Source organism: Helianthus annuus, chromosome 1, assembly GCF_002127325.2.
Source record: "Helianthus annuus cultivar XRQ/B chromosome 1, HanXRQr2.0-SUNRISE, whole genome shotgun sequence".
In the NCBI taxonomy this organism is placed as follows: Eukaryota; Viridiplantae; Streptophyta; class Magnoliopsida; order Asterales; family Asteraceae; genus Helianthus; species Helianthus annuus.
In genome coordinates, this window is record NC_035433.2 from 124,898,501 (window position 1) to 124,970,589 (window position 72,089).

General features: G+C 38.9%; 2 protein-coding genes and 1 long non-coding RNA gene across 21 annotated transcripts; 1 reads left to right on the plus strand and 2 right to left on the minus strand.

Moving 5' to 3' along the window:
• Positions 1-1,588: 1,588 nt before the first annotated feature.
• Positions 1,589-31,690, minus strand: LOC110930850 (calphotin-like). Its single transcript, XM_035989053.1, has 3 exons — positions 30,584-31,690; positions 4,482-5,302; positions 1,589-1,676 (listed from the first exon to the last, which is right to left on the minus strand). The coding sequence occupies exons 1-3, from the start codon at positions 31,688-31,690 to the stop codon at positions 1,589-1,591; spliced, it is 2,016 nt and encodes a 671-aa protein (XP_035844946.1).
• Positions 31,691-34,805: 3,115 nt separating this feature from the next.
• On the plus strand, positions 34,806-41,364 carry LOC110876813. Of its 19 annotated transcripts, XR_004860490.1 has the most exons (17): positions 34,808-34,978; positions 35,054-35,124; positions 35,701-35,777; positions 35,873-36,149; positions 36,275-36,364; positions 36,477-36,543; positions 36,658-36,834; positions 37,522-37,746; positions 37,956-38,181; positions 38,344-38,385; positions 38,534-39,037; positions 39,138-39,253; positions 39,601-39,721; positions 39,914-40,143; positions 40,660-40,692; positions 40,894-41,011; positions 41,126-41,364. It is a non-coding gene; the product is annotated as an uncharacterized LOC110876813 (long non-coding RNA). The 19 variants fall into 19 exon arrangements; XR_004860489.1 differs by having other exon boundaries at positions 34,806-34,978; positions 35,873-36,364; positions 36,477-36,549; XR_004860468.1 differs by having other exon boundaries at positions 34,807-34,978; positions 35,873-36,364; positions 36,477-36,549; positions 39,601-39,833.
• Positions 41,365-44,873: 3,509 nt separating this feature from the next.
• Positions 44,874-45,278, minus strand: LOC110930857. The gene has a single exon (XM_022174247.1). The coding sequence runs from the start codon at positions 45,276-45,278 to the stop codon at positions 44,874-44,876; it is 405 nt and encodes a 134-aa protein (XP_022029939.1).
• Between the last annotated feature and the right edge of the window lie 26,811 nt (positions 45,279-72,089).

The following is a 72,089-nucleotide window of genomic DNA, read 5'->3' on the forward strand; positions in this document are numbered from 1 at the left end:
GATAGAGATACTAGGTATACGTCACATTTTTGGAAGAGTTTCCAACAATCATTGGGCACTCGTTTGAATTTTAGTACGGCCTATCATCCTCAGACCGATGGTCAGAGTGAGCGTACTATCCAAACTTTGGAAGACATGCTGCATGCATGTGCGATCGACTTGGGTGGTAGCTGGGATAAGAACCTACCACTGATCGAACTCTCCTACAACAATAGCTACCATTCCAGCATAAAAGCTGCGCCTTTTGAGGCCTTATACGGTAGAAAGTGTAGATCGCCCATCTGTTGCGCAGAAGTTGGAGATGTCCAACTATCAGGACCAGAAATCGTTTTTGAGACGACGGACAAGATCGTTCAGATTCGCGATCGTTTGAAAGCTGCCAGGGATAGGCAGAAGAGTTATGCGGATCCTAAGCGCAAAGATTTTCACTTCGATGTAGGTGATAAGGTGTTGCTTAAAGTATCGCCCTGGAAGGGGGTGATGCGATTTGGTAAGAAAGGCAAGCTAAGCCCGAGATACATAGGACCTTTCGAGTTTGTCGAACGTGTCGGGTCAGTTGCTTATAAGTTAAACTTGCCTGAAGAACTTAGCGCTATACATAATGTGTTCCACATCTGTAATCTGAAGAAGTGTTTCGCTGACGAATCACTGGTTATACCGCATACAGATATACACATAGATGAAAGTTTGAAGTTCGTAGAAAAACCATTGTCGATTGAGGATCGACAGGTTAAGAAGCTCCGAAGAAAGTACATACCTATTGTAAAGGTCAAGTGGGATGCCCGTAGAGGTCCCGAATATACGTGGGAAGTGGAATCCACGATGAAGGAAAAATATCCTCATTTGTTTCAGTAAATCTCGAGGTCGAGATTTCTTTTAAGGGGGTGAGGATGTAACACCTCGAAAATTTTCGTCCAATAATGTATTGACACGTGTCATAGGCTTTGCATATGCGAAAACATACTTTAGAGGGACTAAAGTTGACAAACAGTGAAAACTATGGAACGTAAGGGTCCAAAGTGTCAACAATGGATAAATAGACTCTATAATAACCCTACATAATGTTTATAACCCTAAACGGATGGATCATGGATCATATGAAGCGGAAAATGCACGAAAGTGAGGAATTACAAACTATAGGGACTAAAAGTGTCAACATGTTGAATTTATACCTCTGAGTGATCTTTTGGCAGCCCCGAAGCTTTGTAATGCTAGAATATACTCACTAGAATATGTGGTAAAAATTTCATGAAGTTTCGCTATCGTATGAGAAAGTTATGGCCAAAACCGTACTTGAGGGGTTAAAAGCGTCAACGTCGAATTTCATGACTTTTCGGGTGAGCGCAAAGTTAACCAAGGACTTTACCATGTTGGTAAATGTCCCAAGGTTCCTAAAAACCAAGTTTGGGGGTTTACGAGTCAAGATAATCGGCAAAACCTCGCGTGCGAAGAACAGGGGCCAAATCTGCCAATTAATAAAAGATTGCTTATGCTGAACAGGTCCTTGCGGACCGTATACAGGGACCTTACGGTCCGTATACCATGCCCAGTAACAGAAATTCGCGAATCAGTAGTATTTGGGTCCGAATTATGAGTGTTTTACAGCTATTTCCACCTCCCAATTGCACCAATCAACCCTCATGCATGTATGGACACCTGTAGACTTCTTACAACTCCTGAAACAACATAAATCAGATCAAAGCATCATAATTTGGGGGCACTTGTGTTTGTAACAAGAACACTAGCAACTTGCAAGAATTCACAAGGCATCTCCAGGGACTTTCTGATCGACAAGGCAGCATCATAGTGATTCCTAAGCTTCATTAGGACTCTTGTAAGCATCCATAACTTCCTCTATTCGTTCTAGCATAGATTTTTAGCCAAAAGTCAATCCGTCATAGTTATAGTTTGACTTTTCGATTAAACGAATTTGGCTCTGTCATTTCTCAAATTGAAACCACTTATAAGTTGGTATTTATGTGGGAAACAAACCCTCAAAAGGGTATTCTCTGATTCCCACTCTAAGCATGCTATTTGTCGAGTCAAAGTTGTTCTTAAAAAGTCAACAGGAAGTGTTTTTGCGAAATATAGCGTAAATGGTAATGTAGATGACATGCAATCAGTTTGATCATCAAGAATAACTTTATAAGGAATATAAGAATGTGTTTTATCATAATCAACTCGACAATCTTTAGTATAAACTCGGATCGGAACCGAAAGTCTTATAAAACGACTTTTTCGTTGACTCTCGATTCGGATCCGTGCATGCATGTTTGAGATCTGTATTAGAGTTTATTTTTGACCATTTTTATTTAAGTTTAACTCTCTAGAATTTTACAACTTGAGTCTATGCTTAACCGATTCATATGCATGTTTCCGACTTATGCTTAAAGTTGACTATTTTGCCCTTTTTGATATAAAACGTGATTTTTGGAAAAGTGAAAGAATAGAAATCTTTATTTCTGATTTATAAACTTGCACCGAAAATTTGAGATCAGTTGGAGGTCCAGATTTTGAGTTATGGCCGATATCGTAAAACTATAGCTTTATGTTAAATAAACGGCGCATTTAGCGTATAACCTATTTAAGGCCACTTTTTGATATAAAACTTTTTACCCACTGATGTTATATAATATTTTGGGATTTTTGAAGATTTTTATTTAATTTTTGGCTGATCGTATCATAGATTCGGTTAATGCCGGTTTTGACCGTTTAAGCCATAAAATGAGTTTTATAAATCCTTTTGACCTCACACCTTTTTCTACTGATTTTATTTGTTAAATAAAGTATTTTGAGCATTCTGGAAATATAAAAATCTCAGCTTTCTTTTAAAAACCCGGAAACGGCTCTAAATCGTCGTTCTAAGCGTTTTTAACGTATGGTATGCGTTATACCCGTGTTAAACATATAAGGATTATACCTACTGATGTATTTAGCATATTTTCATATAATAACAGTAAGTATAAGATTTTGAACCCAGATTTCCAGTTTTGACATTTTTAGCCCTTGTGAAATTACCAAAATACCCCTACGGTGCATAGTTTGATTTTAAATGATAAGTTTTGTATATGGGTCATACCCTACTGTTATAATATGTCAAATTAAGTATATTTACTGTATAAATCAGACCTGTAACTCAGATTTCCAATTTGACTCTTTTATAATCTTTTAAATGACCAAAATGCCCTTATAAGGCATAAATTGAGTTTAAATTCATTCGGGGTATAATAGAACATAACTTGCTGATATTATAACATATTTAAAGCATATTATCTCAGGGAACTTGCATATGACTCTTTTGGCTACCCGTAACGCTCTTTTAGCGCTCGGTTCGGTTTATGTAACTAGTTTGCATAAATTGACCGAAACGGGTCAAACGTTGTCATTTTTGTCTCAAATTCCAGAATGTATTTAGTATACCCATATTATACAAGTATTCAAACTTGTCGGGTCTAAATCACATTCTATCCGGTCTTCGCTTAATCGTGCGCTTGAACCGTATCGTCCTTAAAACTAACCGGTCAAGCTTAGGCTTAAATAAAAGACCCGTTAGGAATCTAATAGGTTATTATAAACCTTTGTTCCAGAATAGGAGGCCCAGTAAAAGCTACCCTCACTTGCCAATTGTGATTCATACTTACTCAGGTAAATACTTTTAACTTATTTTCCCTATACGGGCTTGGGTTACGGTATATAGAATACCGCTTGATCGAGCGTACAAAACCTTGCACCCTTGGGTGTTCAATTGAATAATTTTGATCGGCTCGTTTAAACAGTCTTGTTTTACTTTAAGCCTTTGGGGGGTTAATGACCATGTCCCGGATATCCTTGGCATTATCTTACGAGATGGCCACGACCAGAGCACGGGGTGTAGGCGTACACCCGTCGTGTATAACTCTTTAATGTGGTGTGTCTATTAATCTTTAACCCGGACAAGATCCCGGGCTACTGAATGCACGAGTAACATGTAATTCGTTCACAAGATTATATTGCATAATTAGCCCAAGTTATAAAAATATTTTTATGCCATGTGCATTTAAATCAATTTTCAATCATTTTCAAAACGAGTCAGTTAATTGTATTTACCAGTGTAAACTGACGTATTTTCCCAAAAGGTTAAGTGCAGGTACTACACGTACTAGGCTGGCTGTTTCCTAGAGCGTCCACAATAGTCTCGCAAGCTCGGACGACAATAAAACTGTTGAACAATTATCTTATTTTATTTGATCCGCCTGTGGATCCGTTTTAACTACTCGTGATATTTAATATTACATTTTATTTAAAGTTGAAATGAATCTATTTCTGCTTCCGCTGTGCATTATTATATTGTGTTGTTTGTCTATGATGATGCTAACTACGTCACCATACCCTCCACCGGGCTCACCGGTGACACGTGGAAATTGGGGGTGTGACAGTGGAAAAATGGAACATCAATAGGTGCGGAAACAGGTGCTACAGGAGGAGTGACTGGTAGCACGAACGGGGCATAGTCATCATCATCGATCCACCCATTGTGGGTGTCGGCGTATCGAGGGTCGACATGCGTGGCAAATAGTGCATGGTCGACGACAGGTGGTGCAAGAACGGGTGCATCAGCAATAGGAACATCCACCACTGGTGGTGCAACAATGGGAATATCAACAATGGGAGGTGCAAGGGCTGGTGCATCCACAAGAACAGGGTCGTGCACCGGTACAGGATCAGGAGCAATAACAGGCTTTGGTGCCACGACAGGCTCAGGGTCGACAAAGTCCATATCAAGGTCGGCAGGTATATCAAGAAAATGATCAATAGGAGCCACTGGTGCCTCCAAGGGCTGGTCAACAGGAATAAACTCAATCTCATGATCGAGATCAAAATCAGGAGGAAAAACTGGATCAAACTCGTCCTCGAACTCATGATCAAACTCAAACTCGTGAGGTGCACCAGGTGCAACTGACATCGCTATGTCTAAGTCAGCGCCAGGAGAGTAGTGCTGCACGCACCGGTTGTGTAAGGAAGCGGATGCCACAGACTCAGACGAGTCTGGACCAGGTGAATCAGAAGGAGCCTCCTCCACATGAGCCTGAGCAATAGTAATGACGACATCATCAGCAATCGGGGCCCCACCCTCATGGTCGTCCTCAGGGGGACCCTCAACGAAAAGATCGATGTCGTCATCAGACACAACATCGAGTGGCAAATCCTCTACGGGAAATGCGGCAAGTGGAGCAGGAGCGGGGATCTCAGCAAGAGGTAGATCCCCAGCTAGAATGCCATCAGCGGGCTGAACCTCATCCCCGAAGTCGGGCAGAGCGAAAGGCTGAAAATCATCATCATCCGTGCTCGTGGTATCCTACGTGTAAACCTCTCCCTCGGATGGTATCCTACGTCTCTAAGACCAACTCCCGGGTCTCTAAGACCAAACCTCCCAGTCTCTAAGACTAAATTCTCCCCAATCTCTAAGATTGAACCCCTCAGTCTCTAAGACTGAACCTCCCTCAGTCTCTAAGACTGAAATACAAATTTTGGAAATGTGTATTTGTGCCCTTTTGTTTGTAGATATGTTTGTACCCTGGATCTGGACGTTTCGTGTATGCAATTGTAAAAATGTTTTCGTGAGAGCCCTAGTGATCATAGTCTAGACTCGAGAAGGAATCCTAGTTCGCTATGATCGAGGCTATGATACCAAGCTGTCACACCCTGGCTTTTGCGGAAGCGTGGATTATTTTGGTGTGACTTCTTAATATCATAGCAATAATCATAACAATGCTATATGATAAAACACAAGATGTTCATCCATTCATTAAGTTTAAAAATATCACAACATCATTGTTTGAAAATGTCGACACATAAAGTAAGTTACAACCATGACATGATTAACAGGGTTCACAAAGACTCATCAAAAGTAAGTAAATAAAAACCTAAGTTTAGAACTGTGTATCCCGTTCAGGAAAGGGATCCACCTCCTAAACTCAACCACTCGGATGACATCGTTATTCACTACGCAACCTTGACACAACGCATACTCCGCCAGATCTACTAATTTCCTGAAATACATGTAGTTTGAAAAATCAACAAAAGTTGAGCGAGTTCATGTGTAAGTGAGTATGTATAAACCTTTAAAATGTATGTATGTATAAAAATCCCTGGTATGTAGCAATTAAGGAAAAATTGATCACCAATGGGTTGCAAAGCCAAAGGTATGTGTGAAATTGGTGCAGGAACACTCAAACCTAACAAATTTGTCTCCGGTATGAAGACATAGTCACCACTATGGGCCGCCCCTGCCTCACGGGTGTGGGCTCGCTACACCCAAATAGATCTATCGCTCATGTCCCTTGGTCCTACAATGAGGATTAATGGCCTTAAATGTCATGCCTACCACTCACATGATCGCGTAAAAAAACCCTCCTTAAGCTAACCATACCATGTAAATAAATGTCTGTAATAATTGTAACATGTGTTTCACCCCCGAAGTATAAAACTGAAAACAGTTAAGATAAAAGGGGGACATGAACTCACAGTACTGCGTCCTCTGAATCGTATCGTCGACCCAAACTTTGTCTGCTACGCGACGACCTACACGTACTAATGTCTATCAGACGAACGGGCTGTGCCTTGGCTTAGGATTTAATGTTTTTGAGTTGTGACTCTTAAGTTTCCGAACATTATTCCAAGTTATAATTATTAGTTAAAATAATTATCTTACTTTAAATTATATTTTATTATGGAATAATCGTTAAATAATATTTCGTATTTATACTTCGCAAGTATTTTAACTTCGTATTTCCTTCCCAAGGATGGGGGTATTTATACATGTATTATTGTGGTTCCGAAAAATATATTTTAAGTCCCACTTAGAAAAATATATTTAACTTATTTGTCCAAAATATATGTATTTTTCCCAAAAATAATATATTTTACTCCATTAATTTTCAGAATAATATCTTACCAAAGATCGGAAATCCAATGCTCACGAAAGAGGATTACGATCAAATTGATGCTGAAGAAATGGAATTGATGGATATAAAATGGTGTATGGCGAGTGTGATGAGACGCGCTGAAAAGTTCAAATAAATTACTGGCCGTGATGATTTTCAGGATGCAAACGTTTCAACTTTAGGTTTTGATAGATCTAAAGTTACATGTTTTCATTGCAGGGAGAAGGGGCATTTCAAGAGAGAATGCAAAAACCGTGAAGCTACCGGTGCCCCGAATCCTTTCGGAAACAATGATTATCACAAGAAGGCCATTTATCATCAAATCACTCAACCAGCACAGCAGCATCAGGCACAAACGGCTCATGGGAGAGATGTGGCTGATAAAAGAGCATGTGTTGTTAGTCAAGGAAAATATGATAATTTTACCTGGGAAAAGTATCTTCCAAAAGATAGCAAAGTGTGTCTAGCTGAACAAGATGATGAAAAAATGGCTGAAGGTTTTACCTGGGATGATTTTTGTCCAGATCAAAATCTTATGGCCAAAGAGATGTCTAAAAACACTTCTCATGCTTTCTTTGCTAATGCGTATGATTTGAAATGCGCAGAAAGATGCAGAAAAGTCATGGAAGCTGCTGAAGAAAGACGAAGAAAGATCATAGAGGAGGCTGAAGAGGAAGAGAGATTGAAGGAAGAAGCAAAAGCTGAGAAATTGAGAAGAGCTCATTTTCTAAATTCAAGCAGGACAGTGAAAGAAGTTCTTGAATTTGAGATTAAAGTGGATGCTGAACCGGTCATGGTCCAAGAAAAGTGCATGAACTGTGATTCGCTGATTAAGCAGAACAATGAGCTGTTGCACAATATTCACAAGTTGAAAGAATCGCATGATACTATGAACAGAGAAATCAACAAATATACAGATTCTGATGGTGAACAAGCTGAAGCTATGAATACTTTGAAGATAGCTTATCTGAGACAGCTTGATACGGCGAACTATAACATATAGAAATGTGCAGATCTCGAGCTTGAGTTAGCAACACAAAATATAGAAACTGAGAAAGTTAAGAAATTATTAGACAGTTACTCATGTTCTACTTTTGTTGTTGACAGGATTTATCCAGTGGTGAAAGATTTGAAGACATTTGAAGAAGTGAAGATATTTGAAGAAGAAAAATCCGTGACAAAAGATGAAGAAAAATTGAAGACTTCTGGTAAGAAATCGAGTGTATCCTACAATAGATGTCCGCCCCCGGTCGAAAATGGATATTCACCTCGAAATCCAAATTCAGAAAGAGTCAATCAAGCAATCAATTTGAAATGGGAGTCTGGGTCGTCGGATAACTTACCAGAAAGTATTGATGTCACATATACGTCATCAGACACTGATCATGAGTCAAAGTTGATAAAAAGTATGGTCGATCAGGTGTTAGACACAGATGACAATGAGGAATCAAAACCGAAGTCAAAACCCGAGTCAAAGTCTGGGTCCAGTGCGTCAAAGCAAACAGTCAAAAAGGACAAACGGGTTTATGATAAAGAGTTTTTACTTTCGAAATCTAATTTGAATGATGAATCAGTCAAAGTGGCATATACTTTGAAAGGTTCTGACAAATTATATTCAGATGAAAGTTTTCCAATAAGAAGTGTCAGATTTGAAATGATTCACAAGGTTTTCAAAATCACAGAAATTAATCTTTCTGAAATAAAAGATTTCAATCTTAATGGAAAACCTAAACAATACACTTCAAGAGATCAACAGAGAATTAACAAGAAAATGGGTTACAATTGTGGTTATAGTTTCCAAAAGAAAACAAACCATGATCGTAATTTTAAAAAGAAAGGTCTTGGCTTTAATCCACAGAAAAACTATAAAAATGAAAAAGTTTATAAACCAAAAACAATGTTTGTTGCAGGAAAAACAACAGAAGCTGACAAAGAGAAATCATTCAGAAATCAGACAAATCAAGAATTCCTTGCTAAGAAGCAAGAGGGTATGAAGAAGAAAGAAGACCCGAAGAAGGTTGAAAAGAGATCTTGTTTTCAGTGTAAAGCTGTGGGTCATGTTGCGAAAGATTGTCCAAAGACATTTCAACCAAAACAAGAAGTCTCAAGAAAAATGAAAGAAAAAGTTGTTGAGAAGACTGAACTGTCAACTCGGAAGTTTACAGGCTTTGAGAATTCAACTTATGAAAAAGGAGAATGTTCAAAGAGTGCTTCCAAAAGAATAGACAATGCTACAAATCAGAAATGGGTTGTAAAAGGTTCAGGTAACAAGTCTGGTGATGAATCTGATTCCATAAAATCAGAGGAGCCACGTGTTGAGAAAAAGATTGAAAAGAAAGTTTCAAAAGTGGACGATGTGAATTTTCCGCCACTAAGTGCTAAAAATTACAAATCTAAAATTGGAAAAGTTGAAATTTCAAATCAGTTTTATTCGGACAAGAAGAAAATTGATGTTGAAAAAACTTTCAATGGAAATGTAAAACGCATCTTTGGAAAAATGGTCAGTGGTAAGGCCCAAAGCATTCAGGATTTTTATGCTTCCAAAGGATAGGTTTACAGGTCAGTTGAAAGAAACAATGAAAACGATGAGGTTACACCCAAGGAAGGTCAGGCTTGGGTGGATATATTTTTTCAAGAATGAAAACCTGACTTGCCGGAGATCCCAAGATGGTATTGCGGATCATGAATCGGCATATTTCTAAATCTGTTTGTGAAGTTGCAGGACTTGCCGGAACTCCCAGGTTTGTAAGCGAGGAGTAGGAATCGGCACCTTGAGAATTCAACCAAAAGGTGGTAATTGGTTGAAAAACAGGTTTGAAGAGCTTGAATTGCTAAACTTACAAGTGATTGTATGTTTTGTGATTATTATAATTGGGTCAGAATGAGAACCAGTTGATCTTACAAGTGGTTAAACCAAGGTCATTAAATTGAACTTGAGTTAACTATCATTTATGAAATTGGTAAACAATGTGATGATTTTGCCCCATTTTTACAAAAGATAAAAGCAATCAAACTTATTTTCCGGAAAAACCATTCTGATTAAAACAAACTTGAGTGTTTTGAAATCATTATGGGAAAATAGTTTGTTGTGAGGGGGAGTTCTGATTGTTTAAGCCAAACGGATGGAGAATTGAAGTGTTTTGATATCGGTTGTCATGTTCTGTACAGTTTGTTTTCAATTTTCTTTAGATGTATTTGAATTTTAGGGGGAGTAAGAATTTTTAGAAAATCCAAAAACATCAGAAAATTTGAAAAAGACAAAAACATGATAAAATTGAAAAATGAGTTTTGTTGCGTAAAAGAGAAAATGATAGTACGTCAGTGAACTATCACATCACGCTAAAGAATTGTAAAGTCAAAATGTGATAAACAATCTTACTGCGGATGTGTCAGTAGATTTTCGCACATTTAGTAAATTGAAACGAGATATAAACCTAAATTTAACTTGCTTGATTCGTGGGTAACTATTCTTGGATATATGGGTAACCCCCGAAATCTTGTTTGAAAGGTCCCGTATTCTGAGATACCAGGTCTTTATGCTTAGTGATATCTGGGGTATTATTCCGGGACTTCTGCTGTATGGAAATACTGACCTAGTCCCCGAATAATACTTTCTGCAAAAAGCTTTGAAATATAAGCACCGCCCTCAGCAAACTGATTAAACAATAAAATTGGTAATCTTTGCTGTTGTAACAAAAGATCCTCTAAAGGGGACCCACCAAAAGTCGAAGCCATCATCTCTTTGCTTATACGGAAGTATCGACCTAAGCTCTCACGGCCCTCGCACATTACCCCTTTACAGATATCATCTGTGGTATACTCACCTGTAAGACTGAATATTTGGGATCTGGATACGGGAGTATATTCAAGTGGAGTGATACACAATTAAGTTTAAGTCTCTAAAACATTAATATCGTATCTCGAATCGATTGAAATTTGTGTTGAAAATTTAAGTGGACAAACATACTGACAATCTAGGTAAATTGTTTAGAACTTATCATGTAATCAAGCTTAACGGTGTTTGTGATATGCTTCAAAACTGATATGATCCTCTTGCACAAACTCACAAAAATATTGTCTGTAAATATTTCATTTCTGCATTTACTTTTATTAAAAAATCCAAAAAGATTTTTAGTGTGTTTTAGCATAACTTTTTGAAAAATCAAAAATATTTTCGACAACTGGTGTTGAGATGCTGATTTTCGAAATTCAAAGTGCTAAACTTGAAGAACTGGTTTGGGGGAGTGTTTGTGTATAGTTGGTAAAGTTGTTTTGATAAGAACCAGTAATTATTTCTTGAATGCAAAATCATTACTGTATTGGTTCAACATAGTTTCTAATTTGTTGAGAGGTTTTAATCTTTGTAGAAACTTATGGATGGGTAGAGATTGTGCAGGTATTAAAGGGCCAGGTTACGATCTTGAACCTGACAGGAGCCTGATTACGATCTCAGAAACAGTGAAAGATTGAATTCCAGACTACGATCCCAGCTGTGTGAGAGGGGGAGTCTGAAGACACCGTGTTAACATTCAAGAGAGAAGAGTTTGTTGATAATGGAGATAGAGAACGAAGATTCTTGGAATGACAGATATTTCAGAGGCAGATTGTCGACTGATGAAGATTATAGATAGACATGTGCAAATTCAGACTAGAATGATCTATGAAGACAATTATGAAGACTCCGTCAACATCCGAAGGGGAGTCTGTTGGTGCACCTACGTCTGCTGACTACGTCTTCCATCAAGTCTTGAAGTTTGATCAGATTAAAAATGACATGAAATCCTAGAATTAGTGATTTGTATAGGATCGCTTATAGATACAAGTTCTAGGACCGCTTTTATGTCAAGATTAGTCAGGATCGCTCATGTGTACTAGTTTAGGATCGCTTATATGGCACTATGTGGACCGCCTTTATGTACATGCCATATAAGCGACCCAGATACTCTATATATAGGTTGGTAGAGCGATCCAAAACATATAGTTGATGGTGTATTGTTCCGGTACTCTGCCGAAGTGCTGTCTGATCGTGTAATCTTTCAAGATATCAATACAACAACAATATTAAAGTGAATACAGCTTCAATTGCACCGAATTATTAGTTTCCGCCTCTTAATTCGGATACGAACTTCTCTGAACGACTCAAACAGGTCGACAAACGATTCTACAAGTGGTATCAGAGCTCAGGAGGAGGAGTTCTTGCCATTTTAGCTGCTATTCTTCTGATTTTCCACACTTTCTTCACTTTTTCAAAATTTTTTCACGGTAAAACAAGCTCAAAATCACACAGTGCACTCGGAATCATGAATTAACAAATCCTTGAAGTTTTCAGATCTAAAATCGAAGTAGAAACCAAGATTTTAGGTGATTTGTTCATTCAGGATCGCTCAAAAGGTGACATCAGCTTCTGGACCGCTCCAAATTACGTGCCAGGACCGCTCCAAGGAACAGTTTTCAGTTGGATCGCTCGAAAATTTAATCTTGGATCGCTCATTTGACAAAACTTTGGATCGCTCTTAGTGTAATTTGTTTGAACCGCTCGAACGAACATGTTTTGAACCGCTCATTTGTCAGTTTTTGTGGTTCGCTCATCTGATCAAGAGTTTGGATCGCTTATTTGTTCGGCCCGCTCGAAAGGATTGTGAATTGGACCGCTTATTTGGACATTTAGTTATTTCATTGGACCGTTGTTGTGAACTGATTGATAAAATTTGAAAATTATTGAAAATTTTTGAACAATTTGAAAGATGGATACTGATTTTTATAATGCCTTTGCTACCCCGGCCTCGATTACTCAAAGTGCTTTGATAGAAAATGAAACCAGAACGTCTCAGAAACCACCGAAAGTCATGGATATTGATGATTACAATGTGTGGTCGGAACGATTCGGAAATTGGGTTGAAGCTTATCATCTTGATGCGTGGGAACACACCGAGGAACGATATGTTAAACCCACAAAGGACAATGTTGTGAATGGTACTCCGCTAACACTTAGAGAGATGAGTACTGCAGATAAAAAGAAATATCGAGATGAGAAATTGATGGTGAGTTTGCTTCAGCAAGCTATAAAGGAAGATATCTTGATACTGCTTCAACATGACGGAACTGCATATTCTATTTGGACAGAGTTGGAAGCAAAGTTTACGGGAAGTGATGATATGTTAAAGAACAAAATGTCTCTCATGAAGAAAGAATTCGATTTGTTTTGTGGTTTAAAATCTGAAAACACCAAGCAGATTATTGATAGATATTGTAACTTGGTGAGAAATATGACAAAGTTAGGCATTAAGAAAGATACTGATGAGTTAATTGAAAAACTTGCAGATGCGCTTCCACACGAAACATGGGGAACATTTCTGATGATGCTAAGATCTAACAAAAAAGATTACAGAGCTATGACTTTGGGAGATTTTATCAAGCATTTGGAAGCTCAAGAGATGGAGCAGAGAAAGATCGCTAGGATGAAGAACTACGATGGAGAGCAGGATATCAGTCTGTACTACAAGCATGGTGCTACTGATTCAACAAAGTTTTCTCCTAAGATCGAAACTGCTTACAGTGTTAAAGATTCTACTGCTGAGAAGACGACATCTCAAGGATCAAGCAACAGCACAAGATTTTCATCTTTCGATCCTAACATCTCTGTAACAAAGAATGGTAGAAAACTTCAGTGTAACATTGTGTTAAGTCTTGAGAATGATCAAGATTACACTGAAGATATTGCAAAAAATCAAATGTCTTTGTTAGGGATGATTTTAGAGTCTTATAGTTGTTTTGTTGCAGGAAAGATCGGAAATCCAATGCTCACGAAAGAGGATTACGATCAAATTGATGCTGAAGAAATGGAATTGATGGATATAAAATGGTGTATGGCGAGTGTGATGAGACGCGCTGAAAAGTTCAAACAAATTACTGGCCGTGATGATTTTCGTGATGCAAACGTTTCAACTTTAGGTTTTGATAAATCTAAAGTTACATGTTTTCGTTGCATGGAGAAGGGGCATTTCAAGAGAGAATGCAAAAACCGTGAAGCTACCGGTGCCCCGAATCCTTTCGGAAACAATGATTATCACAAGAAGGCCATTTATCATCAAATCACTCAACCAGCACAGCAGCATCAGGCACAAACGGCTCATGGGAGAGATGTGGCTGATAAAAGAGCATGTGTTGTTAGTCAGGGAAAATATGATAATTTTACCTGGGAAAAAGTATCTTCCAAAAGATAGCAAAGTGTGTCTAGCTGAACAAGATGATGAAAAAATGGCTGAAGGTTTTACCTGGGATGATTTTTGTCCAGATCAAAATCTTATGGCCAAAGAGATGTCTAAAAACACTTCTCATGCTTTCTTTGCTAATGCGTATGATTTGAAATGCGCAGAAAGATGCAGAAAAGTCATGGAAGCTGCTGAAGAAAGACGAAGAAAGATCATAGAGGAGGCTGAAGAGGAAGAGAGATTGAAGGAAGAAGCAAACGCTGAGAAATTGAGAAGAGCTCATTTTCTAAATTCAAGCAGGACAGTGAAAGAAGTTCCTGAATTTGAGATTAAAGTGGATGCTGAACCGGTCATGGTCCAAGAAAAGTGCATGAACTGTGATTCGCTGATTAAGCAGAACAATGAGCTGTTGCACAATATTCACAAGTTGAAAGAATCGTATGATACTATGAACAGAGAAATCAACAAATATACAGATTCTGATGGTGAACAAGCTGAAGCTATGAATACTTTGAAGATAGCTTATCTGAGACAGCTTGATACGGCAAACTATAACATAAAGAAATGTGCAGATCTCGAGCTTGAGTTAGCAACACAAAAGATAGAAACTGAGAAAGTTAAGAAATTATTAGACAGTTACTCATGTTCTACTTTTGTTGTTGACAGGATTTATCCAGTGGTGAAAGATTTGAAGACATTTGAAGAAGTGAAGATATTTGAAGAAGAAAAATCCGTGACAAAAGATGAAGAAAAATTGAAGACTTCTGGTAAGAAATCGAGTGTATCCTACAATAGATGTCCGCCCCCGGTCGAAAATGGATATTCACCTCGAAATCCAAATTCAGAAAGAGTCAATCAAGCAATCAATTTGAAATGGGAGTCTGGGTCGTCGGATAACTTACCAGAAAGTATTGATGTCACATATACGTCATCAGACACTGATCATGAGTCAAAGTTGATAAAAAGTATGGTCGATCAGGTGTTAGACACAGATGACAATGAGGAATCAAAACCGAAGTCAAAACCCGAGTCAAAGTCTGGGTCCAGTGCGTCAAAGCAAACAGTCAAAAAGGACAAACGGGTTTATGATAAAGAGTTTTTACTTTCGAAATCTAATTTGAATGATGAATCAGTCAAAGTGGCATATACTTTGAAAGGTTCTGACAAATTATATTCAGATGAAAGTTTTCCAATAAGAAGTGTCAGATTTGAAATGATTCACAAGGTTTTCAAAATCACAGAAATTAATCTTTCTGAAATAAAAGATTTCAATCTTAATGGAAAACCTAAACAATACACTTCAAGAGATCAACAGAGAATTAACAAGAAAATGGGTTACAATTGTGGTTATAGTTTCCAAAAGAAAACAAACCATGATCGTAATTTTAAAAAGAAAGGTCTTGGTTTTAATCCACAGAAAAACTATAAAAATGAAAAAGTTTATAAACCAAAAAAAATGTTTGTTGCAGGAAAAACAACAGAAGCTGACAAAGAGAAATCATTCAGAAATCAGACAAATCAAGAATTCCTTGCTAAGAAGCAAGAGGGTATGAAGAAGAAAGAAGACCCGAAGAAGGTTGAAAAGAGATCTTGTTTTCAGTGTAAAGCTGTGGGTCATGTTGCGAAAGATTGTCCAAAGACATTTCAACCAAAACAAGAAGTCTCAAGAAAAATGAAAGAAAAAGTTGTTGAGAAGACTGAACTGTCAACTCAGAAGTTTACAGGCTTTGAGAATTCAACTTATGAAAAAGGAGAATGTTCAAAGAGTGCTTCCAAAAGAATAGACAATGCTACAAATCAGAAATGGGTTGTAAAAGGTTCAGGTAACAAGTCTGGTGATGAATCTGATTCCATAAAATCAGAGGAGCCACGTGTTGAGAAAAAGATTGAAAAGAAAGTTTCAAAAGTGGACGATGTGAATTTTCCGTCACTAAGTGCTAAAAATTACAAATCTAAAATTGGAAAAGTTGAAATTTCAAATCAGTTTTATTCGGACAAGAAGAAAATTGATGTTGAAAAAACTTTCAATGGAAATGTAAAACGCATCTTTGGAAAAATGGTCAGTGGTAAGGCCCAAAGCATTCAGGATTTTTATGCTTCCAAAGGATAGGTTTACAGGTCAGTTGAAAGAAACAATGAAAACGATGAGGTTACACCCAAGGAAGGTCAGGCTTGGGTGGATATATTTTTTCAAGAATGAAAACCTGACTTGCCGGAGATCCCAAGATGGTATTGCGGATCATGAATCGGCATATTTCTAAATCTGTTTGTGAAGTTGCAGGACTTGCCGGAACTCCCAGGTTTGTAAGCGAGGAGTAGGAATCGGCACCTTGAGAATTCAACCAAAAGGTGGTAATTGGTTGAAAAATAGGTTTGAAGAGCTTGAATTGCTAAACTTACAAGTGATTGTATGTTTTGTGATTATTATAATTGGGTCGGAATGAGAACCAGTTGATCTTACAAGTGGTTAAACCAAGGTCATTAAATTGAACTTGAGTTAACTATCATTTATGAAATTGGTAAACAATGTGATGATTTTGCCCCATTTTTACAAAAGATAAAAGCAATCAAACTTATTTTCCGGAAAAACCATTCTGATTAAAACAAACTTGAGTGTTTTGAAATCATTATGGGAAAATAGTTTGTTGTGAGGGGGAGTTCTGATTGTTTAAGCCAAACGGATGGAGAATTGAAGTGTTTTGATATCGGTTGTCATGTTCTGTACAGTTTGTTTTCAATTTTCTTTAGATGTATTTGAATTTTAGGGGGAGTAAGAATTTTTAGAAAATCCAAAAACATCAGAAAATTTGAAAAAGACAAAAACATGATAAAATTGAAAAATGAGTTTTGTTGCGTAAAAGAGAAAATGATAGTACGTCAGTGAACTATCACAGCACGCTAAAGAATTGTAAAGTCAAAATGTGATAAACAATCTTACTGCGGATGTGTCAGTAGATTTTCGCACATTTAGTAAATTGAAACGAGATATAAACCTAAATTTAACTTGCTTGATTCATGGGTAACTATTCTTGGATATATGGGTAACCCCCGAAATCTTGTTTGAAAGGTCCCGTATTCTGAGATACTAGGTCTTTATGCTCAGTGATATCTGGGGTATTATTCCGGGACTTCTGCTGTATGGAAATACTGACCTAGTCCCCGAATAATACTTTCTGCAAAAAGCTTTGAAATATAAGCACCGCCCTCAGCAAACTGATTAAACAATAAAATTGGTAATCTTTGCTGTTGTAACAAAAGATCCTCTAAAGGGGACCCACCAAAAGTCGAAGCCGTCATCTCTCTGCGTATACGGAAGTATCGACCTGAGCTCTCACGGCCCTCGCACATTACCCCTTTACAGATATCATTTGTGGTATACTCACCTGTAAGACTGAATATTTGGGATCTGGATACGGGAGTATATTCAAGTGGAGTGATACACAATTAAGTTTAAGTCTCTAAAACATTAATATCGTATCTCGAATCGACTGAAATTTGTGTTGAAAATTTAAGTGGACAAACATACTGACAATCTAGGTAAATTGTTTAGAACTTATCATGTAATCAAGCTTAACAGTGTTTGTGATATGCTTCAAAACTGATATGATCCTCTTGCACAAACTCACAAAAATATTGTCTGTAAATATTTCATTTCTGCATTTACTTTTATTAAAAAATCCAAAAAGATTTTTAGTGTGTTTTAGCATAACTTTTTGAAAAATCAAAAATATTTTCGACAACTGGTGTTGAGATGCTGATTTTCGAAATTCAAAGTGCTAAACTTGAAGAACTGGTTTGGGGGAGTGTTTGTGTATAGTTGGTAAAGTTGTTTTGATAAGAACCAGTAATTATTTCTTGAATGCAAAATCATTACTGTATTGGTTCAACATAGTTTCTAATTTGTTGAGAGGTTTTAATCTTTGTAGAAACTTATGGATGGGCAGAGATTATGCAGGTATTAAAGGGCCAGGTTACGATCTTGAACCTGACAGGAGCCTGATTACGATCTCAGAAACAGTGAAAGATTGAATTCCAGACTACGATCCCAGCTGTGTGAGAGGGGGAGTCTGAAGACACCGTGTTAACATTCAAGAGAGAAGAGTTTGTTGATAATGGAGATAGAGAACGAAGATTCTTGGAATGACAGATATTTCAGAGGCAGATTATGGACTGATGAAGATTGTAGATAGACATGTGCAAATTCAGACTAGAATGATCTATGAAGACAATTATGAAGACTCCGTCAACATCCGAAGGGGAGTCTGTTGGTGCACCTACGTCTGCTGACTACGTCTTCCATCAAGTCTTGAAGTTTGATCAGATTAAAAATGACATGAAATCCTAGAATTAGTGATTTGTATAGGATCGCTTATAGATACAAGTTCTAGGACCGCTTTTATGTCAAGATTAGTCAGGATCGCTCATGTGTACTAGTTTAGGATCGCTTATATGGCACTATGTGGACCGCCTTTATGTACATGCCATATAAGCGACCCAGATACTCTATATATAGGTTGGTAGAGCGATCCAAAACATATAGTTGATGGTGTATTGTTCCGGTACTCTGCCGAAGTGCTGTCTGATCGTGTAATCTTTCAAGATATCAATACAACAGCAATATTAAAGTGAATACAGCTTCAATTGCACCGAATTATTAGTTTCCGCCTCTTAATTCGGATACGAACTTCTCTGAACGACTCAAACAGGTCGACAAACGATTCTACATATATATTCTAAATATATATTTATCAAAATTTATTTACGGAAATCAACCTGCGATACTTGGTATTTTTGTAATAAAAATTATGGCGAAGTTTATTTTGAAAAGAAAGTTAAAAATATATTCGTAAACACTTGTTAGAAGAATATTTTCTAAGTGTCCGATTTTTAGAAAATTTCGCCAGAGTTTCCTTTGTAAATGGAGGTGTCCATGCTCATAGCATATCATTTTCTTTTTAAAAATTCATCCAATCAATCAATAACAAGTTACTAAGCAATATTACCCTAGTCAAGTGCATAAACTATGCAATTTCCATGACGACATGAACTTGGTTTTTCATAAAAACGCGTAGTAACTTAGTGGGGTGTTTAGTGGGTTTAGTTACCCTCCAAAATGTGTTTATTTTTGTAAGACTCTCGTTCTTGGGATTTTTAGATGTTCACAACTAGTGAACTTATTTTACAAAAATATCCATTTTCAATATTTTCATGCTTCACTAGCATCCATATACTTAGTTTATTTCAAAGATGGTGTAAGTATATGTAAGAATCATACTTTTTCAAAAACCGCCTTTTAAACTTAGTTTTCTAAAATAACTCATACACAAGTCTTGAGTTTACAAGTTTACTAGTCCACTAGGTTTATTATTTTCTAAGAAAATCACTTTTATTCCCAAGTTCATGCTTTAACAAGAAGATGATCATTTTATGTACACATAATCATTTCTAACTTGTTAAGTCATGTTTTTAATCTTAACTTAACAAGCTTCATATGATGATCAAACATCATATTGCTAGTAATCATCAAAACATCAACAACAAAACCAAAACAACTTCATAACAACTTTATTTCATCAAGTTTTCCTCTTATTTCATCATCATGTTACTTTATGTTCAAGACTTTGTTTATGATCTTTAGTGTTTCTTGAGATTTCATCATACTTTAACTATTAACCACTCTAGACATGAAGTAAATGAAGATTCAAGAGACTTACTACTAGCTTTTAAGCTAGGGAAGATCAAGAGTAGAAATGAGGTGGTTATTAGCAAATAGAGAAGGTCCTTGAGCTTCCGAGAACACCAAGCTTCGTTGTACACCTTGTAGCACCCTAGGATCACTAGAGATTGGATGATTTGGACATGAAGATGATGATAATGGTGGTGGTGCTCTCGGTCGAGCAAGAGGGAGAGAAGAGCGTGAGTTTGAAGTGTGTTATGTGTTGTGAAGTGAGAGGAGGGTGGACTTGGGGTTAATACTTATAAACTCCAACATGCTATTGTCTTATGTGTAATATGCCCCTAAACTAGCAACATGATCATATTAAATATTGAAACAAATCCATGGGTAGGCCACCCATGGTGACCGTCGCCAGGGGGGGTATAGGGTTGGGTTTCAACTAAATAGTTAGTGATCTTGGTTGGAAATCAAAGGTTTAGTTAGTGGTTTATGAGTGTTATGAAATATATAGTGTGTTAGGGTGTTCGGGGACCATAACTAGCTTAGTAAAAGTGAAACAATGTACTTGACAATATTTTTGGGTTCCGGGTAGTGTCCTGTTGTTCGCTTTGATACTGTTCCATTAAAGTGCTTAATTAATCCGTAAGGTGTCTTTTATATGACTTTTAGTGACACTTTTAATTCCGGACACTTAAGAAAGTATACAGGACCAATTTGTCAAGTTTTTGCACATTACCAGCACATTTAAATGCTGAATTTTGTTAGTAGATGCAGAATTCTGCATTTAGAGTGTGTTTTAGGCACTTCCCGGCACTTTGACTATCACCTAGTGACGCAGTTTTATGGTCCTCACTTCCCTACACTCCTTACTAGTGTAGCACCCCGTCTCGGGCTCATACTGGCCTCAAAAACATTGTCTGTCTATGTGCTGGCATTGTCAGCATGTTCTCTCGGCTATCCGCTCACTGTGCTAACTGTGCTTTGTGCATCAAGTTTGTCACTAAGGTTTGTATGTAATAAATGGAGTGACAGTATGAATGTGATGCATATGTATGTATGTAACAGAAATCAGTAAGCAGTTTAATCAACAGTTGTAACCATGCACAGTCATTAAGCACAAATTTAATATTAATTAATTATACGGATGCCTGTAATTGTGAGGGGTTTCACAGATAATATATAACCTATTTGTAAAAAAAAATAATGTATTCCAAAATATATATTTTTCCCAAAAATAATATATTTTCACTTCTTGTTTCCAAAACAATATTTACCAAAAATATATTTGTAAAAGTATTTTCCGGAATATTTCATAAGTTACGTTTTTGCGTTCAGTTTCACAATATCGAGTGGGTAACTTAAATATTTATTCCGTGAGATTTTTGGTATTATCTTGGGGTTGTAATTTCCATGGTAATTTGTTAAATTATATTATTTTACCCTAAAATAATATAACTGTTTCATATAGCAAACAAGTATGCACACAAGCGTTTTATTAATAAATATATATATTCTAAATATATATTTGTCCATTTTTATTTATAAAAACCAACCTCCGATACTTTGTTTTTTTTAACAAAAATTATGGCGAAGTTTATATTAGAAAACATAGTTTAAAATACACTAGTAAACACTTGTATAGAAAATATTTTCTAAGTGTTAAAATTTTTAGAAAATTTCGTCATAGTTTCCTTTGTAAATGGAGGTGTCCATGCTAATAAGCATATCACTTTCTTTTCCAAAAATCATTCAAACCATCTGTCACACCCTGGCTTTTGCGGAAGTGTGGGTTTAAATTTTAATTGGTGTGACTTCTTAATACCATAGCACAATCATAACAATGCTATATGAATTTAAAACACATGAAGATCATCCATTCATTGAGTTTAAAGTTACCACAACATCATTGTTTAAAATGTTGACACATAAAACAAGTTACAACATGACATGATTAAAACGTGTTCACATGACACCACAAAAGACTTGAATAAAAACACGGTTTAAGGACATGTAACCCGTCAAGGTAAGGGTCACACCTCCTAAACCTGGATGACATCATTAATCCCTACGCAGCTGGACACGATTGCACACTTCGCCAGATCCATTAATTTCCTGAAATACATGTAGTTTGAAAAATCAACAAAAGTTGAGCGAGTTCATGTAAAAGTGAGTATGTATAAACCTTTCATGTATGAATAAAAGTTCCTGGTATGTAGCAATAAGGAAAAAGAGATCACCAATGGGTTGCAAAGCCACTAGTATGTGTGAAAAGGTGCAGGAAAACTCAAACCTAGCAAATTTGTTACCGGGCTTCGGCGGTAAGACACAGTCACCTCTATGGGCCGTCCCGGCCTTACGGGTGTGGGCTCGCTACACCCAAATAGATCTATCACTCTTGTGTCCCTCGGTCCTAACAACGAGGATTAATGGCCTTAAGTGTTGTACCCACCCTTCACATGATCTAGTAGTAAAAACCCTCCCTACGCTAACCATACCATGTAAATAAATGTTTGTAATAATTGTCGCATGTATTTCACCCCCGAAGTATAAAACTGAAAATAGTAAAGAGAAAAGGGGGACATGAACTCACAGAAGTGCGTATCCTGTAACGTCAATCTCAAACTCGATCATCTACCTAGCGACCTACAACGTACTAATGTCTATTAGACGAATGGGCCGTGCCTTGGCTTAGGGTTTAGTGTTTTGAGTTGCGTTACTTTGATATTATACTTGTTAAAATAATAATAATTATTTTAACTTAACTTTTGTTTTTAGGAAAATAGTTAGGCAACTATTTCGTATCCACACTTCTCAAGCATTTATATGTGTATTTCCTTCCCAAGGATGGGGGTATTTATACATGTACCTTTGTAATTCCGAAAAATATATTTTAAGTCCCACTTAGAAAAAATATATTTAAATTACTTGTCTTAAAACATCTTAATTCAAAATATATATATTTTTCCCAAAATATTATATTTTACTTCATAAATTTACCGAAATAATATTTTACCAAAAATATACGTGTAAAAGTATTTTTCAAAATTTTACATAAGTGACGTTTTAGCGTTTCGTATTGCAACAATACTTGCGTAACTTAAATATTTATCTTGTAAGAGTCTTCGTATTATTTTGGAGTCGTAATTTTATGGTATACATGAGTTATATTATTTCATCCTAAAAATAATATAACTAGTTCACAAAATAAACAAACAATCACCCAAGCGTCTTAGTATAAAATATATATTCTACATATATATTTATGAAATTTTATTTACGAAAATCAACCTCCGGCACTTAGTATTTTTGTAATAAAAATCATGGCAAAGTTTATTTTGAAAATCAAGTTAAAAATATATGTGTAACACTTGTTAGAAAAATATTTTCTAAGCGTTGAAATTTTATAAAAATTTCGCCAAAGTTTCCTTTGTAAATGGAGGCGCCCATGCTTACTAGCATATCATTTTCTTTTGTAAAATCATTCAATCAATTCTCAATCATCAACATACAACCTCTATTTACCAAACTAGTCAAAAACAAGCATAACTATAAACTTGTGAACTTGAATATTTATGAAAACATGTAGTAACTTACTAGTACACTTAGTAAGTCTTGTTGCCTTCCAAAATGTGATTAGTTCTTTAAAAACTTCATTTTCAAGAATTTGAATATTCACAACTTCTAGTCACATTTTCTAAAAATATTCCTTTGTGAAATTTTCTTATTACACAAGTGTTTCTACACTTGTTTATCCACTAAAATGTGTTAAGTTTATGTAAGATCCAAGTTTTATCAAAACCCATACTTTTCACTTGGTTCCTTCGAAAAACCACTCATGGATCTTTAGATCTACAAGATTATAACTTACTTTGATCTTTATTTTTCAAGAAAACACCCATTTATTCAAGTTCATAGTTTATGTGTGGATGATTCCATCACCCACAACATTCTTACTTTCTCATCTTGCTAGTTCATGTTTTTAATCATGATCTAGCAAGACCATATGATGATCCATATCATTTCTACTAACAAATAATAATCAACAAGCATAACAACACAAGAATAACATGATTTCTTCATCATTTTAACACTACTTCATCACAAGGTTAGTAAATGTTCAAGACTTTGTTTATGGTTCTTTAGAGTTCTTATCATTTTGATCTTTAAACATCATTAACCACTTAAACAACATGTAAAATGCAAGGATCTAACTGCTTACCACTAGCACAAGGCTAGGGGAGTTCAAGAGTATAAAAGTGGTGGATAAAGGAAGATGAAAGAGGTCCTTGAGCTTCCGAACACACCAAGCTTGTTTGTATGATCACTAATACCTTTGGATGCCCTTGGAATGATTGAAGAAGCTTGAATGATGGTGGTGTGTGGTGTGGGGGTCGGCCGAGACCAAAGAGGGAGAGGGAGAGAGAGTTGGGTGTTGTTTGATGGTGAAGATAAGAATGATCATGGTCCTCAAGGTATACTTATAATCCCCCTAACCCTCATTATCCATTGTGTAACATGCCTTATTATCCACCAACATAATCTAATTAAATAATGAAAGAAATCAATGGGTGGGTCACCCATGGTGACCGTCGCCAGGGGGGGTATAGGATTGGGTTTCAACAATATAGTTAGGGATCTAGTTAGAATTTAAATGCTAAGTTAGTGATTTATGGTGTGTTATATTATATATAGTGTGTTAGGGTGTTCGGGGACCCTAATTAGCTCAGAAAATAAAAACAATGTTTGGCAATATTTTTGTGTTCCGGGTAAAGTCCGGTTGTTCGGTTGGGTGTTGTTCCGTTAAAGTGCTAAATTAATCCATAAGGTGTCTTTTATAATACTATTAGTGACACTTTTTATTCCCAACACTTTGGAAAGTATCTAGGACCATTTTGTCAAGTTTTTGCACATTACTAGCATCATTAAATGCTGAATTTTGTTACTTAGTGCATGTAGTACTCTATCTCTGGCTCATACTGGCCTCAAAACATTGTCTGTCTAGGTGCTGGCATTGTCAGCATGTTTTTCTTGGTTATGCGTTTAGTGTGCTAACTGTGCTTTGTGCATCAAGTTTGTCACTAAAGTTTGTATGAAATAAATGAAGTGACAGTATGAAATGTGATGCATATGTATGTATGTAACAGAAAACGGAAAGCAGTTTTAATCACAGTTGTAATCAAGCACAACCATTAAGCACAAATTAAATATTAGTCAAGTGTACGGATACCTGTAAATGTGAGGGTTGTCACATTCTCCCCCCGTTAAGAAAATTTTGTCCCCGAAATTTTAGGTTCTGCTTCTAGTTGCAGGGGTCTTGGGAAATAAATGGGGGTATTTCTCCTTCATACGATCCTCACGTTCCCACGTGAATTCTGGCCCGTGTCTTGCATTCCATCGAACTTTGACGAGTTTGACACTACTCCGGCGTGTCTTGTTAATCTTCCAATCAGTAACCTCAACTGGCTCTTCAACAAAGTGGAGCGTGTCGTCGATATGAACTTCGTCGGCAGGAATGACAACCGTCTCTTGAGTTGGACTCTTTTTCAGGTTTGATACATGGAACGTATCATGAACGCCATTAAATTCAGCAGGTAGGTCCAACTTGTATGCTACAAGCCCAATCCGTTGCAGGATTCTGAATGGGCCAATGTAACGTGGATTCAACTTCCCACGCTTTCCAAAGCGTGCCACACCCTTCCAGGGTGAAACCTTCAATAAAACCATATCTCCCACCTCAAACTCTAAAGGTTTCCTTCTTCGGTCCGCGTAACACTTTTGTCGATCGCGTGCCGCTTTGATGCGCTCTCGGATCTGTGCAATCTTGTCTGTCGTTTCCTGGACCAATTCCGGACCAACTAGTTGTCTGTCACCCCGTCGGCCCAACAAATCGGTGATCGACATTTGCGTCCATAAAGAGCTTCGAACGGTGCGGCTTGTATACTTGCATGATAACTGTTATTGTACAAAAATTCAACCAACGGTAGGTGAGTGTCCCAACTTCCACCTAAATCCATTACGCAAGCTCGCAGCATGTCCTCTAATGTCTGAATCGTTCGTTCACTCTGTCCATCTGTTTGCGGGAGAAAACCTGTACTTAGATTCAACTGAGAACCAAATGCTTCTTGAAATGATTGCCAAATCCTTGACATGAATCTTCCGTCTCTATCGGAGATGATTGAGAGAGGCACTCCATGTCGTGCAACGATCTATCTCATGTATATCTCAGCTGGTTTACTCGTGTTGTCTTTTTCCCTGATTGGCAACAAGTGCGCAGATTTTGTTAAACGGTCTACTATTACCCAAATCGTATCATGGCCTTTGGGCGTCCTTGGCAGTTTCTTTATGAAATCCATTGAAATCTGTTCCCATTTCCATTTGGGTATTTCAGGTTGCTGTAGAAAACCTGAAGGCTTTTGGTATTCGACTTTTACCTTGGCGCACGTTAAACATTTGCTCACATATACTGCAACATCGCCTTTCATCCTAGGCCACCAGTAGAAATCCTTAAGGTCTTGGTACATTTTATCAGAAATCCTTAAGGTCTTGGTACATTTTATCCGCTCCTGGATGAATCGAGTACTGTGACTTGTGAGCCTCATCGAAAATAACCTTTCTCAATCCACCAAACAGAGGAACCCAAATTCGTTTCATGAAGCATAAAGTTCCTTCCTCGTTTGGTACCAACTGCTTCTTCATCCCACGGAGGTACTCATCCTCAATATTCCTTTCTTTGAGAGCTTCTCTCTGTGCGGCATGAATGCGCAATGAGAGGTCTGTCTGGACAATCATTTCCAAAGCCCTAACCCTTATGGGCTTGATCCTTTCTTTCTGACTTAGGGCATCGGCGACCACATTCGCCATCCCTGGATGATACTTGATCTCACAATCATAGTCGTTCAATAGTTCTACCCAGCGTCTTTGCCTCATGTTCAGCTCCTTCTGGTCAAATATGTGTTGCAGGCTCTTATGATCAGTGTAGATGGTGCATCGCGTACCATACAAATAATGTCGCCAGATTTTCAACGCAAATACCACCACGCCTAATTCCAAGTCGTGCGTGGTATAATTTTTCTCATGGACCTTCAACTGGCGAGAAGCCTATGCTATAACTTTCTGTCGCTGCATCAACACGCAACCCAAACCTTGACGCGAAGCGTCACAATATACCACGAAATCGTCTGTTCCTTCGGGTAGCGATAAGACCGGTGCATTACAAAGCTTGTTCTTCAACAACTGAAACGCTTCTTCTTGTTTGTCTCCCCAATCGAACTTCTTGTCTTTCTGGGTAAGGGAGGTCAAAGGTTGAGCGATTTTTGAGAAATCCTCGATGAACCTTCGATAATAACCAACCAAACCTAAGAACTGTCGAATCTCGGTCGGCGTCTTTGTTGCTTCCCCGTTCTTCATCGCTTCGATCTTTGTGGGATCCACATGGATTCCATTTCCATTAACCACATGTCCAAGGAATTGGACTTCGCGTAACTAGAAGTCGCACTTCGAGAACTTGGCATACAATTTCTCCTTTTTAAGTAGCTCCAAGATTGCTCTTAAATGCTGTTCGTGTTCATCCTTCGTCTTCGAGTAGATCAAAATATCATCGATGAACACAATCACGAACTTGTCGAGGTACGACTTACAAACTCTGTTCATCAAATCCATAAAAACGGCTGGCGCGTTTGTCAACCCAAACGGCATCACCAGAAACTCGTAATGTCCGTATCGAGTTCTAAAAGCAGTCTTGGGAATACTTTCCTCTTGAATTCGCAACTAATGATAACCTGATCGCAAATCGATCTTTGAGTAGAAGCTTGAACCTTGCAGCTGATCTAATAGATCATCAATTCTCGGCAGGGGATATCTATTCTTGATTGTCAACTTGTTCAGTTCTCGGTAGTCGATACACATGCGAAAGCTACCATCCTTCTTCTTAACAAACAAAACTGGAGCTCCCCAAGGCGAGAAGCTTGGTCTGATGAATCCTTTGTCTAACAGCTCCTGGAGCTGCGTTGACAACTCCTGCATCTCCGAAGGCGTAAGTCGGTAGGGTGCCTTAGCCACAGGCGCGGCGCCTGGAACTAAGTCAATGTGGAAATCGACTTGTCTTTGCGGCGGTAATCCTGGCAAGTCTTCTGGAAAGACTTCAGGATATTCCTTTACAACTGGAATGTCTTCGATCTTTGGCTCAGCAGCTTCTTTATCCACGATGTGTGCCAAGAAGGCAACACATCCCTTCTATAAACACTTCCTAGCTTTCAGATAGCTAATGATTCTCAAAGGCGTATCGCGCTTTTTCCATGGACTACGATCGTCTCTCCAGCTTCTATTGGGATGCGGATGGTCTTTTCGTGACAAACAATCTCAACTTTGTTGCTTGACAACCAATCCATCCCTACCACCACGTCGAAACTTCCCAACTCGATTGGTAGTAGATCCAAAGTGAACTCGCGTTCTCCTAGCTCAATTACACATCCTCGGATGGCTTCATTCGCTTCCACCAGCTTTCCATTAGCCAGTTCAATTATGTACGGAATATCTAACTTACTAGCGATTAACCTAAGAATATTCTTAAATTCTATCGATACAAAGCTATAATCGGCACCAGTATCAAACAGAACAGATGCAAAGCATTGGTTTATAGGGAACGTACCAGTGACAACGTTTGGATCCTGGCGCGCTTCCCTTGCTCCAATGTTGAACACCCTCCCACGAGCCTGATTCAGTTTTGGGCATTCCCTCTTAAAGTGCCCAACATCCCTACAATTGAAACATCCCGGTCCACGACCATTACCATTTCCATTTCCACCTGGAGTGTTGTTTTGGTTGCGATTTCCATTCCCAGCTTGGTTTGTAAAATTCCCACGGTTTCCATTTCCGCCATTTCCTCCCTGTTGGCTGTTTCCATTCCCATAACCTCGATTACCACCACGCCCGGCACCAGCTCCGGCCCAACACGTATCCTTCGTGTGGTCGTTCTTTCCACATGACTCGCATTTCCTCAATCTGCACTAGCCAGAATGATGGCGCTGGCACGTATCACACTGGGGCAGAGTGCCCTATAACCCTTCCCTTTGTTTTCGACACCGGTTGTGGCTCTGGCCGGTGTGCTTGACTCACCCTTCTTGCTCACATTGTTGGTACCTTGCTTGAAGTTGGAAAATTTCCGTTTGTTTTCACCAGACAACTCCACATGAGTCTCCTTCTTCTTCGGGTCAGATACTGAAAACTTGTTTAATCTAATAGCTTCCTCAGTAAGTGCCACACTGAGATCGATGGCTTCCGTGATCGTTGCAGGCTTGGACGTGGTAACCATGCTCATGATCTGGGGTGCCAATCCCCAGATGAAGTGCTCAACACGTTTAAATTCGGGCGTGACCATGTACGGCACCACATGGGACAAATTGTGAAACCTTTGAACATATTCTGCAATCTTAGAACCCTCCATTATCAGGTGCCAGAACTCAGTTTCTAGCTTCTGTATTTCAGCACGCGAACAATACTTCCTCCTCATGAGCTCCTTCAGCTCATTCCATGATAACGCATAGGCTGCCGCTTCTCCTAAAGTTTGCACTTGCAGATTCCACCACGATAGGGCACCATCCAGAAACAGCCCTGAGATGTAGGTCACTTGTTGCTCAGGAGCACACTTTCTCATCCTTAGGACAGAGTCTATCTTTTCAGCCCACCTGACAAACGCAACAGCACCCCCAGTGCCGTCGAAATTCACGGGCTTACAGTCGAGGAATTGCTTGTAGGTGCACCCTACACATACGTTAGAATTTACAAATGGTATTAGCGGACGTGCTAGAAATATCCAAATGTATCGTAATATATCTCAAGCGACTTAACATTACTATTGGGTGGATTGTTATTGCCGTTGTTGTTCGAGATATTTCCGCTTGTTTCTGCATGGGAGGCCGCATATTGGGCTATAGCCGCGACAATTATCCCTTGCAGTTCCGCCTCAGTAGTGGGCATGTGTGGGTCGCGTCGTGGAGGCATCTTCTAAAAGGTGATCATATTGGTCAGGTCATAGTAAGTCTAATAAATATGCATATACAGTAACATCCATCAATCACATAACATCCCATGTTAATATATAAAACAAATAATTCAACAAAGCATATAGTGAGAACGTTGCCATTGAGCTTTCATTAATCACGACCACCATATTGTTTTTTACAAGTTTTATAGTACATCATACATCCAAATGATATCATAGGGTCACATCACCCTCAAAATACAAGTCAAACTACACATATCATATACAAAAAGTGTGGTCTCTCAAATGTCTTCGTATGCTGGCTCAATCGCGACTTTCTCACCAAAATGATTTACCTGCATCAAACCAAAAATATCTATGCTGATGGCGGAGGAGGAGGAGGAGGAAAATGAGAGAAAAGCAAGCGACGCATGTGCATCCAGTCCTCCTCTAAGGCACGACAGACGCGCAGCAAATAGGCAATCTGCTGCTCAGATGTAAGGAAACGAACATCTGAATCAGGGGAAGGGGACGGGAGTGTGTGGTGCTACAAAGGGGGTCTGACAGTGACAAGGCGGACGTGGAGCTCTCTCTAACTCCTGAATACGATGGCTCAGTGCGTCCTTCTGCAGCGACGCAAGTATATCCTCCGTAGTGTACCCCACATGAAATGGGTGGTATGGGTCAGGCTCGCCCGATGGTACGAATGATGGTGCAGTATGAGGGAACTGGGACATGAATGGAAATGATGGCGGTACAGGTGGAACAGAAACAGGTGGCTGGCTCGATGAACCCTCCCTAGACAAGGTAGCGGTATATCCTGGAGGAATGTGATGGGAAGATCGGTGCGATGGACGTCAGTGGTGTGTGGGTGGAACAATGGGAACTCAGTGGGTGCGGAAACAGGTGCTACGGGAGGAGTGACAGGTAGCACAAACGGTTGGTAGTCGTCATCATCCTCGATCCACCCGTTACGGGTGTCAGCATAACGAGGATCAATGTGAGAAGCAAAAGTTGCACGGTCAACCAATACCGGCACGGGATCATGTAAAGGTGCATCAACAATAGGATCATCCACCACTGGTGGTGCAGCTATGGGAAGGTCAACAATGGGTGGTGCAAGGGCCGGTGCATCATCAAGAACAGGGTCGTGCTCTAGTGCAGGATCAGGAGCAACAACAGGCTCTGGGGCCATGACAAGCTCAGGGTCACCAAGGTCCATATCAAAATCGGCAGGAATGTCAAACAACGGATCAATGGGAGCCACTGGCGCCTCTAAGGGCTGGTCCATATGAATAAACTCGATCTCATGATCAAGATCGAAGTCAGGAGGAAAAACTGGATCAAAATCGTCATCGATCTCATGGTCAAGTTCAAAATTGTGTAACGGACCAGGTGCAGCTGACATCGCTACGTCGGGATCAGCGTCAGGAGAGTGATGCTGCACACCCTGGTCGTGAAAGGACGCGGATGCCACAGACTCCAACGAGTCTGGGCCAGGTGAACCAAGAGGAGCCTCCTCTATAGGGGCCTCAGCAATAGGAAGGACAGCATCAACATCAATCGGGGCCCCACCCTCATAGTCGTCCTCATAGGGACCCTCCTCGAAAAGATCAATGTCGTCATCAGACACGACATCGAGTGGCACATCCGCCACGGGAAGAGCAGCAAGAAGAGCGGGAGCAGGGATCACAGCAAGAGGGAGATCCCCAGCAAGAATGCCATCAGCAGGCTGAATCTCAACTCCGATGTCTGGCAGAGCGAACGGTTGAAAATCATCGTCATCCGTGCTCGTGGTGTCTGACGTGTAAACGTCTCCCTCGGATGGCATCTCATCGTCTGACACAATCGCCGTGGGGTGCACTGTGTCTGATACTCCTGTGTCGGAGGAAGAAACCATGGTGTCTGTAACACAACCACACATATGCACAAATATCAACATGAAATCAAATAAACATGTAAGTCACAATAAAACAAACAAGTAATCCTCCTAGTCTCCCCAGACTACCCCTCCCAGCCTCTCAGACTGAACTTCCTAGCCTAACTCCCTGGTCTCAAAGACCAGCCTCCTAGTCTCTAAGACTAAACCTCCCCAATCTCTGTGATTGAATCCCTCAGTCTCTAAGACTGAACCTCCCTCAGTCTCTAAGACTGAACCTTCCCAGCCTCTAAGGCTAAACTCCCTCAGTCTCTAAGACTGAAATATAATTAATTTTTTTTTTGAAAAAGTGTATTTGGGCCTTTTTGTTTGCAAAAATGTTTAGTACCCTGGATCTGGACGTTTAGTGTATGCAATGTAAAAAATATTTTCGTGAGAGCCCTAGTGATCATAGTCTAGACTCGAGAAAGAATCCTAGTTCGCTATGATCGAGGCTCTGATACCAAGCTGTCACACCCTGGCTTTTACGGAAGCGTGGGTTTAATTGGTATGACTTCTTAATACCATAGCACAATCATAACAATGCTATATGAATATAAAACACATGAAGATCATCCATTCATTGAGTTTAAAGTTACCACAACATCATTGTTTAAAATGTCGACACATAAAACAAGTTACAACATGACATGATTAAAACGTGTTCACATGACACCACAGAAGACTTGAATAAAAACACGGTTTAAGGACATGTAACCCGTCCAGGTAAGGGTCACACCTCCTAAACCTGGATGACATTATTAATCCCTACGCAGCTGGACACGATTACACACTTCGCCAGATCCATCAATTTCCTGAAATACATGTAGTTTGAAAAATCAACAAAAGTTGAGCGAGTTCATGTAAAAGTGAGAATGTATAAACCTTTCATGTATGAATAAAAGTTCCTGGTATGTAGCATGTTTAATTGTCGCATGTATTTCACCCCCGAAGTATAAAACTGAAAATAGTAAAGAGAAAAGGGGGACATGAACTCACAGAAGTGCGTATCCTGTAACGTCAATCTCAAACTCGATCAGCTACCTGGCAACCTACAACGTACTAATATCTGTTAGACGAATGGGCCGTGCCTTGGCTTAGGGTTTAGTGTTTTGAGTTGCATTACTTTGATATTATACTTGTTAAAATAATAATAATTATTTTAACTTAACTTTTGTTTTTAGGAAAAATAGTCAGGCAACTATTTCGTATCCACACTTCTCAAGCATTTATATGTGTATTTCCTTCCCAAGGATGGGGGGTATTTATACATGTACCTTTGTAATTCCGAAAAAAAATATATTTTAAGTCCCACTTAGAAAAAATATATTTAAATTACTTGTCTTAAAACATCTTAATTCAAAATATATATATATTTTTCCCAAAATATTATATATTACTTCATAAATTTTCCAAAATAATATTTTACCAAAAATATACGTGTAAAAGTATTTTTTCGAAATATTACATAAGTGACGTTTTAGCGTTTCGTATTACAACAATACTTGCGTAACTTAAATATTTATTTTGTAAGAGTCTTGGTATTATTTTGGAGTCGTAATTTTATGGTATACATGAGTTATATTATTTCATCCTAAAAATAATATAACTAGTTCACACAATAAACAAACAATCACACAAGCGTCTTAGTATAAAATATATATTCTACATATATATTTATCAAATTTTGTTTACGAAAATCAACCTCCGGCACTTAGTATTTTTGTAATAAAAATCATGGCGAAGTTTATTTTGAAAACCAAGTTAAAAATATATGTGTAACACTTGTTAGAAAAATATTTTCTAAGTGTTGAAATTTTAGAAAAATTTCGCCAGAGTTTCCTTTGTAAATGGAGGCGTCCATGCTTACTAGCATATCATTTTCTTTTGTAAAATCATTCAATCAATTCTCAATCATCAACATACAACCTCTATTTACCAAACTAGTCAAAAACAAGCATAACTATAAACTCGTGAACTTGAATATTTATGAAAACATGTAGTAACTTACTAGTACACTTAGTAAGTCTTGTTGTCTTCCAAAATGTGATTAGTTCTTGAAAAACTTTATTTTTAAAGAGTTTGAATATTCACAACTTCTAGTCACATTTTCTAAAAATATTCCTTTGTGAAATTTTCTTATTACACAAGTGTTTCTACACTTGTTTATCCACTAAATGTGTTAAGTTTATGTAAGATCCAAGTTTTATCAAAACCCATACTTTTCACTTGGTTCCTTCGAATAACCACTCATGGATCTTTAGATCTACAAGATTATAACTTACTTTGATCTTTATTTTTCAAGAAAACACCCATTTATTCAAGTTCATAGTTTATGTGTGGATGATTCCATCATCCACAACATTCTTACTTTCTCATCTTGCTAGTTCATGTTTTTAATCATGATCTAGCAAGACCATATGATGATCCATATCATTTCTACTAACAAATAATAATCAACAAACATAACAACACAAGAATAACATGATTTCTTCATCATTTTAACACTACTTCATAACAAGGTTAGTAAATGTTCAAGACTCGTTTATGGTTCTTTAGAGTTCTTATCATTTTGATCTTTAAACATCATTAACCACTTAAACAACATGTAAAATGCAAGGATCTAAGTGCTTACCACTAGCACAAGGCTAGGGGAGTTCAAGAGTATAAAAGTGGTGGATAAAGGAAGATGAAAGAGGTCCTTGAGCTTCCGAACACACCAAGCTTGTTTGTATGATCACTAACACCTTTGGATGCCCTTGGAATGATTGAAGAAGTTTGAATGATGGTGGTGGTGTGTGGTGTGGGGGTCGGCCGAGACCAAAGAGGGAGAGGGAGAGAGAGTTGGGTGTTGTTTGATGGTGAAGATAAGAATGATCATGGACCTCAAGGTATACTTATAATCCCCCTAACCCTCATTATCCATTGTGTAACATGCCTTATTATCCACCAACATGTATTATTTTATATATAATAAACAAGAAGATTTGGGCTGATGTGGCATTAGATTAGAGCTTCTTGGATGCCTTTTTGGCGGGAAAATAACATGTATATTTACATTGCTCGCGGATCCCATTTTGAGCTATGCGACCTGATCCATCTATGCAATCCGGATTCCATATATAAACCCTTTTTGTTTTTTTGGAACTTATAGAAAACCCTAATCTCCCACTCATCTTCGCCGCTTCATCTAATTGGAACTTATAGAAAACCTAATATCCTACTCTTCTTAGCTGTTTCATCTAAATAATCACAACGAATCACTCCCAGGTATGATTTATCACCTCTGTTCTTCAATCGATTATACGATTTCTTGATTTTTTCTCTTATAAAACCTAATTGAAGCTTGAAGTCGATCTCGGCCATCGCTGAAATCCAAAAGAAGAAGCAGTTACTATTAGATTTAGGCCTTTAAGGTAATTTGATTTTTATCAGCGTTTTTTGATTGAATTGGATATGTTTATCTCTGAATTCATCCATTTCTCCATGTATCTTGCTATTTTCTCCATGTGTTTGGATTTATCATTCAGGTTTGTGTGTTAGATAAATGTCACAAGATTTCAGTTTTGATTTTATTGTTTGAATGTGTTATAGGATCGAAGATTAAAGATCCGACTTTTTTTTCCATTAATCATCGGTTCCATTTGAATCCTAAACTGATGGTTTTTTGGGGATACCACATAAGGCGGTGATAGAGGTGGAGTTGTTTGTCGGCGGTGGTTTAGCGTCATCTAGGGTTCCAATAGACAAGGTTTTAGTCAATTTAAGTTTTAAATTAGGGTTTCAAGAATGTGTGTTTGATCAATTTCAATCTCAATCAAATAATTAGTTTGGCCTTTTCTTGTAATATTAGTCTTCCATAATTTTAACTTAGGACTCATATTTTGGTTTGAATTATGCAATTTTGTTGCGAGATTAGTGTAGACAAGGTGTTTGTGGACATGTCTTTTAATTAATACATATTAAGGAGTGTTTCATGGTCTTTTTTACAGTTCGTTGCCGGTTACTTCACAACTGTTTTCCTGCTATTGTTTCCGATGACCCTTTAATTGCTCATGATCAATGGAAGGTATATTTCTAAACTTGAAACTTAATTGAGTTTTTTATTGACTGGTAATTGATGTTTTTGTAAATGTATGAATGCTTTTCATGTCTACAATATAGCCACTGATGTCTTCTGTAAAGATTTTGTTCGCGAGAAACGACCCGGTAGGAACTTACTTCGCACTAAACCGGTTTGCTTCCTTTTCTCCTACACCTAAGTTCCTCTTCTGAATTTGTTTTTTTTTTTCTTGATTGATCTTAGTTATGTACTTATGTTTAATTCATTCAATTTCATCACGTTCTTTGTTTCGCAAACAATCGGTTTAAACCAATTGTCGGTGACGTAATTAAGTTTTGGACACCCGGTTGTGCTAATTCTTTTGAGAAGCTCTATAAGGTAAGTTCAAACCTCAAACACTCATCATGTAATTTGTGATTGATCGATTATCGGATTGGGCAAGGGACAACCTCCTAGACTCAAGGACAATTTGTTGGATACTTATTGGCTTATTGCATTACAAGGTACAAACCAGCATTAAGGAACCGGTGACATAGAAAATGACAAAAATTTTGGCAAAAAGAAAGACGGCATGTTGTGGAATACTTGCAAAGGTAAATTTTCACATTGTCGTATCTAAATATTTACATTTCCTCATATTTCTCTTTTTTTGGGTAAAATGTTAATAATTTATTTATGGTTTCTCAAATTGTTAATTTCTACAAGACGGGTAATTTGACCAAGAAGTTGATATGAATGGAGGAGGGCTCGGATGCTAGGAAAACTGTAAAGGGTAAGGGTAAGCAAAATTCTGGGTGTTTTTTTTATGAAGCTCTGTTTGTTGATACCTGCACTGTGAGACTTAGTGAATACATATATAACCCAGATTTATTGGTTTTAACTACAGTTCCAGTTTCCAACCAAGAGCCTGTGAACTCTCACAATCTGCTTCCTCAAAACGATTACTATTTCAAAAGATTCTGCTTCATTTCATCTCAGCCGATTCTTCGACACTTGCAGCAATTCTGATCTCTGTTTCACACTCAAATTTTGTATTTTTGTTTTATTTTGGCTGACTTCTCAGGTACACACCATTAACCTGATTAATGATAACAAATCGCTTATTTTCTACGATGATTTTGTTTTTCATTCAGATAACTAGATAAGATTGTGCAGTTTGTGTTTATATAGTATGCATAGGTCGATATTGATCGTGTTAAGTTGAAAAAAGTTTTATGCACACCAGCTGTTTGATGAAATGCTTGAACCGAAACACACTTTGTTTTAAATGAGATATAGCGATAATTATCACTTGTATTGTTTGAGCCTGTTTTAAATATGCACATGCTCAATTAAGCAAACAGGTCTAGGTTTTTAATTTTTTTCTGGAATTTTTTTAGAGATAGAAAATATATACCAGCCAAGGATACAACTGTTTGTTCAATTTCTTACATTTACATATGCTTCTGTTTGAGGTGGGGTTTTGTGGATTCTATTAGCAGCTGATGGGGAGTTGTTTAGATCTACATTTTGAGACTCTTTCTAATCATTATTGTTATTACTTTAATGTTAGCGACAACCGCGATAAAATCATATAGCTTCGACTCGTTTTCTTATAAACGGGTCAACTTGGGTGTTGTTTTATCTCAAACGAGTCCAACAAGGGTTTAAGTAAAAAAATTGCTACTAGGGAATAGGTTGAGCGGGGTAAATGCCAAATGTTCAGTCATAATGTTTTTTTTTTTTTGTGTTTTGGTGATGTCTTTTGCAGCAACTGGTAGTATGAATCCAATGATCCGGACAATGATTACACCTCCGTTTCAGCAGATGGCACCTGCACCATGTTTTCCACCATCACCACCAGTGACCAGCTACCAGCTACCAGCTGACCCAAACGAATAGTCACGAGGGCTTGCTCTTTTCCTGATCATGTGGCATACAATAAAAAAATATATATGATTACACATAAATATTTACTATCTCCTTGGAGTAAAATGTAGGTTTAATTTACTTAATTAATTCTCTTCTGAGTTTTGTTTATTTACTTTGTAAATTGTACTTTTATATTATTCTCGGGTTAAACTAATAAAGTTTATTAATTTAATATATAGGCACTTTTTATTGTCATATTAGTGGAACTTTTTATATATATGCAAGGGGTTATTTTTGTTATTATTACATGGCATCCGAAATTCCTAATTGCAGGTTGCGTAGAGAAGTCGTGTAACTATCAGTTGACTGAGAAACATAACCAGTTGGCAGTGTAACGTGTGCAATTGATTTCGATAGGGTGAGCGGATCTTTGGTTCAATTGAGGGGCCTATTTTTCTACATGCACAAGGCCTTAGAATTCTTAGGGATTCTTAAAGACGACTCTGGCGCATATCAAACTGGTCAAATGCATATAGTTAGCAAAGGCGCACCCGAGAAGGTATAAATGTTGATCTTAAAATATGTCTGAAATTTAAAATGCGACACTTTACAAATTCATATCACCAGTGGCATGAAGCTACAGTGCATTGGAATAAGACTCAATGAAATAGAAAAACAAAACAGTTTCATATTACTGAATCATTTTGATAACATTGTGCAGATACTCAATCCTGCACATAACAAACCAGAGATCGCGAACAAGGTACATTGGATCATCAACAAGTTTCCAAAGCATTAGCTTCAGTCTATTGGAGTTGCTTGCCAAGTGATTCAATTGTTCAACACAGCCTCGATGGTTAACATCCTAACTTTGATTATAAAAAGTTGAATCATTTTATTTTTGTTTCAAGAACTGCTAGCTGGAACAAAAGAGAGCATGGGTGGCTTGTGGAAGTTAGTCGACCTTCTTCCGCTATTCAACCCTCTACAACATGACAGCGCCAAAACGATCAGCATAGCTTTATATCTTGGATTGAAGAAACACATCCAAGGTTGCGGATTGGGTTCAGCTGCAAGGGTAGCTAAGGAACTAGGTTATGCTACAATCCAATGATGTGGAAATGGAAGTTAGAGACGGGAAATGTGGAGTTCTTGGTTAGCCATGTTAGAAAATGTCTGGAAAACTGGAGGTGCCTAAGGTGAATTACTTTGCGTAGAGAGCGGTCGATGGGAAGATTCCTAGGGCTTCCAGTTTTGCAGTAAGAGACGCCCACTTCAGCGACGGCTATAGGATACGTGTGGATATTGCAGACTATATGTTGGTCGAATGCTCGAATGATGGTACATGAAAGTTCGATGGTTCTTAATAGCGACCTGGTGGAGATTTAGTGTAATGGAAATTTTCGGCGAAGAAGGTAAGGACCAATCACTCTTATGCTTTATCTTTTGAATCTTGATTGCATACTTATTTACAAAAGCCGATGGACATTTCTTATGTTTTGTGTTTGGTGGCAGGACATGTCGCTGATGAGTGGTGGTGCTGGTGGACAGTGATGATTAAAAGTGGGTGACAGTTCCAGTAGCATGTCAGGTAACTGTTGCAGAATGAGCATATGCGCATGATCCTTCAGGTAACAATCAGTTCCACTACATCGTTTGAGTTATACTCACCTCTTTGCTTAAGCTTGTATAAATGTTAGTAGTTTTAGAGTTAAAAAAACACTTTAATCCAAAGGTTAAAAATTGTCATTTAATTCTTTTTTGTTGTTTTTACTTCTCCTGATCTGTTACGTGTTTTAAACTTAATTACCTTATAGCTACATCCATATCACTTCAATCCCCCTAGGTTTCTGCTTACAAAAACTACTTTGAAATATTGAAAAACAAGGTGGTGAATAGTGAAGACAAAAAAGACTTGGTTAGTTTGCTTTTCTTTTATGAGGAGGCTAATGTATATTTGTGAATATCTTTTTTTCAGGGGATCTATATGTCACGTTCCTGGAAGAATGAATAATTGTTTGGATGATTCGGCTAGCAAGGAAAATCTTCAACTTCTGAATTTGGCGTGGATTTTCAGAAAGTTTATCAGTTGAAATAAAGTGAGTTATCTTATGATTTATTACTAATGATTTTGACTATATATACAATTTTTCCAGTTATAATATGACTCACGCGGATTATATCTCTACGATAGTCACCAAGTATGGGTTGGTTAGTTTGCTTTCCTTTCCTTTTCTGAGATATATAAATGTTACTCGCCAAGCCATTAAACATATAGTATTCAACTACAGGGGATCTGGGCCAGAGTTATGATTCAAACATCACACTTTCACATTATGAAATGAACCCTATAAAAGGGCAAGCGGTGTTGTTCGTTGGAGACATTTCGTATGCCGATAACTATCCTAATCATGATAATAAGAGATGGGATTCATTGGGAAGGTTTGCAGAGAGAAGTATCGTGTATCAACCATGGATATGGACCACGGGAAATCATGAACTTCATTATGCCCCTAAAATCGTAAGCTTTCTTTTTAGTCGATTTATGCATTTGTCACGTGTTCATTAATACAGTTCACATCAAGGTTCACGTTGAAACTTAGTTCATTTGACTAAAGTTGTCAAACTTTATGGAATGTTGACCTCTACAGTCCAAATTTTGAATTTGGCATTGTGATTGATTGTATATATAATTTCACATTCGTAAAGTTTATGCATTTTTCATATACATGTTCAAGATTACACATCAAGACTTTTGTTGAAACTGAGTTTATTTTACTAAAGTAGTCAAATTTTATGGAATGCGATTAAGAATAGCAGTTGGGCCTCTACATTTAAATATTCGATTCTCCAAAATTATTTGAGATATAGGTTATCCCGGTGAGATGTCGGTGGGATATTGGTAATTTTAATATCATGCAGAGCTTATATATATAACAATTTAACACAAATTATTCGGTGATATAATTTTTTTGTGTCATTGTTTGTAACAAAAAAAAAATAGAGTGGCACTCAGGTAACGTTGTTGCATTTTCAGGTAGTCATAAGGGACTCTAGGCTGAGGTTATTGGTAAGAACCAAATCAGATGCAGGACAAGAGTTTTGTAAAAGGAAGAAAAAGAAGAGTCATTTTGATTGTATTTGATATACGTATATACATAATATTACTTAAGATGAACATAAAGTGACTTTTGCACTTTGTTTGTGTTCAACTCCATTTTTCACTACTTTGAAGGTTTATTTGAGGTCTTTTACTTTTTTTATTTATTAGAAAAGGAAAATATATTAGACACTATCGGAAATATGGATCATCAGTGAAGAAAAGTTTAGTTTAACCTGCATTCAAGCGACCGCGTCTTGAAATACCATCACTATTGCCAGCATGTAAGGTATGTACAACTTTACTTTCATGATTTCTTTTTTTGACACTAATTATTTACTTTATAGAGGTATTTCAGTTTGATTTTATTTCCTTGAAAATTTTTTATTATCTATTTCTCTAGGTATATGTTACATAGAGTATCAGTGTCAAGAGTGATGATTGAAGAAGTCAAAGCCGTTGCAATCCGTTGGGTAAAAAAATAGATCGAAATAAGTTGTAATAGTTTTTGGTTGTGTCTTGGCGCTTTATTTTGGGTTTGTATTGTACTATGGCTAATGGATTGCCTCCATGTACTGTAATATGTTTCTTTTTTGAGGATTCTATACAATTGGTGCTTGCTACTCCCAAGATTTCTAATGATATTATGTTGGCCTTTTAAAAAAAACCTGGCTCATGTTGAAAAAAGACTACATTTGGTAAGCGAAGTTAGAACGAGAGAGAATACACTCTTTTGGATAGATAATTGTTTAGATGGCAGAGCAACTTTATAACTCTATAGCCAACACATTAATATGTCATACATTTTGTATCATTTTAAGTATGCATTAATCATAAATAAAAGTATATTAATAACTTTCTCCATCCCGGGAAGCAATCCCGGGTGATAACCTAGTAATCTAATTAAATAATGAAAGAAATCAAAGGATGGGTCACCCATGGTGACCGTCGCCAAGGGGGGGGGGGTATAGGGTTGGGTTTCAACAATATAGTTAGGGATCTAGTTAGAATTCAAATGCTAAGTTAGTGATTTATGGTGTGTTATATTATATATAGTGTGTTAGGGTGTTCGGGGACCCTAACTAGCTCAGAAAAGTAAAAACAATGTGTTTGGCAATATTTTTGTGTTCCGGGTAAAGTCCGGTTGTTCGGTTGGGTGTTGTTCCGTTAAAGTGCTAAATTAATCCATAAGGTGTCTTTTATAATACTTTTAGTGACACTTTTTATTCCCAACACTTTGGAAAGTATCTAGGACCAGTTTGTCAAGTTTTAGCACATTACTAGCATCATTAAATGCTGAATTTCGTTATTTAGTGCAGAATTCTGCATTTAAAGTGTGTTTTAGGCACTTCCCGGCACTAACTATCACCTAGTGACGCAGTTTTATGGTCCTCACTTCCCTACACTCCCTACTAGTGTAGTACTCTATCTCTGGCTGCCTCAAAACATTGTCTGTCTAGGTGCTGGCATTGCCAGCATGTTTTTCTGGGTTATCCGTTAAGTAATCATCAACACATTCAAAACAACACATTTTAACATATTTCCTCATGTATCATCTTACTTCATCTTATGATTCAAGATTCAAATCTTTTAGTGTTCTAGTTATTTCATCATAATAAATCTTTTAACCATTAAGAATATGAAATAAACAAGAGTTTAAAGAAGTTTTACAACTAGCTTAAAGCTAGGGATGAACAAGGTTGAAAATGTGGTGGATAATAGCAAACGAAGGTGGTCCTTCAAGTTCCGTGAGCACCGAGCCTCCTAAATCACCTTGTATCACCTCAAGTCAAGCTTGGATTGTAGGAATTAAAAATGAAAATGGTTTGTGTGTAGAGGGGTATGTTCGGCCGTAGCTTATATGAAGAGGGAGAGAAGAGTGAGTTTGTTGATGTGAAGATTATGAAAAAGATAGTGGTCTTTATAATCACCAATTCCTATTATCCAATGGTTGTATGTCCACTCAAGTACACTACAAATCTTACATCGGATTACAACAAATCCCAAGGAGATTTCATGGGGATTATGGAAGATATGAAGCAATCTTTGAGGGTGGGGGGCCATATGAGTCGTCATTTACATGGTTGGAGGGGGGGTAATCTGTAAATTGTTGGTAAATAGGTGATTAGTTAGGGGTTAAGATGTAAAGTCTAATGTTTAGTGTGTTACATGTATTATGTAATGTGTCATAGTGCTCGGGAACCATAACTAGCTCAGCAAAATACAAACAATGTTTCTTGCAATATTTTGGTGTTCCGGGTAATGTCCGGTTGTTCAATTAGATACCGTTCCGTTAAAGTGCTATGTTATACCGTTTAGTGTCTTTTATGTCACTTTTTGTGACACTTTTAATTCCCGGCACTTAGGAAAGCATACAGGACCATTTTGCCATATTTTTGCACATTACTAGCATGTTAAAATGCTGAATTTTGTTAATTAACACAGAATTCTGCACTTAGAGTGGGTTTTAGGCACTTTCCGGCACTTAAACTATCACCTAGTGACGCAGTTTTATGGTCCTTACTTCCCTACACTCCATACTAGTGTAGTACTGTAACACCCACCCCGTAACCCGGGTGATTATGCACAATTGATACACTTACAGCGGAAACAAACTAAACTTTCATTAAAACTTATAATTGTCTGAGTACAACACTTTATTTATTTACAAACTTTTGGCAACTAAGAACTCCTTGATCTTCTAAACCTCCACAACTGTCAAGTAGTTCCTATAGCTTTCCTCATGACTCGCCTGAGATAAGTATACTCAAAACGACGTCAGATATATACTGGTGAGCTCATACTATACAATTTTTATAAAGACAGACCCAAGTTTACATTATATGCATACACAATATGGGCATGTGACCACATTATAGTCAGGTTGGGCCTCATTGAACCTTATAGGTCACATTTGACTTGTCACAAACCACCGTACAAGAGACATACTGGTCCTCCAGCTGTGTCCCCCTACGGCCGTCACATAGGTATGAGTGTGTGTCGCTGGACCTTATAAGCACGAAGTGCCTGTGGGTATAACACCTTATTACCCTTCCCAGAGTGACACACCTCATTAAGCATAATAGGATCCCATATACCCCTACTGACACATGCATACTGCAGCATTCTCATTATTACCAGTTATGGACGAGTATACTATCACAGTTTAAAAGACAAGTATGATGACTCACCTGATTAGCAATTGCTTAACTGCCGCTAGTACGATTGGGTTATGTCTCAAGGTCCTGACACAATTACATAATCCTAGGTTAGGTAATGGTACACCTAACTAGTCATTATCATGGTTGGATATTGGTTAACCCTACCTTGTTTAAGCATGGGTGATCAGTCCATGCCTAACTAAGGCTAGGCTACCCAATACCCACCCCTGACAATAACCCTAGTACCTAAAAATAATACTAACACTATTACTACTACTAGTATATATTATTACTAATAATAAAACTAATATTAACTACTAAAAAAAATAATAAATAACTAAACATAAACTTAAACGAGAGTATACCTCAAAACTATCTACGACACGTTGATGTAGAGTTTCCCTACTCCTGCTCCTACTCGTGCTCCAAAAACGACTACTAACAACACCCAACGGGGTATCGTATACTCAGGATTCTCTATACTAGAGCATTCCCGTTAAAGAAATTGGTACCTAAACAAACTACTGAGACTCTTATTTAAAGGAAGCAAGCAGGCACCTCAAATCCCTTTCTGGTCCATGTGGGATTCAATTGACGTGCCTACCTACCTGCTTGACCTGCTAGCTTGCTTGCTTATATATATTAATTCAGCTGCTTAACTCGTTTTTCTTGTATAACTTTTAAAATATGACGTTTTATAAAACGACGAATATGTCATTAGAACGAGCATATTTTTATCTACGTTTTAACCTAAGTTTCATTAAAAACGGAGTAAGGTAAAAAAGAATAATATATTTAATTATTAATATTAACGGTCTCCTATATTAGCCAAGGTTTGTCAAGATATTTCACCTTTCACACAATCATCTTACTCGTTTAACAATATATGAAATATAAATTACATATTTCACACGTTTATAACCAGCACATTAAGATTCGGGGTATTACATCCTTCCCTCCTTACAAAAATTTCGTACTCGAAATTTGTCATTACTTAAAAAGATGAGGGTACTTATCTTTCATTATGTTTTCTAGTTCCCATGTAAAGTTGGGTCCATGACGTGCGTTCCACTTGACTTTGACTAACGGGATTTCCTTCTTGCGTAACTTTTTAACCTTCCTATCTTCGATTTGTAGTGGTTCTTCAATGAAGTTGAGTTTTTCGTCAACCTGTACGTCTTCCAGGGGTATTTGTTGGGCTTCGTCCACTAGGCACTTCCTTAAATTTGATACATGGAAAGTATTATGTATTCCTGCCACTTGTTCAGGAAGTTTTAGCCGATAAGCCGCTGGTCCTACTTTGCTTGTTACTTCAAACAGCCCAATGTATCGGGGTTTCAACTTTCCCTTCTTTCCAAACCGAATCACTCCTTTCAGAGGTGATACCTTAAGCATTACTTTATCCCCTAGTTGGAACTCTAGGGGTTTACGCCTCTGATCTGCATAACTCTTTTGTCGATCTTGAGCACTTTTCATCCTTTCTTTTATTTGCTGGATCTTTTCTGTGGTCTCCACAATGATTTCTGGTCCTGATAGTTGACTTTCCCCTACTTCCGTCCAACAGATAGGAGTGCGGCACCTTCTTCCGTATAAAGCTTCATAAGGTGCAGCTTTGATGCTGGCGTGATAGCTATTATTGTAGGCGAATTCGATGAGTGGTAGATGAGTGTCCCAACTTCCACCAAAATCAATTACACAAGCCCGAAGCATATCTTCTAATGTCTGAATAGTCCGTTCACTCTGCCCATCCGTCTGAGGATGATATGCAGTTCTTAGATTAAGCTTGGTTCCCAACTCTTGTTGGAAACGTTGCCAGAATTTAGATGTGAAACGACTATCTCTGTCTGATATGATCGATACAGGCACCCCATGTCGTGAGACTATTTCTTTGATGTAAATTTGAGCTAGCTTGTTCATCTTATAGTCCTCACGAATTGGCACGAAGTGTGCAGACTTGGTTAGTCTGTCCACTATTACCCAAATAGTATCATAACCGTGACTTGACCTTGGGAGCTTCATGATAAAATCCATGGTGATTTTCTCCCATTTCCATTATGGGATCTCTGGTTGTTGCAAGTATCCAGAGGGTTTTTGATGTTCTGCCTTCACCTTAAGGCATGTAAGGCACTTTTCCACATAATGGGCAATAGATCGCTTCATTCCTGGCCACCAATAATCTCTCCTTAAATCCATATACATCTTGTCACTGCCAGGGTGAATGGAATACTTAGACTTATGAGCTTCCTCTAAGATTGTATCCTGCAGTCATCCAAAATTAGGAACCCATATCCTATTGTTGAACCTAAGGATATTATCATTTCCCATTGTCAGTAGCTTCAGTCTCCCAATCATTCTTTCTTCTACAATATGATTCTCTTTTAAGGCTTCTAGCTTGTTGTATATTCTTAACTTGATACAAGAGACTAGTTTTAACTTCTATTCTGGTTGCACGAATTCTTATTGGTTGAGGTTTCTCTTTTCTACTTAGAGCATCTGCTACTATGTTTGCCTTACCTGGATGGTATTGGATCTCATAGTCGTAATCACTTAATAACTCAATCCATCGTCTTTGACGCATATTGAGCTCCTTCTGCTCAAATATATGTTTTAAACTTTTATGGTCACTATAGATAGTGCACTTTGTACCGTAAAGATAGTGCCTCCAAATTTTCAATGCGAACACTATGGCACCAAGTTCCAAATCATGGGTTGTGTAGTTCTGTTCATGAATCTTCAACTGTCTAGAGGCGTAGGCAATCACTTTGCCTCTTTGCATGAGTACACATCCCATACCATAGTGAGATGCATCACAGTAGACGGCAAAATCTTTTATTCCGTCAGGAAGTGACAATATTGGGGCGCTACATAACTTATGCTTTAACGTGTTAAAGGCTTCTTCTTGTTTAGGTCCCCAATTAAACTTAGAGGCTTTCTGGGTTAGTGTGGTTTATGGTGTTGCAATCTTTGAGAAGTCTTGAATAAACCTTCTATAGTATCCTGCTAACCCCAGAAATCTTCTGATTTCAGTGGGATTCTTCGGTACTTCCCATTTCTTAATGGCCTCGATCTTTGCAGGGTCAACTTGTATTCCACATTCATTTATCACGTGGCCTAGGAATTGCACCTCACGTATCCAAAATTCACACTTAGAGAACTTTGCATAGAGTTTTTCTTTCTTGAGCAATTCAAGGACTGCTCTTAGGTGTTATTCATGTTCGACCTCGTTCTTAGAGTAGATAAGGATATCATCAATAAAAACGATCACAAACTTATCGAGGTAAGGTTACAAACCCTGTTCATGAGGTCCATGAACACTGTAGGTGCGTTGGTTAATCCAAATGGCATTACCAAAAATTCATAATGACCATACCTAGTCCTGAAGGCAGTCTTAGGTACGTCTTCTGGTGCAACTTTCACTTGGTGGTATCCAGACCTCAAGTCTATTTTAGAGAAATAGCTTGCCCCTTGTAATTGATCAAACAAGTCGTCGATCCTGGGCAAAGGGTATTTATTCTTTATAGTGGCTTTATTCAAGTCTCTATAATCGATGCACATGCGCATCGTCCCATCTTTCTTCTTGACAAACAAGATGGGTGCTCCCCATGGTGACGAACTAGGTTGGATAAACCCCTTGTCAAGCAACTCTTGTAGTTGCTTCTTGAGTTCTTGCATTTCTGTCGGGGCTAGTCTGTACGGCGACTTAGCAATCAGTGATGTACCGGGAACTAGGTCAATGCGAAACTGTCACACCCCGATTTTTCACACGTTTCACCGGTGGGCCCGGTGGGGGATTACCGTGACTTAGTTGGCAACAATATAGTCAAACCACACAATATTTAAATGCACAGCGGAAGCATAAAGATAGATATATTTCAACCATTAAATGTAATATCCAAGTATCACAAGTAGTCGAAATAATCCACAGGGGATCAAAAATAAAATAGGAAATAATGTTCAACAGATAGTAGCATCCAGGCTTGCGAGACTCTAACGATGCTAAGGAGTGGCCAGCCTATTTCATGTAGAACCTGCATTTAATCTTTTTGAGGAAAATACGTCAGTTTACACTGGTAAATACATTCAACCAACACTTTTAAAAAGTTTAATAAAATTGATTTGAATGCATGAGGCACAAACTTTTATAACTTGGGATAATTAATCAAATTTAATCTTGTAAAAGAATTACATGTTCATTATGCGTTCAGTCGCCCGGTTCGTGCCGGGTTTAAGGTTAATTGACACGCCACATAGTACAAAACCGCGGCGAGAAAACCAACTGTTATACCTTTAAAAGTATGGACACATTGTCGGGTGTACGCCTACACCCGCGTGTCGAGGTCGTGGCCATTTCGTAAAATGATGCCAAGGATATCCGGGACATGGTCATTAAACTCCCAAAGGCGTAAAACAAACAAAACCAATTTTCAAGCGGGTCACATTGATAATACCCAACTACTAATGATTTAGGGTCAATTGCCCGGCCAAGCGGTATTTTATATACCGTACCCCAAGCCCGTATAAGGGAAAATAAGTTAAAAGTATTTACCTGAGCAAGTAATAACCACAACAAGCAATGCAAGTATCTTTTACTGGTCTCCTATTCTGGAACGAAGGTTTATAATAACCTATTAGAAACCTAACGGGTCTTTAATTTAGCCTAAGCTTAGACCGGTTAGTTTCAAAGGATAAATACGGTTTAATCGCATGAAAGGCGAAAACCGGGAATGGAATGTGGTTTGGACCCAACAAGTTCGGAGACTTGTACATTATGGGTAAACTACACACATTCTGGATTTCGAGGTAAAAATAACTAGGTTGGACCTGTTTCGGCTAATTTATGCAAACTAGTTACATAAACCGGACCGAATGCGTAAATGGCGTAACGGGTAACCGAAAGAGTCCTACACAGGTTTCCTAAGTTAATATGCTGCGAATAGGTTTTGGTATCAGTAGGATACCTTCCATTATGACCATAACGAGTTTAATCCCAATATACGTCCCGTAGGGGTATTTTGGTCATTTTAAAGATTATAAAAGAGATTCCCGGGTTCTACAGGAAATCTGAGTTTTCTGAACAGGTTATAAAGTTCAGAATACTTTATTTATTATTTAAAATCATTAGCAATTGGATTCGGGTCAAAATACCATGTAGAACTCATTTTATGATCGAAAAGGGTATATTTGGTATTTACCGAATCAATGCCATAACCGCCGGCTATGAGCAGGTTAAAAATAATTAAAAATCTTTAAAAATCCTAAAATATTATTTTACATCAGGGTGTAAAAGGTTTGGTGTCGAAATTTTGGGTTTAGATAGGCTTTATGCTAATTGCGTCGTTTAATTACAAAAGTTTTCTTAATTGCGCTATTTAATTACAAGGTGAGTTCACACTCTTACCAAGGCATGGGATTCCCGGGGTTGGGAATGGGTTTGGATGACTTACTTGAACGTACCTAGTTAATGGAACTTAGTGATATTGTCCTCGGGAGAGGAAGGTTATTGATAGATACTGCTAGACTAGTGATACATACACTTTTCTTCGCATACACGCCGGGATTGGCTGCGATAATAGAACTAATCTTCGCACACATGCCTGGAATGGCTACAAAACTGTACACTAAACTTCGCATACATGCCCGGTGGGCTGCGATACAAATATATCTAGTCTAGAATACTTGGGAAACTTCCCCTAAACTTCGCATGCATGCCTAGAGGGCCGAGATACGAATTAATACGATACGTGGTTTAATGAACGAACATAAGGCATAATATACTATTACGATTACTGAACTATCAACTGTGAACTCGCTCAACTAGTTGTTGACTCTCTGTTACATGCCTTGCAGGACCTTAGGTACTATGGAGCTTGCACGGGAGGCGCGGTCGTTGTGGGCACGGATTGTGGATGTTTCGATAAACACTTTTATGACATTTCGTACTTTACTTATGTTGGGTTTTTATTTATACGCTTCCGCTTAACAGTGATAATATACTTATGGTTTGGAACACCTTTCATATTGGTTGGGTTGAATAACATTTACTTTTACTTATTAATTACATGATTAATATGATTGGTGGCTTGATCCTGGTCATGTCACGCCTCCAAGCGGTAGTACTCCGCGTGTGGATTTTGGGGGTACGAGCATCATTTAGGGTTACTGTGAAGTATATTTATCCCTTGTTGACATTCTGAACCCTTAAATTCCCATACTTTCTATGTTTGTCAACTTTAGTCCCTCTTTAGTATTTACTACCACGTGCAAACCCTTGACACGTGTCAATACATTATAGGACACAAATTTTCGAGGTGTTACATCCTCACCCCCTTAAAAGAAATCTCGACCTCGAGATTTATTGAAACAAATGAGGGTACTTTTCTTTCATTGTGGATTCTACCTCCCACGTGTACTCGGGACCTCTACGGGCATCCCATTTTACCTTTACAATCGGTATATATTTCCTTCGAAGCTTTTTGACCTGTCGATCCTCGATCGACACCGGTTTTTCAACAAACTTTAAGCTCTCATCGATGTGTACATCCGTATGCGGTATAACTAGCGATTCATCAGCGAAACACTTCTTTAGATTGCAGATGTGGAACACATTATGGATGCCGCTGAGCTCTTCCGGTAAGTTTAACTTATAGGCAACCGATCCGACACGTTCGATTATCTCGAAGGGTCCAATGTATCTCGGGCTTAACTTGCCTTTCTTACCAAATCGCATCACTCCCTTCCAGGGTGATACCTTAAGCAATACCTTGTCACCTACTTCAAAGTTGAAAGGTTTACGCTTCAAATCTGCGTAGCTTTTCTGCCTATCTCGGGCAGCTTTCAAACGGTCATGAATCTGGACAATCTTGTCCGTCGTTTCAAAAATTATATCAGGTCCTGTCATCTGGACATCTCCAACTTCTGCCCAACAAACGGGCGTCCTACACTTTCTACCATACAAGGCTTCGAAAGGAGCAGCCTTAATGCTCGTATGGTAGCTATTGTTATATGAGAACTCGACTAATGGTAGGTGGTTATCCCAACTACCACTTAAATCAATCACACATGCACGAAGCATGTCTTCCAACGTTTGGATTGTACGCTCACTCTGTCCGTCTGTCTGAGGGTGGTAAGCCGTACTGAAGTTTAAGCGTGTGCCCAAAGATTGTTGGAAGCTTTTCCAAAAGTGTGACGTGTATCTGGTATCCCTGTCCGAAATAATAGCCACGGGTACTCCGTGCAGAGACACAATCTTATCGACGTACAATTGTGCCAGCATGTCAGAGCTATAAGTCTCTTTAATGGGTAAGAAATATGCTGACTTAGTCAGTCTATCAACTATGACCCATATTGTATCATTTCCTTTCTTTGTCTTTGGCAGCTTGGTGATGAAATCCATCGTCACCATTTCCCACTTCCACTCGGGAAGTTCAGGCTGTTGCAGCAAGCCTGACGGCTTTTGATGTTCAGCTTTTACTTGCGCACAAGTCAAACACTTTGCCACATAGGTGGCTATAGACTTCTTCAAGCATATCCACCAAAATTTTGCCTTCAGATCCTGGTACATTTTGTCCGCTCCAGGATGAACGGAATATCTGGAACTGTGGGCTTCCTGAAGGATAACGTCCCGAAGACCTCCATAAACAGGAACCCATATTCTTCCATTTAATCTCAGAATCCCGTCTTTTCCATAGGATAACTGTTCTTCAGTTACTCCTAGTTTTTCGTTAGGATAGTTAGCTTCTGACACAGCCTCCTTCTGTGCAGCTAACAATCTTTCATTCAGACTGTTCTTGATTTCAATGCTCTTGGCATTGATCCTTATCGGTTTCACTTTTTCTTTTCTGCTCAAGGCATCTGCGACTACGTTGGCCTTACCTGGATGGTATCTTATTTCACAGTCATAATCGTTCAGAGTTTCCATCCAACGTCGCTGCCTCATATTTAAATCTTTCTAATTGAACAGGTGCTGGAGGCTCTTGTGATCGGAATAGATCACGAATTTAATGCCATACAAATAGTGCCTCCATAGCTTTAGTGCAAATACAACGGCACCCAACTCCAAGTCATGGGTGGTGTAATTCTTTTCATGCACTTTTAACTGACGTGAAACATAGGCAATGACCTTGCCTTTCTGCATAAGCACACATCCCATCCCGGTGTGTGATGCATCACAGTATACTACGAATTCTTCTATTCCTTCCGGCAATGTCAACACAGGAGCATTGCTTAGCTTCTGCTTAAGGATATCAAAAGCTTCTTGCTGCTTAGGGCCCCAATTAAACTTGCTATTCTTGCGAGTCAGCAGAGTTAGGGGTGCTGCAATTCTTGAGAAATTTTCGATGAAGCGCTTGTAGTATCCTGCTAGCCCTAAGAAACTGCGAATTTCCGTAGGCGTTTTCGGCTCCTGCCAATTCATGATGGCTTCTACCTTGGCGGGATCCACTTGGATACCACGCTCACTGACTACATGTCCGAGGAATTGGACTTCTCGTAGCCAAAACTCACATTTGGAGAATTTGGCATAAAGCTTTTCTTAATGAAGCAATTTAAGAATACATCGAAGATGCTTCTCGTGGTCAGCTTGACTTTTTGAGTATATGAGGATGTCATAGATGAAGACAATGAAAAATTTATCCAAATAAGGTTTACAGACGCGATTCATGAGATCCATGAATGCGGCAGGTGCATTAGTGAGCCCAAAAGGCATCACTAAGAACTCGAAATGACCATAACGAGTCCTAAACGCAGTCTTGTGCACATCTTCGTCCTTGACCTTCAATTGATGGTAGCCTGACCTTAGATCAATCTTGGAAAAGTAGCTTACTCCTTGCAACTGATCGAACAGATCGTCGATCCTGGGCAAAGGATACCTATTCTTTATAGTAACCTTATTAAGCTCACGGTAATCGATGCATAGACGCATCGAACCATCCTTCTTTTTTACGAACAAGATTGGCTCTCCCCATGGAGACGAGCTAGGTCTAACAAAACCTTTGGCTAGCAGATCATCCAACTGCTTTCTTAATTCTTTCATTTCTATCGGTGCCAATCTATAAGGCGCTCTTGCAATAGGCGCTGCTCCTGGAATGATGTCGATATTGAATTCCACTTGCCTATCTGGTGGTAAACCAGGCAGTTCTTCCGAGAAAACTTCAGGGTAGTCAGAGATGACTGGGATGTCTTCAATCTTGGGTTTCTCCTCACCAATGGTCACCTGTGCCATATAAATGACACATCCCTTCTTCAAACATCTGGATGCCTTTAGCATAGACACTTGTGCAGGCAATCCATGCCGAGTATCTCTCTGAATGGTAAGTGGTTCTCCAGACGGAGTCTTGATCACCACTTGTTTCTTGTTGCACACAATCTGAGCTTGGTTATGCGATAACCAATCCATACCCAACACTATGTCGAAACCAGCTAGTTTAAAGGGTAACATGGATAAAGGAAATGAGTGGTTCCTAATGGATATGACACATCCATCTAACACAATTGAGACTGTTTCCATAGTCCCATCAGCGAACTCTACCTCATAATTCACACTCAAGGCTTTAACAGGAAATTTTAACAACTCACAAAACTTACTATCCACAAAGGATTTATCTACTCCAGAAACAAATAATACTCTTGCGAATACATCATTAATGAGAAACGTACCGGTTATAACATTGTCGTTCTGGATAGCCTCTTGAACATTCATCTGAAAGACCTTGGCATTGGTCTTTTTCCCTTCTTCAGCCTTCTTCACTAGCTTTGGGCAGTTGGTCTTGATATGCCCTTTTTCATTGCAACTATAACAAGTTGCATCCTTTAGTTTCTTGCACTCAAGAGTCCTATGCTCAGAGGACTTGCAAACCCCACACGCCTTCGGCTAGGATTTCTGTTCATACATGCACCTCCCGAAATGGTGCTTCTTGCAAACATTGCACTTGGGCTTATCGCCCGGCTGTTGGTCATTCTTCTTGGTCTCAGATCCCTTTTTGTGGTCACGGTTCCCCCTATGCTTCTTGTTTGACCTACGTGAATTATCATCTTCATGTTTCCTCTTCTCAGTGTCAGCATTTCTCAATGATCTCTGTCTCACTGCATCCAGTGTGAGAGACAGAGATATATCTGCCATGGATCTACATGTAACGGGCCAAGAGGCCTTCACGCTAGCCTTGATTTCTGGGGCCAGACCCCCAATGAAACGCGCGATCCGTTTGGGCTCCGGGATCAGAAGGTACGGAACCGATCTGGACAGGGTGTTGAAACTTGTAAGATATGCCTGGCAATCTAAGTTCTTCATGACCAGAGATAGGAAATCAGATTCTATCTTCTCGACCTCGTGTTGAGGGCAGTAGTTTTCTTTGATGAGAGCAACAAATTGCTCCCATGACATGCTGTACAAAGCAACCTTTCCTAAGGCTTGAACCAACGACCTCCACCACGCTAGGGCTTCACCTTTAAATGACTAGGATACAAACTTTACCACATCCCTCTCAGCACAACCACTAATATCCATAACAGTGTCCATTTCGTCCAGCCAGGTCATGCAATCCACAACGCCTTTTTCCCCAGTAAAATCTTGGGGCTTGCAGGAAACAAAATACTTATACGTGCAACCCTTGGCGCGAGGTGCATCATCGAACATTATTTTCTTGGGACGGACACTATTCTCATTTGATGAGTGCCGATCATCATCTCTCTTAGGTTTAGAGGGTGGTTTGCTATGGGATTCAGAATGGGTTCTTGGTTTAGAGTGTGGTGCAGATCGGGTCCTACTTCGAGACTCGCTATATTCTTCATACTGCCGCTCTAAGGCCTCTTTAACAGCGTTGTCGACTAACGCTTTTAATTCAGCACCCGTTATATTAACTTGGGCGTTATCATTCTCATTCTCGTTTGGATGACTGTTATTCTCGTCCGAGTCAGCCATTGAAATCTTGATCTGTTACAAAATATAATAACAGAAGTCTTATTTGGAAGTTTGTATGGAATTATCCTTATTGGGTAATTCATCAACCACGGTAAACATAGACCATATCTAGTTAATTTGCTACTCACATTTAGGATTTTAATATAACTTATCCTAATACAAATAATATTGTTAGTGGCACAGAAGCCTAGTCACAGGGACATTTTTTTATTATAAGCCAGGATTTCAGAGAATCAAGGCATGCAGGTTTGGACATAGTTCCTTACCTTTCTGACAGGGAGTCATTAACTACAACTGTCTTTTGTCTTATATGACAATGAGTATAGCCCGAAGGCACTACATCATTAATGAATGTTTGATAAGTGATCATCTTACTTGATGATGTAACCCATGATTTATAAATCATTAATTTAGGTTGTGGAATCCTTAGAAGGATCCTTGAGCAAAATGACACGTGTGATTTAACGAATGACGTCCCAGTGTTAACATGTTTAAAGAGGTTAACCAGAATCTGAATCTTTTAATCAGGTCTTACCATCTTGGCCGGGTCTTATAACGACACAAGGCTAGGTTTCACCACTAAGATTCTTTATTTAATAAGCGGTAGGCAGATTAATTTAAAAGGAATGATTTTTGATTTATTTATTTCATATAATTATGCATATAATGACAGAGATGAAATTTTTTAACTTAACATTCCAATACATGTAAAAGGTTACACACTGCCCTAAACGGAACTTTTAAATAGACAAAGTACCTACGCAGAGGTTTATCAGAAAACAAGTCCACGCAGGGACTAAATACAAGGATAGACGTCCACACAGGGACTAAACACTCAATAAATGTCCGTGCAGGGACTAAAACAAATAAATGTCCACGCAGGGACTTGATTGAAATAGGAAATACAATAGTACATCTAGAGACTAATGATCTCGCTTCTTCTTCCCTTTTAACAGGTTTGCTAGGCCTTTGAGGAATCCACGATTGTTCTTACGTTCTTGCTCAAAGTCTCGTTCCACTCTGTTCAAACGGTGGAGGATTTCTTCCTGCTCTGGTGGAGAAAAACGTGGCTGCTGCGATAAGTGCTGAGCTGGAGTTCTAGCGGGTTTTGGATACCCATGAGTTGAGTATCCCATTCACCAAGGTGTTTCATAAGGTACCTCAGGGTGAAGGGCGTGGTAATTTGCTGCCGCTTCTATGTATGGGTCGCCACCCATATAGTTGTAGTGGGTGTGAGCTGGCTGCTCAAACGGGTTGTACGTCGTGGAACCGGCGTACGCAGGTATCGGGTTATCATAGCCGAATGGTGGCGGAGGTGGTGCAACTGGTGCAGAATTCACCTCTGCAGGGTGACTCGAAGGTTCACCCATTTGTGGGTCTTCTGGCAGTGGCGGAAAATGACTGCCACTAGAGTGTCGAGTGGTGCTGAAATGAAAATACCCTCTTCGTGCGGATATCCGCGCGCCTGATCTCCTACGCCTTGGCGGATCCGGAGGTGCTTGTTGAACTGGTGGCGGTGGAGGCGGTGGCGTAACTGCCACGAAACGCGAATCCTCGGAAGGATCCTGCTGCTGTTGTTGTTGTTGGTGAGGTGATGAATGGTGAGAGGGTGTAAAGTACCACTCACACTGGTTGAACCTCGCCTGGTAACTGTCTGGACCCTGATAGGGTGTTCCATGGAAAGATGACCCATCAGAGATTTCGATAGGATGGTTGGGGGTACCTCTTGCAGGTTCGATGGGATCCGTGTCCTCGTCCATGTCTACCGCATTGTCTTCGGAGAAATGGTCCTCTGGTCCTAGAGGGTTAAAACCTACTGGTTCTTGGACATAGTCTGCCGGATTGAACTGACCTTGAAAGAAAGGAGTGGGATCGCCATAAGAATGGTGCGAAACAGAACGCTGGAGGGGTATAAATAAAGGCTGAGGGTTACTGGGCTCGTTTTCCGAGTTCGGCCCAATAGAGTGACGGTACGAAGGCGTCGAACTGTGTGAGGTAGACCGTCTAGCGGGCTCAAAGAAGTTCCTCCTACGCCTCTGAGGTTCTTCACTCCTTGTGCTGGAAGGAGCTCGCATGTGTGAAGGTCCGGCCTCATGATCATTGTGGGTAGTGATCGGCCCTTTGCCTCTTCCTCCTCTTCTGATTGCTGGTGGCATATTTCCTGCTTAACAAATTTTAAATCAACAACAAACAATAAAAGACAAACTAGAACAACAATTCGAATTTGTCCTATGTTCTTGTCTAGACTCGATTATGTGCAATTGTGTCATTGAGATTAAACACATAAGGATAGTGTTTAATTAACTCAACATTGGCTCTGATACCAACCTGTCACACCCCGATTTTTCACACGTTTCACCGGTGGGCCCGGTGGGGGATTACTGTGACTTAGTTGGCAACAATATAGTTAAACCACACAATATTTAAATGCACAGCGGAAGCATAAAGATAGATATATTTCAACCATCAAATGTAATATCCAAGTATCACAAGTAGTTGAAATAATCCACAGGGGATCAAAAATAAAATAGGAAATAATGTTCAACAGATAGTAGCATCCAGGCTTGCGAGACTCTAACGATGCTAAGGAGTGGCCAGCCTATTTCGTGTAGAACCTGCATTTAATCTTTTTGAGGAAAATACGTCAGTTTACACTGGTAAATACATTCAACCGACACTTTTAAAAAGTTTAATAAAATTGATTTGAATGCACGAGGCACAAACTTTTATAACTTGGGATAATTAATCAAATTTAATCTTGTAAAAGAATTACATGTTCATTATGCGTTCAGTCGCCCGGTTCGTGCCGAGTTTAAGGTTAATTGACACGCCACATAGTACAAAACCACGGCGGGAAAACCAACGGTTATACCTTTATAAGTATGGACACATTGTCGGGTGTACGCCTACACCCGCGTGTCGAGGTCGTGGCCATTTCGTAAAATGATGCCAAGGATATCCGGGACATGGTCATTAAACTCTCAAAGGCGTAAAACAAACAAAACCAATTTTCAAGCGGGTCACATTAATAATACCCAACTACTAATGAGTTAGGGTCAATTGCCCGGCCAAGCGGTATTTTATATACCGTACCCCAAGCCTGTATAAGGGAAAATAAGTTAAAAGTATTTACCTGAGCAAGTAATAACCACAACAAGCAATGCAAGTATCTTTTATTGGTCTCCTATTCTAGAACGAAGGTTTATAATAACCTATTAGAATCCAAACGGGTCTTTAATTTAGCCTAAGCTTAGACCGGTTAGTTTCAAAGGATAAATACGGTTTAATCGCATGAAAGGCGAAAACCGAGAATGGAATGTGGTTTGGACCCAACAAGTTCGGAGACTTGTACATTATGGGTAAACTACACACATTCTGGATTTCGAGGTAAAAATAACAAGGTTAGACCCGTTTCGGCTAATTTATGCAAACTAGTTACATAAACCGGACCGAACACGTAAATGGCGTAACGGGTAACCGAAAGAGTCCTACACAGGTTTCCTAAGTTAATATGCTCCGAAGAGGTTGTGGTATCAGTAGGATACCTTCCATTATGCCCATAACGAGTTTAATCCTTTTAAAGATTATAAAAGAGATTCCCGGGTTCTACAGGAAATCTGAGTTTTCTGAACAGGTTATAAAGTTCAAAATATTTTATTTATTATTTAAAACTAGTAGCAATTGGATTCGGGTGAAAATACCATGTAGAACTCATTTTATGATCGAAAAGGGTATATTTGGTATTTACCGAATCAATGTCATAACCGCCGGCTATGAGCAGGTTAAAAATAATTAAAAATCTTTAAAAATCCTAAATTATTATTTTACATCACGGTGTAAAAGGTTTGGTGTCGAAATTTTGGGTTTAGATAGGCTTTATGCTAATTGCGCCGTTTAATTACAAAAGTTTTCTTAATTGCGCTATTTAGCATAACTTCTATTCTAGACCTCGGATTGACATGAAATTTTAGGGACATGTTTAGAAATCAGTATCTAAGGTTATTTTTCTTTCACATATCCAAAATTCTCGTCTTAAAGTCAAAAGGGCATTATGGTCAACATTTAAGCATATAACGGAAATGTGCAAACGACTCGGACAAACAACGGACCAGCCACAGAGGTTATACCCTCATGTAACCTGGTCCTAGGAGAGTCCTAAGGCATATCTAAAACATACCAAATCGGGTCAGAACTGAAGTCAAAGCAAAAGTCAAAGTTTTGCGGCTTCCGGCTCCGAACCGGGTCAAAACAGTAAATGGTCGGATCAAACAAGCTTAGATTAGTTATAATACTTATTATTAAGTTATATGAGTGACAAAACAGGTTACATGCCATCTACATTATTAATTATGAGTTAAATCGAAAGTTAGCATTCTGTTGACTTTTTCTAAGCAACTTTGACCCGTCATTTGGACTAGTTAAAGTGGGAATCAGAGGGTGCCCTTTTTAGGGGTTTAATGCCCACATAATTACCAACATATAACTACCTTTGAGTCGACTAATCACTGGACCATTTGTGATTAATCGTTAAGTCAATCGTTAATTACGACGGATTGACTTTTAAGCAATAACTAAGCAAAAAATCAACTAAGAAGGGTTGAGCATACTTACCGAAGTCTTATGCACGATTTGTGAAGCTTAGAGAGCAGTCTTTAGCTCCAGAAATGCTCCAATGTGCAGATGGAAGGTGTGAAGAACTTGTTGCAACTTAGTGGCCTTTTATAGTGAATTTGGATGCATTAGATCATTACAACTAAGGCTACAAGTGCAACTAGATCATCAACAAGTGTCCCTGAGTGCTAGGGATCGTTTAGGGGGCGCCCATGCCCTTACAATCATGTCTAGAGTCGGTTAAAACACCAAACAGTGCTTCTATCCGCATTTTCTGTATCTGGGGGCTGACGCGGCCCGCGTCAATGATCCTTCAACTCTTACGCGGTCCGCTTGAATCTTCCTGTCAGAGCCCATATCTTCTACTGTTCGCGGCCCGCGTAAAGCCCTTTGCAACCTTTACGCGGCCCGCCTGAGACCTGCTGTAAGATTTTCAAATCTTTTTCAATTATTACAGTTGGCTCTTGGATTTACGGAGGGGTAACTTTGCGTTTTGGGGCCTTTCTTATTTACGTATAAGGGCCTCGGAACTTTTACCCAACTTAATAATCCTCGGTTAATTTATTATTACTCGAAAAGTCGTAACTTTTCGGTTGATCCATGATCCATTCGGTTGAAGGTACGAGCATCATTTAGGGTTACTGTGAAGTATATTTATCCCTTGTTGACATTCTGAACCCTTAAATTCCCATACTTTCTATGTTTGTCAACTTTAGTCCCTCTTTAATATTTACTACCACGTGCAAACCCTTGACACGTGTCAATACATTATAGGACACAAATTTTTGAGGTGTTACAGAAACTCAACCTGTCTATCCGATGGTAGTCCCGTGAGCTCATCGGGAAACACTTCGGGGTATTCTCGTACTACTGGCACGTCCTCGACCTTCTGCTTTTCTGTAGTGTTTACGACGTATGCTAGAAAGGCAACATACCCTTTCCTTAGGCATTTATGTGCTTGTGCTATCGTGATGAGGTTCTTAGTCTTGTCAGTGCGGTCTCCGCATGATATGGTGCCAACCAGTCCATTCCTATGACTATGTCGAATTCTCCAAGTTCCATAGGCATTAGGTCTATAGGGATAACATGGTTGTTTAAGCTTATTTTACAATTCTTAACTATGTCAACTATCTCTCTTTGACTTCCATCAGCCATTTCTACTGTAAAGGCATGATCTAGGTTTTGGGATGCCTGGTTCAAGTATGTCACACCCCTTTCTGCGGCGGAAGCACGAAGTGTGATCATGAAAGGTTCTCATTGCATACGAAAGGTAAACATACTACATGCTCATGAAAATAACTTCAAATACCATAACTTGAAATCATAAGTTAGCGTTTACAACGCGAGTTAACATAAAACATTGTCTTAAAAGGTTTACACTTTATTTAAAGACAAACACAAGCGACATCCACGAGCATAAGAGAGACCACGCGCACATCCATCCTAGTTACCTGAAATACATGTGAGTTTTGGAAAAACGTCAACATAATGTTGGTGTGAATTCATGCCGTTTTGTTTTGCACTTTTGTATACTTTGTATGAAAACATATTTTGTGAATAAATCGAGTTTTCATAAAATCCAGTTTCATGTGTACACCACGTACTCATGTATGATTCAAATTCTTCTAGAGTACCCCACGTACTCAAATATAATCCATGCTTTTCTTGAGTACCCCACGTACTCAAGTATTCATCAAGTTTTAGAATGGTATGAGTTTTTATGTAAATTAAGTATTCCTGTATGTATCAGGATTGTTAATGGGTTGCAAAGCCATTAACATGTGACACGACATAGGAAGTCACCAAACCTTAGGCATTTAATTGGTATATTCTGAGACACAAAAGCACTACTCGATACTCGCCCTCATCGAGAGTGTGGCTGCCCGGCACCCGTTAGATCTAACCTTTTGTTCTGCGGTCTAGGTATATTGTTGATTAATGGTGCTTCTGTACCCTATTCGTGACACGATTCCTCGCATCATTTTTCATAGCGCATCCTACTTGGTACTCGTTTCTCACCAAGCGCGCTTCTCATATTCCTATTTCACAACACACTTGGTACTCGTTCTCACCAAGTGCGCTTCTCGTTTTCTTATTTCACAACACACTTGGTACTCGTTCTCACCAAGTGCGCTTCTTGTATTCTTATATCGCTACACACTTGGTACTCGTTCTCACCAAGTGTGCTTTTTATTATCATACCATTTGTTAAACATAAAAATATCTGTAACATGTATTTCACCCCCGAAGTTATAAAACTGAAAACAGTTAAGAGAAAAGGGGGAGCATGAACTCACAACTTTGCGTTCCTGTGCGTCGTAAACTTCACCGGGTTTGCTTATTTAACGTCGTAACCTATACGCGTTTTCTTAACGTTAGTCACTAGACTTGCGTCGCACAAGTTCAGTCACTCACTTTTGTATTCGTATTGTCGTGTTAAAAAAATATTTCATATATTTTTTTTTTACTAAGTATCTTACTTATATTATTTTTCGCAAATTAATATAAGTATCTTGTGTTTTGCACTTTGCACCCGAATTATGTGTCTTGTATATTGTATGTGTATTTTCATGTTTATACTCCTCATGAGTATTTAGTGTATTTTTACGTCTTAATACGCTAGCACGTATAACACATACTATATACACTTAGCACAGAAGTTGGTGATAAAATAATATATATTTTTCTCTCAAAAATATACATACTTATATCCATTTTTATTCTTGAAGAAATCCTCATTTCTTATCACCAAAAATTAGGGAAACCTTGGTAATACTCTTAAATACATTTTTAGGGAATAAGTTTCTCAAAAACTTATATTTTTCTAAGTATCAAAATTTATAAAAATTTTGGCAGAGTTTCCCCTAAAAATGGAGGTTTCCCATGTTTTCAAAACATGTGTTTATTTTCTTTTAAATCGTCAACAATCATCAACAACACTTATCAACAATAATCATCCACGAATATCACTAATTTCTCCATTTCATGAACTTGGTTATTTACTAAAATTGTGTAGTAACTTACTAGCACATTTAGTAAGTCTTGTTATCTTTAAAAATAAGTTTAGTTTCTTAAAAACCTTATTTTCAAAGAATATAAAGTTTCACAACTTCTAGTCGGTTTTTACGAAAATTATTTCTTTGTTAAAACTTTTGTTACGCAAGTGTCCATACACTTGTTTGTTCACAAAAATCACTTTTGTTTGTGTAAGATCCGGTTTAGAACATGTGGTTCCTTTTGACGCTTGGTCTTTTGAAAATACAACTTGTAGATACATAGATCGGCAAGTTTTAAACACTATTTAACAAGTAAAAATACTTTTACACAAGTTCATGTTTCTCGTGTGGTAGAGTTTCACCTTTTAACCCTTGTACCGTCCGAAACAAGCTTATGTCAAGATCTATGATCTTAACAAAGTCGGGTTAAACGGTGATCCGAGCTACCACAACGTAGATCGGGCCTAAATAATCCCACAAATCAAATACTACAACATTTACACATCATGTGAGCTTTTATCCATCATTTAAGTGTCTTTTAGTAGACTTTAATGTATCAAATTGCAAGATTCCAAGTTTTAACTGTTATCTATCATATTAACCACTCTAGATTAGTTCAAGAATGTGTTTTAAGTAACTCACCACTAGCTCGAGGCTAGGGAAGAATCTAGACGCGAATGTGGTGGATAAAAGCTAGAGAAAAAGGTCCTTCGTGCTCCGAGTGCACCAAGCCTCCTAATACGTGATCCTTGATGCTTGGGTATGCTTGGAATGGCTTGAACAAGGCTCGAAAAATTGATGGGTGATTAGGGATGTTTGGCCGTGAGCTTTCTAGAGGGAGAGAGGAGAGTTGTTTGGTGTTGTGAAGTGTGAAAGTTCATATGTGCCATCTCACGGTATTTATAGACATTCCAAATGGCATATTCCTAGCATATTCCTGGCATATTCCTGGAATATTCCTAGCATATTCCTGGCATATTCCTGGAATATTCCTAGCATATTCCTAGCATATTCCTGGAATATTCCTAGCATATTCCTGGAATATTCCTAGCATATTCCTGGCATATTCCTAGAATATTCCTAGCATATTCCTAGCATATTCCTGGTATATTCCTGGAATATTCCTAGCATATTCCTAGGTTTTCTGCGTTGTCTGCGTTTTGCAGTGTAAGCACTGTGTCGCGTAGGAACTCACGGTACGCGCTTAAACTTGAAAAATAACGTTTTTAAGCGTTTCAATTTATTTTTCAACACGAACCTGATTAAAATAAAATTTTAATCATAACAGAATATTTGTGGGATTAAATATTATCCGGGCGGCCACCAACGTTCGTTTCGCAGTTTTGTCGTAATTTGTTCTGTACTTAAAGTGTGTTTCGGGTGCCTTTTAGTGCGTGTTTTAGCTTTCGTAACGACCATAAATTAAACCCTGATATGTACTCTTGGGTTTTAATGTACCTTTGTCGTAGGACCTACACCTAGGCCTCAATTCTAATGTCTGACTGCTTTCTGCAGTTCCGTTGACACAGTGTGTCTTACCGGTGAGTTTACTAATATTTCTGACGCAACGCTCTCGTTTTTGCATAAAGCAATATTTTGTAGTATACAACGTGCATGAATTCACTTGCTTAGCTTCTAATCAGTCAATGTTGACATTTAAGCTCATAAGTGCAGTCATTAAATAATAATTAAAATGTACGGAAGTTACCGGTTTTGTGCCAGTTGTCACAGTCTCCCCCCGTTAAAAGAATTTCGTCCCGAAATTCAGGTTGAACTAACTCTCGCAGGAGTCTTCTTGAATAGGTGGGGATACTTTTCTTTGAACTGGTCTTCGCGTTCCCATGTATACTCGGGTCCGTGCTTAGAGCTCCAACGTACTTTGACAAGTTTCACACTGCTCCTCCTAGTCTTGTTGACTTTCCAGTCAGTAACCTCAACGGGTTGTTCTGTAAATCGGAGGGCTTCATCAATATGCACTTCATCCACCGGGATGATCACGTTTTCTTGTGTTGGACTCTTCTTCAGGTTGGATACATGAAACGTATCATGTACTCCATTAAGTTCTTCCGGTAACTCCAACTTGTACGCCACGGTACCAATTCTTCTCAAGATTCTGAATGGTCCGATGTATCGTGGGTTCAGCTTTCCACGCTTTCCAAATCTGACTACGCCCTTCCAAGGTGAGACTTTTAACAACACTTTGTCTCCCACCTCGAATTCTACTGATTTTCTTTTCGGATCAGCGTAGCTCTTTTGTCGATCTCGAGCCGCCTTAATGCGTTCTCGGATCTGCGCAATCTTGTCGGTTGTCTCTTGAACAAGTTCAGGACCAACCATACGTTTATCTCCGGCATCTGCCCAACATAAGGGCGATCGACACTTGCGGCCATACAGAGCTTCGAACGGCGCGGCCTTTATGCTTGTATGATAACTGTTATTGTAGGAAAACTCAACTAAGGGTAGGTGAGTATCCCAGCTGCCGCCTAGATCCATGACACATGCGCGAAGCATATCTTCTAACGTTTGTATAGTCCGTTCGCTCTGGCCGTCTGTTTGCGGATGGAATGCCGTGCTTAGATCTAACTGAGATCCAAAGGCTTCCTGAAATGATTGCCAGATTCTTGAGACAAAGCGTCCATCTCTGTCTGAAATGATTGAGATAGGCACTCCATGACGTGCCACAATTTCTCTTAAGTATATTTCTGCAAGCTTTCCAGTGCTATCCTTCTCTCGGATTGGCAGGAAATGCGCAGATTTCGTCAACCGATCAACTATTACCCATATCATGTCGTGCCCCCTTGGGGTCCTGGGTAATTTCGTTATGAAGTCCATCGAGATTTGTTCCCACTTCCACACGGGAATCTCTGGTTGTTGTAGTAGGCCGGACGGTTTTTGATATTCGGCCTTAACCTTAGCACAGGTTAGGCATTTTCCAACATAGACAGCAACATCGCCTTTGAGTCTCGGCCACCAATAGTACTCTTTCAAGTCTTGATACATCTTGTCCGATCCTGGGTGGATCGAATATCTCGATTTGTGGGCTTCATTAAGGATGACTTCTCGTATGCCACCATAGAGTGGAACCCAAATACGCTTCTTGAAGTATAAGGCTCCCTCTTCATTTGGTGCCATGTACTTCAATGCACCTCGGAGGTATTCAGCTTTACGGTTCTCTCCTTTAAGAGCTTCTTGTTGTGCATCACGAATGCGTGCAGTGAGGTTCGTTCGAATGGTCATTTCTAACGCTCGAACTCTTAGGGTCTTAACCCTTTCTTTTCGACTTAATGCGTCTGCTACAACGTTTGCCTTTCCTGGGTGGTACTTAATCTCACAGTCGTAATCATTTAGCAGCTCGACCCATCGCCGCTGGCGCATCTTCAATTCCTTCTGATTAAATATGTGTTGCAGGCTTCTGTGATCTGTGAAGATTGTGCATCGAGTACCATATAGATAGTGTCGCCAGATTTTCAAGGCGAATACCACTGCGCCCAGCTCCAGGTCATGAGTGGTATAGTTTCTTTCATGCACCTTCAGTTGCCTTGAAGCGTAAGCGATGACCTTTTGGCGTTGCATGAGCACGCATCCCAGTCCTTGTCGCGAGGCGTCGCAGTATACCACGAAGTCTTCCGTGCCTTCGGGCAGTGACAATATTGGTGCATCGCATAGCTTGTTTTTGAGTAGCTGAAAAGCTTCCTCTTGTTTAACACCCCAGTCATACTTCTTGTCTTTCTGAGTAAGGGCAGTTAGCGGCTGAGCTATTTTGGAGAAATTCTCGATGAATCTCCGATAGTAGCCCGCTAAGCCCAAAAATTGGCGAACCTCAGTTGGGGTTTTGGGAGCTTCCCAATTCTTTATTGCTTCTATCTTGGACGGGTCTACATGAATGCCCTTCTCATTCACAACGTGACCAAGAAATTGTACTTCGCGAATCCAGAATTCGCATTTTGAGAACTTTGCATAAAGTTTCTCCTTTTTCAGTAGCTCCAAGATGGTTCTGAGGTGTTGCTCGTGCTCTTCTTTCGTCCGAGAGTAAATCAGGATATCATCGATAAATACAATCACAAATTTATCGAGATATGGTTTGCATACACGGTTCATCAGATCCATAAAGACCGCTGGTGCATTCGTCAGCCCGAATGGCATCACAAGAAACTCGTAATGCCCATAGCGTGTTCTGAATGCAGTCTTTGGTACGCTCTCCTCTTGGATTCTCAGCTGGTGGTATCCAGACCGAAGGTCGATCTTGGAATAATAGCTTGACCCTTGTAACTGGTCAAACAAGTCGTCAATCCTCGGTAGTGGGTACCGATTCTTGATCGTTAGTTTGTTCAGTTCCCTATAATCGATACACATCCGCATGGTTCCATCCTTTTTCTTCACGAACAAAACTGGAGCTCCCCATGGCGAGAAGCTTGGCCTTATGAATCCTTTATCCAACAACTCCTGGAGTTGTGTAGATAGTTCTTGCATTTCGGATGGCGCAAGTCTATACGGTGCCTTGGCTACAGGAGCAGCTCCCGGAACCAAGTCTATACGGAATTCGACTTGTCGTTGCGGAGGTAGTCCTGGCAGATCCTCAGGGAACACATCAGGAAATTCCTTCACCACAGGAATATCTTCGAGTTTCGGTTCCTCAGCCTTCTTATCTATAACGTGTGCTAGGAAGGCAACACATCCTTTCCTTAAGCACTTCTGTGCCTTCATGCAACTGATGATTCGAAGAGGCGCGTCTCGTTTTTCTCCATGCACGATGAGAGTTTCATCATTCGCCAAAGGGATGCGAATGACCTTCTCATGACAAATAACTTCAGCTTTGTTCTTGGACAGCCAGTCCATTCCGACTACCACATCGAAGCTACCCAGTTGAATAGGTAAGAGGTCGATGCTAAAGCTTCGTTCACCAAGTTCTAGCGTGCACCCTCTAACTACTTCGCCCGATTCAACAAGTTTTCCATTGGCTAATTCTATGGAATATGGGACTTCTAATCTACTAGATTCTATTCCGAGCGTACGTTTAAATTCCACAGACATGAAACTATAGTCGGCACCAGTGTCAAATAATATGGATGCATAGTGATTGTTAACTAGAAACGTACCGGTGACCACGTTAGGGTCCTCGCGTGCGTCCCTTGCTCCAATCACAAATGCTCGAGCCTGAGCATTGTCTTTCTTTGGGCAGTCTCTCATGAAATGATCGTTGCTTCCACACTTGAAGCATCCTTGGTTTCGCCCTTTCCCGTTATCATTCCTGTTACCAGCACCGTTTCCATTTTGATTCTTTCCCTTACTCCAACAGTCTTCTGTTCGATGACCCAATCTACCACACTTGTCGCACCTTGGAATGCGACAAGCTCCATCATGATGATACTTGCATTTTTGGCACTTAGGCATGGTGCCTTGGTATCCTTTGGCCGAAGTCTTTGACTCCTTAGAGGGGTTGGTGTCACGTTTCTTGTTGGAACCCTTGTTGTTGCGAGTTACTTGATTCAGGGTCGAATGCTTTCTCTTCTTGTCACCGGACGACTCAACATGTGTCTCGGTCTTCTCTGTTGGGTTCAACGATAACTTCTCCATACGAACACAATCCTCAGTAAGACTGACAGCCAGAGTTACAGCCTCAGTGATTGTTTGTGGTTTGGCCGACGTCACCATGCCACGAAATTCTGGGGCCAATCCCCAAATGTAGCGTTCAACGCGCTTGAATTCGGGAGTCACCATGTAAGGAATCACCCTAGACAAATCATGGAACCTCCGAGTATACCCAGTGATGTCAGCTCCTACCATAGTCAAGTGCCAGAACTCTGTCTCCAACCTTTGGAGTTCGGCACGAGAGCAATACTTCTCTCTCATCTTCTCCTTCAATTCATCCCAAGTCATGCCGTATGCAGCCTCATCGCCCAGCGTTTGAACTTGCAAATTCCACCATGTCAGTGCTTCGTCGACAAACAGCCCAGTAGCAAAAGTGACTTGCTGATCTGCGGTACACTTGCTCATGCGGATTGTGGCTTCAGTCTTTTCCGTCCAACGCACAAAGGCTACTGCTCCTCCAGTGCCATCGTAGTTCATAGGTTTGCAGTCGAGGAACTGCTTGAAGGTGCAGCCTGTAATTAACCCAACCAATTCACTTATGAGCAATCGAAGAAATAATGAAACAAAGACCGTTCATAAATTTCTTCATGCTTAGTAAATTGTTCTAAGGTTACCTTGAACTGCGTTTCCACCGGACGAATCTCCATGTCCGTTACGCCTGGCACTGCTTGGCCCTCCACTGTCTTGGGTACGGTTCGCCTCGTACTGGGCGATAGCAGCAGAGATTCTCTCTTCCAGTAGAGCGTTCAGCTCTTCAGCAGTTTTTGGTAGTGGGGGAGGAGGAGGTTGATCATCATTGCGAGCATTCACAGCTTTCCTGGGTGCCATGTTCTGACAGAACATAACACAGCAGGGTTAGGCATTTGTTTTGACGTCGTCATACTGGACAGTAGTAGTATATATTCACAGGTATATACCACATAATTAACATCAAATAATTATTACTCTAGCAGAGTACTTAGTAGGCTTGTACTGAGGGAATCTATACGTGACAAGACTTGCTGTGATTTCTGTGCACTGAATTCCATAATTATGTATGCATCCATAATTACGTAACTCCTTGCACAGTCCGCACAGTTCGTTTCATCCTCGTATCTCTTCCTTCAGATGGGCCATCGTTGCAGGTAAAGTCACGTATACCTGTGACATCCTACATCTAGTATATGCTAATTATCACACATAATTTGCAAGTAATTTCTCAGTTAAGACAAGTGCTACTCCTGTGCACCCTAAGTCTCGTAGTGTCTTTTCTAGACTCGTGTAGTCAGTTTCAGGTAGTGGATGTCGCGGGACGTTTTATGCAATGAAAACTCTTTGAAAATTGTTTTCGTGATAGGATCCTAGAGATTGTAGACTAGACTCGAGAAGGAATCCTGGTTCACTACAATCGCAGCTCTGATACCAATCTGTCACACCCCTTTCTGCGGCGGAAGCACGAAGTGTGATCATGAAAGGTTCTCATTGCATACGAAAGGTAAACATACTACATGCTCATGAAAATAACTTCAAATACCATAACTTGAAATCATAAGTTAGCGTTTACAACGCGAGTTAACATAAAACATTGTCTTAAAAGGTTTACACTTTATTTAAAGACAAACACAAGCGACATCCACGAGCATAAGAGAGACCACGCGCACATCCATCCTAGTTACCTGAAATACATGTGAGTTTTGGAAAAACGTCAACATAATGTTGGTGTGAATTCATGCCGTTTTGTTTTGCACTTTTGTATACTTTGTATGAAAACATATTTTGTGAATAAATCGAGTTTTCATAAAATCCAGTTTCATGTGTACACCACGTACTCATGTATGATTCAAATTCTTCTAGAGTACCCCACGTACTCAAATATAATCCATGCTTTTCTTGAGTACCCCACGTACTCAAGTATTCATCAAGTTTTAGAATGGTATGAGTTTTTATGTAAATTAAGTATTCCTGTATGTATCAGGATTGTTAATGGGTTGCAAAGCCATTAACATGTGACACGACATAGGAAGTCACCAAACCTTAGGCATTTAATTGGTATATTCTGAGACACAAAAGCACTACTCGATACTCGCCCTCATCGAGAGTGTGGCTGCCCGGCACCCGTTAGATCTAACCTTTTGTTCTGCGGTCTAGGTATATTGTTGATTAATGGTGCTTCTGTACCCTATTCGTGACACGATTCCTCGCATCATTTTTCATAGCGCATCCTACTTGGTACTCGTTTCTCACCAAGCGCGCTTCTCATATTCCTATTTCACAACACACTTGGTACTCGTTCTCACCAAGTGCGCTTCTCGTTTTCTTATTTCACAACACACTTGGTACTCGTTCTCACCAAGTGCGCTTCTTGTATTCTTATATCGCTACACACTTGGTACTCGTTCTCACCAAGTGTGCTTTTTATTATCATACCATTTGTTAAACATAAAAATATCTGTAACATGTATTTCACCCCCGAAGTTATAAAACTGAAAACAGTTAAGAGAAAAGGGGGAGCATGAACTCACAACTTTGCGTTCCTGTGCGTCGTAAACTTCACCGGGTTTGCTTATTTAACGTCGTAACCTATACGCGTTTTCTTAACGTTAGTCACTAGACTTGCGTCGCACAAGTTCAGTCACTCACTTTTGTATTCGTATTGTCGTGTTAAAAAAATATTTCATATATTTTTTTTTTACTAAGTATCTTACTTATATTATTTTTCGCAAATTAATATAAGTATCTTGTGTTTTGCACTTTGCACCCGAATTATGTGTCTTGTATATTGTATGTGTATTTTCATGTTTATACTCCTCATGAGTATTTAGTGTATTTTTACGTCTTAATACGCTAGCACGTATAACACATACTATATACACTTAGCACAGAAGTTGGTGATAAAATAATATATATTTTTCTCTCAAAAATATACATACTTATATCCATTTTTATTCTTGAAGAAATCCTCATTTCTTATCACCAAAAATTAGGGAAACCTTGGTAATACTCTTAAATACATTTTTAGGGAATAAGTTTCTCAAAAACTTATATTTTTCTAAGTATCAAAATTTATAAAAATTTTGGCAGAGTTTCCCCTAAAAATGGAGGTTTCCCATGTTTTCAAAACATGTGTTTATTTTCTTTTAAATCGTCAACAATCATCAACAACACTTATCAACAATAATCATCCACGAATATCACTAATTTCTCCATTTCATGAACTTGGTTATTTACTAAAATTGTGTAGTAACTTACTAGCACATTTAGTAAGTCTTGTTATCTTTAAAAATAAGTTTAGTTTCTTAAAAACCTTATTTTCAAAGAATATAAAGTTTCACAACTTCTAGTCGGTTTTTACGAAAATTATTTCTTTGTTAAAACTTTTGTTACGCAAGTGTCCATACACTTGTTTGTTCACAAAAATCACTTTTGTTTGTGTAAGATCCGGTTTAGAACATGTGGTTCCTTTTGACGCTTGGTCTTTTGAAAATACAACTTGTAGATACATAGATCGGCAAGTTTTAAACACTATTTAACAAGTAAAAATACTTTTACACAAGTTCATGTTTCTCGTGTGGTAGAGTTTCACCTTTTAACCCTTGTACCGTCCGAAACAAGCTTATGTCAAGATCTATGATCTTAACAAAGTCGGGTTAAACGGTGATCCGAGCTACCACAACGTAGATCGGGCCTAAATAATCCCACAAATCAAATACTACAACATTTACACATCATGTGAGCTTTTATCCATCATTTAAGTGTCTTTTAGTAGACTTTAATGTATCAAATTGCAAGATTCCAAGTTTTAACTGTTATCTATCATATTAACCACTCTAGATTAGTTCAAGAATGTGTTTTAAGTAACTCACCACTAGCTCGAGGCTAGGGAAGAATCTAGACGCGAATGTGGTGGATAAAAGCTAGAGAAAAAGGTCCTTCGTGCTCCGAGTGCACCAAGCCTCCTAATACGTGATCTTTGATGCTTGGGTATGCTTGGAATGGCTTGAACAAGGCTCGAAAAATTGATGGGTGATTAGGGATGTTTGGCCGTGAGCTTTCTAGAGGGAGAGAGGAGAGTTGTTTGGTGTTGTGAAGTGTGAAAGTTCATATGTGCCATCTCAC

What these genes read in the sequence shown, in the direction of transcription:
- LOC110930850 (XM_035989053.1), bottom strand. Translation starts at nt 31,690, where the DNA reads ATGGTTTCTTCCTCCGACACAGGAGTATCAGACACAGTGCACCCCACG. An exon ending in CGCTACCTTGTCTAGGGAGG is followed by an intron (nt 5,303 to 30,583) that starts GTTCATCGAGCC and finishes GATGATTTTCAG; the next exon opens with CCTTTCGCTCTGCCCGACTT. An exon ending in GATGATGATGACTATGCCCC is followed by an intron (nt 1,677 to 4,481) that starts GTTCGTGCTACC and finishes ATGTTGTTTCAG; the next exon opens with GAGTTGTAAGAAGTCTACAG.
- LOC110930857 (XM_022174247.1), bottom strand. Translation starts at nt 45,278, where the DNA reads ATGCTTAAGGTATCACCTCTGAAAGGAGTGATTCGGTTTGGAAAGAAG.